The sequence below is a fragment of the Scardinius erythrophthalmus genome (genome assembly GCF_964197995.2).
Source record: "Scardinius erythrophthalmus genome assembly, chromosome: 12".
Classification (NCBI taxonomy): domain Eukaryota; kingdom Metazoa; phylum Chordata; class Actinopteri; order Cypriniformes; family Leuciscidae; genus Scardinius; species Scardinius erythrophthalmus.
In genome coordinates this window covers 29,944,504-30,007,108 of record NC_138232.1, presented here as the reverse complement: position 1 = coordinate 30,007,108, position 62,605 = coordinate 29,944,504, and the positions used below count along the sequence as shown (strand labels likewise).

Sequence of the window (62,605 nt, the reverse complement as noted above, 5' to 3'; positions counted from 1 at the left end):
TTCAACGGCCATGTCCGGAATAAAGAGTAGCCTATCCATGTCACACAGTAAGATTCAGTCACAGACCGCATCAACGTTAGTGAGCTATAATTGACATTTTAAAAGACTTTTTAAACCAAATAAGTGACTCTAAAAAATCTAACACCAAGCAATGTGTAATTTCTTTGCATCCCCTTTCGAAAACAACATTCAAATTACTAGACAAAAAATGATATCCTAAGAAAAGTGGATTTTGAGGGGTATAGCTCCATAGACCTCCATTCATTCTGCACTCGTCCTGTGAGCGCCCTCATATGGAACAAGAGTGGAACTGCAACCGGAAGTTTATTGAGTGGCACTTCTCCCCTTATTAGACAATAGGCTTGTTTGAGATCATAGATATATACACTAGATGTCGCCTTGGGGTTCTAAACATGCGTCAAAACCACCGCCATCTTTGAACAGGGGTCTTGTCATAGGAAGTAGCTAGGTAACGCTGCTATCTCCGCCTGTACTTCGAATTCATGGATGATACCGGACTTTTGTGCTGCGTATGGATGTTCACTATGGAATGCCAAAGCTGTCAATATTAAAAATAAATAAATACATAAATAAATATACAAATAAATGTAAAAAAGAATAAATAAATAAATATATAAATAAATAAATATACATAAAAAAGCAAAAAAACGAAAATAAATAATTATTTATACATTTATTTCCTTATTTATGTATTTATTATTTTTTTTCCATTTTTATTTATTTATTCTTTTATTTATTTATACATTTATTCATTTATACATTTATTTTGTTTATACATTTATTTATTTATACATTTATTTATTTATACATTTATGTATTTCTACATTTATTTATTTATTCATTTATTTCTTCCTACATTTCTTCCTGCGTAGGGTAATGAGGAGGGCGTGGTTTACCTCAGACATAGCAATCGAGCTCAGAGTAAGCGAAGGCGAAGGGTTGAGGCCACAGTGACACCCTGTGGCAAAATACAATAGAGCATCACAGTCCCGCCCACAGCCCGAGAGCGCTTTGGTTCCGGAAGTAAATTTCCCATTCATTTCTCCCATTGACTTTTTGGAAAATCCGTATCTAAAGAGTTTTAGAGCATGTCTGAGGATTACCAGCTACGGCTGAACTCATAGGCATACAACATATCACTTCGAGTGAAAAAACGACGAGAAAATCCAAAAAAAGTCAAAGGTACAAGACTGTGTACATATTTTCATTTCCGAGCGAAGGGACTACTCATCCCATAAACCACCGCGCCTCACTGAAAGAAAGCCTTTTGAGCGACTTTCAAATCTGACGACAGCCACGCAAACTTTTTCTTGTGCCGTTTATTAGCAGTTCTTTCAGTAGAAATCGTGTGAATAGACTGTAAAGCATGGCTGGCGGTCCGCGGCTCACGGGTGCAGATCTGGCGGTACGTGTCGTGCTGCATCAGTATCAGGTTGCTGACAAATGCCTGAACAATTTCCCACTTGTGGTCCATGCTCATTTTATTCATGAAGTTATAGTTCATCCTTAATTTTAATAACATTTAATGTATTTTCTTAATAACAACAAGTGAAAATTAAAAAGTGAAGGTCAGCAAACCAGAAAGTGCATCATATTCAGTTTATTAACTTGCCATGAATTATTACACAAATGTTCAGTAAATGTATGAAGAGCTCTCTATGGCTCTGGGTATGCCTAAGCTAAATATTGTTTTGACAGTGGCATCATAAAATGCTTGATATGACTCATACCATATATGAAGACTCCTCGGTTCAAATGTCACATCAGTGATACCGTGCAAAAAAACGCAACACAGTTTTTTTTTTTCTATTTATCTTGAGTCTTCACGGACTTTCGCGGGGTTTACACGAGCTCCACCAATCAGATGCATCACTGTGGGATTGTGGGATTGTTCAGGATTGTGGGTAATGAAGTACTTCTCCAAGACATCACGAATAAAAGGCATTTATCCCAACCAAACAAGGTTAGTGCCCCATGAACTTTTGGCGGTTATATGAGCATATACAATCGCTTAGTACAGCCGTAGCTGGTTTTAAGTCTACCATGTATGGTTACGTTTTTATGGCTTATATCCCAACTGTCAATGGAGAAATTGTATTGAATTTTTACTTCCGGAACCGGCTGTGGGCGGGACTGTGATGCTCTATTTGCTTTAAAAAGTCTTTCAAAATGTCAATGACGTCAGAATGCTGACGTCATTAGCAGAATGCTAGCGTGTTATGGGCAACAACAACTCAACCTGTAAGAAATCGAAAATAAATAAGTACTCGTTCATTCAACTTTCGATCTATAACCCATGTTGAACTTGCAAAACCTACAATCAATTCTGAGATTTCTCAACGGCAATCGGGTGAAAGAGACACATTTAGCCGTCTAGCCCCATTGACTCCCATTCATTTGGAACTACAACTAATAGGACTTAATAGGGCGTTGGAGTGAACAGGCTTTGGTTACATCAGAGAATAGGCTTGTTCGACTTCATGCAGCTCTGCGCAGACCGATCGGCGGCTGACTTGAAGCAGTGCATGCCGGTTAGAAATTTTGTCCGACTTGATACAGCGCCGACGCCACGTGACTGTGACGTATGCCATCAAAGTACCGCGAGAGCAATTCGAGAGTAGCCGGAGAACTCAGCCAGCGCAGCTTCTCAAGAGCGGCTGCACTGGGCTGCACGTGGGCTGATGACGACACAGCTGTTCCACGATTGGCCGGATTCACCGCATGACAACGATCACGTGTGTTTCGTGTTTATTTCGAACACCTTTAGTTCCTCTAAAGCTCTCAAATCAGTTTATTATAACAGTGAACACTCTTTTCATGTCGTTGCCATGCTATAGGCCTATTGTGTCATGTTTATCAAATTAAAACTGCTTAAAAAACGTAGACTCCACTTCATTGATAGTTGCTTATGTTGAACTTTATTCTTGTTCAAACAGACGCTGTATGAAGCAGTACATAAAGTATTGAATGAAAATGTCTCTGAAACATCTGTGCATTATTAGGCAAATATTGCATTTATTTCACTGCAGCTGTGGTAAAGTATGCAAACACCACGTGAGCGGTCACTACGGGAACCAGAAAGTGTCCGACTTCACGTCTCCGTTTGCAGCTCCTCCCCGCCTGCACGCGGCTACTCTCGCAGATCGGGTGCATCCAGCCGCAGCCGATGTCGAACCTATGTGTCGAACACACCTAACGTGAGACTAGGGGGGACGATGGATGTCGTGGAAATATATATTAGATTATATTTTTTATTTTTATTTTTTTATTTAGCTTATTTCACTCTTTGTTTACCATCACAGTTTTAAACACGTTAAAAAAAATCTGAATTCGTTTTTGATAGACTATAATTTTAAAATAAAACGATTATATTATTTTATTGCTGCTGCGTAAATAAGAATTTGATACAAAGACCCATCAAGCCAGATAATACAAATAAATAAAATCGTTTGGTAAGGTTTGTTTTGTAATTTGTACCAAATCGGACGTGACTTTTATTTTGACAATAAATATCTTGGCATATGAGTCTGAACGCCTCTGTCTGTCTGAACACCAAATTCGTCGGTACACGTTACGCCTAAAAGAGTATTTAACTGTTAGGGGTTGGGCCTACTTTATCCTGCTTTCTGACTTCGTATCTTCTTCTTTTTTTTATTGAACGCCGAAGTATCATTGCTTTCTCATTTTGAAAGACGGACAGTCAAGCCTCTAACTCAAGTTGTTGGATTTGACTCCATTCGTGTTGATTTTTTGGATTAAAGACAGTCCGGTCAAAGCTCTACTTATCGTTGTCCATACTGCTTACTTTGATCGAATGGAATCAGAGAGATTTCAGACAGCCGGATCTAACTGCACCGGATAGAGACATGTGGAAAGGGGTTTCTCATGAACTCTGAGGTCTTCATTTAATTCAAGATCCGGATCAGGCAATAAGTGTGGATTTGGGATTGAATCTCGACCATGGGCTCTCTAAAAGCTTTGCAGGACTGGTGCAGGAACCAGTGTGAAAGTTACAATAATGTGAATATTACAAACATGTCTTCGTCCTTCAGAGATGGACTGGCCTTCTGTGCCATTATCCATAGAAACAGACCTGATCTCATGTGAGCACTCTTTGACACTTCATGTTTTCATTTGTTTGTATTTTCCACTTCTCTGAATATGACATAACGTACCTCCTGAAATGTCATCATCTTAAATAAGTCAGGGCATCTTTAACAGATGGAAACGTTGTTTCCTTGCATGCTTTTTGAAGATGTAGCTTGTATTGTGCTATTGTTAGGTGTGACTTGAAATAAACAGGAAGTGACAAGCTGTCTGGTACACAATAGGAATAGTTCAACCAAACTTGAGATTTTGTCATCATTTATAAACCCTAATGCCGTTCCATTTTCTTTCTTCTGAAAGAATAAAATATATGAACAATGTGTTAGTTGTTTTTATGCATCCAGTGAAATTCATTGGGGTGCATTTGTTGTGTAAAATTAATTAAAATTAAAACAATGAAGTAAAATGAACTCCAGTGATTTAATCCAAGTCATAGAGTGGAATGATTATTTGGTATGATGAGAACATACAGGTTATTAGTAAAAAAAAAAAAACCTTAGTGTTAATTTAAAATGTATAATAAAAGCTTAACATAATTTAATTAGTATTGTTAAATGTTATTTCACCTCCATGACATGGCAGCAGATAAATACAAAATAATTCATACTTTAATTTAAATTCATTCATACTTTAACTTTAATTTTAATTAATTCATAATTCATACAAAAACAAAAATATTGAGGAATGGAGAATGTTATTAGGTTATTTAAAGTGTCATGATTTGTGTCCCAGCCACACAGGCTTTAAAAGAGAGATTACATTTACACGTTGCAAGTAAATTGTATGTGAAGTTCACCCTATTTGAATTAAAATTTGAGTTTTGTTTTATTTGTATTCTAGTGTAATTCTAAACGCTGACAAAATCAGCTTTTATCTGCAAAATTAGCTTTTAGACAAGAACACACGCAAAAAAAGACAATTATCATCTATTCCTGTATATTTTTAATACTCATTGGGATGTTTGTGATTCGTGACTTTGCCCTTGCTAAACAATTTTTTTGTCCCCTAGAGATTTTGACTCCCTCTCAAAAGAAAATGTCTTTGAGAACAATCATCTGGTGAGTATTACACAAACAGCTGACCAAAACCGAGATGGGGAGGCTATAATAATTATGACTTATGCTGTTGATATAAATAATTATGCAGAATAAACCGCTAGCTGTTGACAATTCTTAAATTGTGTTTTAGTTTTTTTATAACGGCTCTAGAAAGAGGAAGTGGTTGCAGCAAAGCACCTATATTTGTGTCAGTCATATGACCGAGTAATGCTAACTTTTTTTGTCATAAATCATCTTTTTAGCCCATTGTGACTGCATAAACAGTGATGTAAATGTGTACATGTTACAATGTTATGCTAAAACCCATTTTGTTTATACAGTTGTCTTTTTTTTACTGCGTAAATGCATTTTCCTTAAAGTGTTTTTAAATAAATTGTTCATAAAAACATTTTAAATGTAAGTCGATTTTGACTATAGTTAACTGTAGACTGTAGAACCAGATAATGACTGCTAGTGTAGATATTGGTTGTTAAGTGTTTTGTTATAACATGTCATGTGGTTGTTACAATTGTTTAAATAGCATTTTGATCACTCAAAGCTGTGATCTGCTTTTCTGAAAAGCTTTCTAAGCTAACAGACAACATCATTATGGACAAAACATGCTAATTACTCCTAAAACAAGACATATAGGACTGGTGTATGGCTTTGAAAAAGTTTTTTTTTTGTTTTGCCCAACTGTATTTTTATTACTGTACTATGTGTATTTAGTATGACAGTATGTGTCATAACGAAGGTTTTTTTGTGCTGTTTTTGGTGGTTCATACTCTGCTGTTATGCAACCTTTCTCTTTTTTTTTTTTTTCAAAGGCATTTGAGGTTGCTGAGAGTGAGTTGGGTATTCCAGCCCTGCTAGATCCAGAAGACATGGTGTCCATGAGAGTGCCTGATAGATTAAGCATCATCACTTATGTATCTCAGTATTATAACTACTTCACCAACAAATCTCACAGTGAGTATTGAACACCATACATAGATATGCTTTTACACCCACAAGCATGCGCCCGGAGAGACAAACGCATGTCCAAGTGCTCTGTGCGTCTCTAAACAGACAGTGAAAATGGCATTTTTTATTAGGGCAGTTACAGTGCTATGCATAAGTTTAGACACCCATGCTAAAGTTGACTAAAAAGAGGAATAAAAAATCATCTTGTTCCCTTGGCCTTTGGTATTAAAATAGCCCCACATCATCACATACCCTTCACCATACCTAGAGATTGGCATGGTTTTATTTCAGTTAGCCTAATAGCTGGTTTGATTTGCATTGAGAGATGATCTTATGGAAAGTACTCCATGCCAATCTCTAGGTATGGTGAAGGCTATGTGATGATGTGGGGCTATTTTAATTCCAAAGGCCAAGGGAACTTTATCAGGATGCATAGTATCCTGGATCCATGAAGTAACTGGCCTTTAAAAATAAAAATCTGCCTGCCTCTATGGGAATTTAACATAGGGGTGTCCAGACTTATGCACCCTGTATTTTAAGGAAGAACATTTATTTATTTACTATACATTATTCATTCAAAACAAAATTGGTGTCCTTAAAGGTTGGATTTTTCCTAATTTGTTTAATTAAGGCATTAAGTTCAATTTCCAAAAGATGATTTTTTATTCCTCTTTTTAGTCAACTTTAGCATGGGTGTCTAAACTTATGCATAGCACTGTATTGAATTTTGCCACAAGTAAACCTACTGCTTTTAATGAGAAACCACATTTCATCATCATGCAATTAAGTGGTAGGGTATAAGTTTGTCATCATGAAATGGTATTTTAGGATACAATTTAAATTTGAACAACCATAATAAAGCCACAATAATTTTACATTACATATTACAATAACGTTACTATTATGTACATTCAGGGCTTGACATTAACACCCACCAACCCGTCAAATGCGGGTGGATTTTAGCAGTGGCAGTCTTCAACAGCGAGTTGACACACAAACCTCAAACCCAAAGTGCGCACACATAAAGCCGCATCTCAGTACTAAATTGAGTTCTTTTTTACAATTAAATACACAAAAAATAATGTCAAAATCCCGGTCTCGGCGAGTATTCATGTAACAGTCAGTTATGTTTTAAGTAGGGCTGTCAAAAGATTAATCGCGATTAATCGCATCCAAAATAAAAGTTTGTGTTTACATAATATATGTGTGTGTACTGTGTATAATTATTTTTTTATATATAAATACACACACATGCATGTATATATTTAAGAAATATTTGCATACATATTTTCAGGGTGTGGCAAAAAGATCCAAAAGCAAAGGTATCTCAGTTCAAAGTCTTTAATGAACAACAAAAGCAGCAATAAGATGATCGCTCAAAACTGGAACTCAAAAGGCGCTCTCCAGGAAGACAGCTTCTCAGAGGATACTTTATCAGGAGAGAAAACGTAGAACAGAAAAAACTTCTTCTCACAGTAGGAACTTCCTTGTAGAAAGCAGCCCGAGCAGAGATAACTCAAGATGAGGCACACCTCAGCAGATAACAGGAGACAGGGCAGACAAAGGCGAATGCTGCTACACAAGACAAGACAGAGGTAAGACTCTTGCTGACAAAATGAGAGAGCGTTACTCACACAATAATCCGACACACAGAGTACAAACACCAGAAGTAGACCGAGTAATCAGACAAGACAAGACACAGTTGTGAGCGCAAAGCAGCGTGAGCGCTGATTGTAATGATCAACAGGCGATGACAGAGTGTAAACATGGAAGTGTGTGTGTGCGCTAATGAATGAGTGAGATGAGTGCGTCAATGAGTGTGTGTGGTAGTTTGAGAGTGAGAGAGAACAGAGAAGCAACCCAGATCCTGACACATATACTGTATATATTTATTTTTTATATATAAATTACACATTTTTCTTAAATATATACAAGCATGTGTGTATTTATATATACAAATTTAATTATACACAGTACACACACATATATTATTTAAACACAAACTTTTATTTTGGATCGCGATTAATCTTTTGACAGCCCTAGTTTTAAGTGAACATAAAAAGTTGGGAAAGAAAATGCATGTTTAACAGTATAATGGATCCGTGTGTCAGGGCTTAAAGTGATTGTAGCCAAATATACCTGCTGCCAAATTATCAGATAATATTAAAAATATCTATATGATACCCCATGATATCGATGTCAAAATTGTGGCCAGTAAAAATGCTGAGTGGCTAGTAACTAAAAAAGTTAATGTCAAGCCCTGTGTACATTATACTGTTATGTAGATAAAAGTCTGCTAATCTCACCCCTAAGTGTGATTTATTTTTTCCTCCCAAACCAGTTCAATTCGTAAAGTTCCAACGGAAATCCCGCCCTGCAGCTAATTGAATTGGTCAAGGTTACAGTGATGGGTAGGTTTAGGGATCAGTGTTTGGTGTAGGCAGTCAGTACAGTAATTGACATGATCAATGAAATCTTTAGAATCGGCTGCAGGGCGATGAACCGCTGACCTGGTTTGGACAACCCTAAACCTAACCACTTCTCAACACTATACAAGTAACAGGCAGATAAATGTACAGTAATAATCATACATATATATATATGTATGTATATATATATATATATATATATATATATATATATATATATATTATCAATTGTTATTAAAACAATTTATACGGTTGAGTAGTAGCTAGGTTTAGGGATGAGGTTAGTAGACTATTATCTGCATAACACTATAGAGGGTATGCATTGACGTCACATTCCCGCCGGAACACACCCACCTCAGCCGGATTGAGTGGCAAAAGAGACTCTGCGTGACTGGATTTAATAGGGGAAACTGCGAAAACACGAGTAAAACAAACGATTGTCAGTTTAAACTAAAGGTTGGACTCGATATAGTGTTCCTTATAGCTTACCAAAGATCCAGTGATCCATGGATATTGACATGCAGCCAGGATTCGTGTTTCCTGACATTTATATGTGCATGATTTCGACGTTGGGGAAATACCTACAGCAAGTTTGTCTGTGAACGATTTATATAAATACAATATAGGTAGGTCTAAATCTGGGTGATCACCAGCCCTAAAACTTGTATACTTTTTTGCCAGTGTTTATTTAAAAACGTCCAATTATGCAGAATAGACAATATATAACAATACAATATATAGGATATGATTTTACCCCTAAATTCAGCATATTGATACAAAAATGTTAACTGCAAATCCAGTCCAGTTGTTTCTGTGAATTGCAGCGATTCCTTTGCTTCTTTGTTCTGTAACTTCTGGCAGTCTGTAAAAATATACCTCAGATTACTTGTTAAAATTTAGTTGTACAGTCAATCTCAAAGCTCTTTCCCATTTTAGATGTGTTTTTCGCGAAATTCACGCTGAAAACAAATTCTGCTGCTCAGTCTGGGCATGGACCCATAGACTGTAAAACCTCCACGTCCCCCCGATTGCCCGCAAGCTTCTCCTCCCGTCCATACGGTAATCTCTCTACTGAGCGACAAGGAGTCACGTGGTTATGACGCAATCGTTAGCCTACTTTTACAAAAACTGCTTCTACGGGGCCATAACATTAGCTACAAGGTAATGGAGCATTTTATACATTGTCGTGTTTCTTTAGAAATAAATAATGGACAAATGGAGTCTTCAAACGCCTCAGATGTAAAGTTATTCGCTGTCAAAGTGATGACAAAATGAATGGGAGTCAATGGGATGCTAACAGCAGGTGAAGTTCTGCTACAAGATGGTGGCACGCGGCCGGCTTCAACTTCCGGTCGACTTCCTTCCCGCTTGTTTTGAAGCCGTTTATGGGGGTATGGGCGGCGCCATCTTGGAAAATCTTGGGAAATCCTAACCCCGCCCACCTTCTGACGCAGCGTGCGTCACTCAGCTCGCTCTGCTACTCCGGTTATCTCTGTGTATATTTTAGGCAACGAAATATGTTATAAAACACCATACTAACTCTTTTCGTTTTCATTTAAAGAAATCTTAAACATTATAGCCACACAAATGTGGTTCAGGCAACGCGTATTGATTATATTCACTGCATAACGTTTGCCTATTTATAACAAAACGAAATATAAAACACAACCCTGCCTCTTTTCGTTTTAAATATAATATAAAAATATTAAACACTTTAATATGGTCCAGGCAATATGTGCATTTGTACTAAACAACAGATTTTGCAGTAAACAACATTACAGACCATCGTTGTATTAAAATTTAAAGGTCCCGTTCTTCGTGATCCCATGTTTAAAAACTTTAGTTAGTGTGTAATGTTGTTGTTTGAGTATAAATAATATCTGTAAAATGATAAAGCTCAAAGTTCAATGCCAAGCGAGATCTTTTATTTAACAGAAGTTGACTACATCGAACGGCCCGTTTGGACTACATCCCTCTACTTCCTTCTTTAATGACGTCACTAGAACCGTTTTTTTGACTAACCTCCGCCCACAGGAATGCTCCCTCAACTCTACCGAAATTCGTTTATGTACTTGCGCACTTCTAATAACTTACTGTGTTTACTCAGCTCTTACGGTGATTTTCTGAAGTAAAACTGACGCTTCATCTTTTGTGTGATGTACAATAAACTTTATTAAACTCATCAGTATATGTTTGATCATCATTCAGACAGCAGACTTGTAGGCTATTAATAAATAATGGATACATACAAGCAGATCAGATGACAAATACGTTATAATAACCGTAATTAAACTACTAAACTATACCTGTTTCATCTCTATACAGCACTCTGACTCTGTAGGCATTATTGTCCGACTCGAAATGAACACCGTTACTGAGAGTTTCTGATATTATCATCATTCCGTGAGATGAAATTGTCCTGAGAGACTGAGCGCAAGCTCATGAAGCTCCGCCCCATGTGTCGTCCAGCAGCAGCTTATTTGCATTTAAAGGGCACACACTAAAACAGAGTGTTTTTCTGAGCCCCAAAAAATGACAATTTAAACATGCTGTAAAAAATGATCTGTTGGGTATTTTGAGCTGAAACTTCACATACACACTCTGGGGACATCAGAGACTTATTTTACATCTTGTGAAAAGGGGCATAATACGGGACCTTTAAAATGACAAAACTCAACCAAGTCTCTTTTTGTTAAATTTCAGTTTTATCAATATTAGCCATTATAAAAGTATAAGTAAAAGGTATAAGAAGCTATACAAATAAAGCAAACAATTCAGTCAAACATACAAAGTAAGCGCTCTAGTCTAACCATACAACGGTAAAGTTAAATAGCTTATAAAGTTATGAAACTTCCCCTCAGCCAAAACGATTGCCCAGGGAACAAATTATAGATTCACGAAACCAAAAATCGCCCGTTAGATATAGACAAGACGAATTATATCTCATGTTTACCACTACAGAGACGCAGCAAACGTCAGAACGACGAGCCGAGGAAAGGCTGTTCCAGACGGGGTACATGAGCGCCGAGCGCCCGGTCATCGCTGGATCTCACAACTGGATAAAATTTTCATAAATCTTTAAATAAACCACAGATTTGAGCTTTAAACAACTACATTCTCGCCTGAAAAACTCTTAAAACTACATTTTATGATACAGAAACAGTAGTATTATATTTCAACTGTGTTAAAAAAAGGCGCTTCTTATGTTGTCATTCTCCTTGGCGCAGCCTAAGCTGTCAATCAAGGTGTCAATCAAAGTTAACCACGCCCTTATTTGTTATACATTTCATATCTAAATACGATCTAAACTAACGAGTTAGAAAAAAATTCACCCCCCTCACAGTTGTCAGGCACTCGGAAGCTATTGAAAAATACAATAAAATTCCATGGGACCAACCTGCTGTGAAAGGACATTTTAACATGGGGTCTATGGACATTTGCTCCCTTTTGGGACCTCCCTCTAGCGGATTATCGATGTATTGCAGTTTTTCGCACTTCTGGGTAGGCTTCATTTTTCAGATTAGAATGTTGCCGCTTGGCATGACCACAGTCACTCCGGCCGACGGTGACGTCACGCACATAGCCTCTATAACATAACACTGTGTCGCTTGAAGAAGTGTTATGCAAAATAAAAGTTTGCCATATTTTAAATTATAAATTTAAGTTTATATTTTGTCACTTTGAATTTGACCAGATTAAAAACTTCTCCTTGCCAGCTGCATGCAACATAAAAGTGACGTTCGCACCGGAGGAACCTTTTCATGGTTCTTAGAACTAATGGCGGAAGTTCCTGTTTTTGGCATGTTTGCACCACTGGAACTGGAAACGATTTTAATTCTAGGAACGCCTTTTGGGGGAACTAAATTAGCTCCTACTTCAGAGTAGGGTCTAACCCAGAACAATAGGAACAACCAGTGACATAAGTGTATACTGATTGGCTGAATGCACGCGAATAGGGCTGGGTATCGTTCAAAAATTTTAACTACCGATACCTTGACTTTGATATTGGTTCCTGAGCGATACTTTTTCCGATACCAATTTTATGAAATCCGTTTTAACAAGATTACAATACCTCAAAAAAAACGTTGGTTTTATTTTTTCAGTTTGTTGACTTTTTTACAGACTCAAAGACTCATATAGTCATATACGTCACTTCAGAGTTCCTACTGGCCTTGTGAATGCAACCAGGAAAATGGCATTTAGTTCTTAGGGAAACACACTGGTGGCTATTTCCTAGAAAGCCCCTTAACCTACAGGACAACAAATTACTTTATTGTATTGATGCTTTTTAGTGAATCATATATTTTCAGCACATCCAGTGTGTAGTTTCATTCACATACAAATGACTCTTATGAGCCAATCAACATGATTTAGCGTAAATGGTAAACTGGGGCATATTTCAGTTATAATGTCCATTTTACTTAAATCCTTCCACTCTCCAAACCACTTATCCTCTGTAGTGTCATGGGATTCATACAAGTTTGCCCAACTCTTGATATTTAAGAGATACAAATTTCAACACAACCAAACCCTCTGTAGATAGATACCACATATCTTAGTCACGTCACAGACGTGATCTAACTACAGTGTTTTCTGCAACATTTCTGTATGCAACAAGTGGATGTGATGTCACAGACAGTGTGACTGAAATTCCAAGTGACCGTCTGAGGTATTGTCACACTTGCTTCATTTAAAGTGTAAATTGCAGGTTAAATTTTTCACGAAGATAATGCAATGTGTTTATTAAACATAAATATAAGAACCGCCCACCATTGTTTTTTATACCAAAATGCTGAATTTAATATGAAAAGTTGGCACTTTTAACAGTGGTTTTAACCGCTCCCGCTCCCTTCCACTAGATGGGGCGTGACGTCATAAGAGGAACTCACTAGTAGAGTTACCGGCATAGTCATAGCTATAGATGCCTTACATAACTACCGGTACAGAAAAGTTGGTTGTATGTTTTATTTGATAAAAAAATTATGGATAAAATAACTCAACTGTAAACATACTCGTGTGTGCTGACTTCAAGGGGACCGTGATCCTGCCTGAAATGAGAATAAGCTATTCGCAAAACAAACGGGTTCAGGCACGTCAGATCAGCCGGTCGCAGGTCGAGTTGTTCCACTAAACAAAACGCGTTCACCTCACGGCAGCACATACTCTCCACTGCTGATAGCCCACACGAACACAGTGATGGGGTGCCTGTGCAGTGTGTGCATCTCTACAGCTCTGATTTGGACTGACACCATGTAAGTAAATAATGTCTTCAGTCGTTGTCCCTCCTCGCTATTCTACATGACTGGCTTGTTCCCTTATATTATCCGGGTTAAGTTTGCACCAGGCTAGCCTAGACTAGCTCTAACGTAGCTAACTTTACTCACCGACACCTGGCCAACCCTCCACTCATTCTCCTCACACCAAGCATTAATAACTCTTTGAGTGCCATGGGTCCTGGCAATTTCCTCCCCTCTCTCACGTCTGACCGGTTAAAAATTCTAGGGCTGTGGTCCATAAAGAATTTGATGGTTTCCCACATCCTCAGTCGTTCTCCAAATAGCCATAATACAGTAGGAATCTAGCAGAGTATGGGTTGTGAGTTCCTCTTATGACGTCATCTCCAGTTACTGAAAAAACACGCTACCTTTGAAGAAACCCCAATGTTATTTTAACACATTTTAAGACAGAAATAATTAAATATATACACATAGAGCACTTTTATTTACACATTAATTAGCTGTGGTGGTTAACCTGCAACTTACACTTTAAGCAGTCTCACATTGCAATAAAGAACATAAATGGAAAGGGGACCTTATAAGTTTCAAAGTGCACGAAAAAGAGATCCAAGGCCACTTGGACAATGAAAAACAGAAAGTTTTGTATATGTACAGTACCAGTCAAAAGTTTGGAAACATTACTATTTTTAATGTTTTTGAAATGTCTCTTATGCTCATCAAGCCTGCAGTTAAAAAAAAAAAACGAAAAGAAAAAAAAAAACAGTAATATTATGAAATATTATTACAATTTAAAATAATGGTTCTCTTTTTTAATATACTTTAAAATGTAATTTATTTTTGTGATGCAAAGCTGAATTTTCATCAGCAAGTACTCCAGTCTTTGGTGTCTTATGATCCTAGAAATCATTCTAATATGCTGATTTATGATCAATGTTGGAAACAGTTGTGCTGCTTAATATTTTTTTTATAACCTGAGATACTTTTTTCAGGATTATTTGATGAATAAAAAGTTACAAAGAACTGTATTTATTTAGAATAGAAATCTTTTGTAACAATATACACTACCGTTCAAAAGTTTGGGAACAATAACTATTTTTTTTTTAAGAAATTAGTACTTTAATTTAACAAGGATGCGTTAAATTTGATAAAAGGTGATGGTAACAATTTATATTGTTAGAAATGTTTTTATTTTGAATAAATGCTGTTTTTATGAATAAATGCTGTTAACGTTTTACTCACCAATGAATCCTGAAAAAAGTATTCCAAAAAAATATATTAAACAGCACAACTGTTTCCATCATTGATAATAACTGAGTATCAAATCAGCATATTAGAATGATTTCTGAAGGATCATAAGACACCAAAGACTGGAGTACTTGCTGATGAAAATTCAGCTTTGCATCACAAAAATAAATTACATTTTAAAATGTAAAAAGAGAAAAAGAGAACCATTATTTTAAATTGTAACAATATTTCATAATATTACTGTTGTTGTTTTTTTTGTTGTTGTTGTTTTGTTTTTTACTGCAGGCTTGATGAGCATAAGAGACTTCTTTCAAAAACATTAAAAATAGTAATGTTTCCAAACTTTTGACTGGTACTGTATATATACATTTAATGTCTTTTTAACACACACACACACACACACACACACACACACACACACACACACACACACACACACACACATACACACATATTTATATAGTGATTTTTATGCTGGGAAAAAAATTGGGCTGATAAAATGTAGCATTCTTCACCTACTGTGTCTGTTGGACAAAACATTCCCCACCCTGATTGTATTAAATAAGAATTTTCTGATCGTTTAGCATGGCGTGGTTGGAATTTGTTACGCCACACTAAACATTTGGTGGTGCAAACAAACCAGCTTTGCTGTTTGCGCAAATAAGTCATCCATGCTGCACAGATTTTGTCCAGGTGGATGAACTTGAGTTGTATTTTCATTACATTAGTATTTTTATGTTGAAAAAAAATGCTGGACACATGCTTCTGAATAACCTGCTTTTATCCTCTATTTAGCTGTCCCCACATGCATAAAAAGCCCTGGTGGTCCTGGCCGCATTAAACCAGCCATAAAGAGGCCATTTGCTCCTCTGGAGGACTGTGACACTCAGACTGAGGTAAAGAAGACAGCTTTGTTTTTTTAAAAACAGACCATTTCTTGTTCTGTTTCTTTTTAAAATCTGATTCCCTGGGTAGCTTTAGACCCAACAACACTATGTGCACAGACAAATTATCCTAAAATGTGCTGTTGCAGCATGAGTGGAGTGGAATTTGTCATTACAACACAAGATGTAATCTGAGCAATGAGATCCAGTTTGGCCTGATTCCATGTATTCAGAGCAAAAAGTTGGCAAATCAGCCGCCAGAGCTAAATTATGTATTTGATTTTTGGTAGATATTGGTGAGCTGTACGAGGACCAAATGATGGGGACCAAATCTAATTTTGCTTTTCCAGAAAGGGGTCATCTGTCCACCTTATACAGTTGTGGCCAAAAGTGATGTCCAGACAGGATGGATATATACAGGATTGTTTTTAGTGACTCTACAAGTTAGATAGAGTTTATATATATATATATATATATATATATATATATATATATATATATATATATATATATATATATATATATATATATATATATATATATATATATATATATATATATTACATTTTATGGAAGAACAGAACACTAATTTTAGACAAAATAATCAGTTATTAACATTTTGTTTATTCTCTCTTGTTTTTGTATATGTTCATAACTTATTTGTATGACAGCATGGCCAAAAAATAAGTTCACACAATTTGGCATGTCTCATTGCGTTATCACAAATAAAACAATTGACTCCATCACTCCAAGCACAACTGCGCAGTATGCTTACAAATTCTTTAACAATTTTTCAATGATATTTGATTAAAAGGAGATGTCAATTTTTCCTAGGCTGGACATCACTTTTGGCCACTAATTTGCCTCTTTCTCATTCTTTATCTTCTCTGTCCGTCTTTGACCAAGTTCCTAGCCAGTAAAATAGGTTGGTCAGTAAATTCATCTCATCAGTTTGAGATAAGCATTTGTTATTGTCATCCTGTGTTTTCAAAGTAAAACTTAGTTTTACATTGTTTGCTTGAGGCAATTTGTACCAATTTTATAATACCAAAATGTATTTTGTTGGTTCTGTATACATATTAATACAGTACAATGTATTAACAAAGTGGACAGAAATATACAATATGGTCTCAAATGAACATCAATGGATTTTACCTACCTCTCCTACCTTTCCATCTTCCATCCTGGTCCTGGTCCTTGGTGCTATGCAGTCGGGTGCAGATAGCCAATCAAAACGCAGTACTCTGAGCAGCACCTGTTCCGTCTGTGGGAAGCATGTTCACCTGGTTCAGAGAATCCTCGTTGATGGAAAACTTTATCATCGGAACTGCTTCAGGTGACTGGCGGACAACTTAGCATAATATCTGCATCTGATGAAAAGTTGTTTCTTTTGTTTCTTTTTTGTCTATTGGTGTAATGCTATGGAAGTAAAATAATGTCAAATGTTTTTGAAACAAAAAGCCTGTTGAATTGCACTACTTGAAAAAAAAATAGGCATTGCATGAACCATGCTTGCATTTTAATGCATTGTATTTTTAGGGCTTGCATTTTTATGGGCTGAAATTCAACATGGTTGAATATTTAAGCTGTGAATATTTCAATTAAAAACATTTCAAACACATTTTCATTATTAAAAATTCAATAATCAATATTCACCTTTCATATTTCACTTCCAAAATATTCAAACTGTTTAAAAATACAACCTATAATATTCAACAGGCAATTTTCGGTCCATTTTATTTCGCTTTGCAAAATTCGCTTCCACAAATTCAGTGGTTCAAATTCGACAGTAAATTTAACGGAACTGCAGGAAAAGCAATAGATTAACGAGATACTCTCCATCTGCTGTTAGTCAACCTCACCAGCAGGAGGTGCAAAAGCGCTTGAGGTTGACGAAGACAGAGCAACAGTTAGAGCAAGCCATTCATTCATAAAACTAATTTAACAGCAATGCAAGTGTATTTGTGATTATTATGACGGCGGTTTTATGTTAAATTCAGTGTCTTCACGGTTACTTTCCCTGTGGAGCCTACAAAAGCATCTTTATCTACCGTGAACAAGATTATAATGTTATTCCCCGATGCGGATATACAGATCCAATATTACATTTTTGAGGTTGACATATATTTCTCTTGGTTGTTTAGTTGCCTTAACTTTATATTGTGGCGATGTGCTGCATGCAAGCTATTGGGGTTTCCCTCAATACTTAAGGATTCCCCAGCTGGACATATAAAACACTTAACGTAGCTTAATGGACTAATTACAGTGATATAAAAGACCAAACTCGCAGGCAAGCAGATTGACTCAGAATAACGCGCAAAGTTTAATGCTGAGCGTTTCGCTGTGATAGACTGGCATTGACATTGGACATTCGCACATTTAGGGACCGTCTCTAAAGTGTATACTACTTTGGTATACACGTTTCTAACTTCAATAGCATTTGAATAGAACGACTTACAGTCATAAAACCAACTGTAAATTGTTCATGTAGTGTCAGGCATAATTCGCACCCTTTGGATTTTTGATATTTATTCAAATAAATTAAAGTTTGCTATTGAAGTTAGAAACGTGTATGCCAATGTTTTATGCAACTTTTGAGACGGTCCCTAAATGTGCGAATGTCCAATGTCAAGCCAATTTTACATTTATTAGGCTACATTTAGCCATTTATTTAGCAGACGCTTTTATCCAAAGCGATTTACAGTTAAACTAACAATAGGAGGACAACAATATGCAAGTGCTATGATGACTCTTCCCAGTTTAAGCTAATGCAATACACGTAGGCATAGCCTATAGGCCTACTATAGCCTATAGGCTATATATATATATATATATATATATATATATATACTGTTAGAGAGGGAGAGAGAGAGAGAGAAAAGAGAAGAGAAAGTGTTAGTATTGATCAAGTGTTGATTTTATGCCAGTATATCATGAAACGCTCAGCATGAAACTTTGCACGTTACGTTCATATTCTTAGTCCATCTAGCCTATATAGTAGCCTAGCCTACATCCCCAATAAGGTGCGAGTTTGGTCTTTTATATCACTGTATTAGTCCATAAACTACGTTAAGCGTTTTGTCCCGACAGAAGGGGAATCCTCGAGTGTGAGGTATTGAGGGAAACCGATTATAATCCTGTTCATGTAGAGAAAGCTGATGACATGCTACACAGGGAAAGTAACAATGAAGTTATTGAATGAAACATAAACACAGCTTTTGTGTCTTTATCATCTTTTCCGCATATATACTGACACAGCTCATTTTCATTTTATGAATGAATGGCTTGCTCTAACTGTTGCTCTGTCTTCGTCAACAAAACGAGCTTTTGCACCCCCTGCTGGTGAGGTTGACTAACAGCAGATGGAGAGTATCTCGGTAATCTATTGCTTTTCCTGCAGTTCTGTTGAATTTACTGTCGAATTTGAACCACTGAATTTGTGGAAGCGAATTTTGCAAAGCGAAATAAAATGGACCGAAAATTGCCTGTTGAATATTATAGGTTGTATTTTTAAACAGTTTGAATATTTTGGAGGTGAAATATGAAAGGTGAATATTGATTATTGAATTTTTAATAATGAAAATGTGTTTGAAATGTTTTTAATTGAAATATTCACAGCTTAAATATTCAACCATGTTGAATTTCAGCCCATAAAAATGCAAGCCCTAAAAATACAATGCATTAAAATGCAAGCATGGTTCATGCAATGCCTATTTTTTTCAAGTAGTGCAATTCAACAGGCTTTTTGTTTCAAAAACATTTGACATTATTTTACTTCCATATAATGCCGTCCAGATTTCATCTCAGAATAATGTTCGGAATTTGCATTTTTGGAACAAACATGAATTATGGATTTAAACCTTAGTGGAAAAAAAAATCATCATTCCTTCTGCTGTCATCACTTTTTTGAGTGAGAATTTCTGCTTTCGTTTCAGATGTAGGGAATGCAGCAGAACTTTACTGCCTGGTTCTTACAAGTTCACAGAAGATCCTGGGTCATTAGTTTGCACTCACCACTTCACTAGATCTGTCTCCACCAATAAGAATGGTCATTCAGATATAAGTAATCGACTAGTCACATTAACCTCAACAAGCCCAAAAGATCCACACAGTAAGAGTTTAGAATCTAAAGCATCACACAGCAATGTTGAGATCACCCCAGTGAGAGAAGAAAAAGAAATAAGTGAAATAGAAGAAGCAGTAAGAGAGCAGCCAGATAGCAGGTCAAATGTCGAGATAGAACCTCGTTCTGCTAGTCCACCAAATCCATTTGATGAATCTGAAGAGGAGGATCAGGACACACAACAAGAAGACCAAAAGCCATCCGCTAATGTGGCCAATGGCGATGGGCCAACGACCAAAGTGAAGGGTACAGCAGCAGAGGGTCGACCAGTACCAGCGCCTAGACGGGTATTTGAGCCCACCCCTGCTCCTCGCCCTATCCCAAGGCTACGCCCACCCAGACCCTCTGAAAGTCCTACTGTCAATGGTGAGCAAAAATGTCTAACATAAAATAAAGTTATTTACATGGTTTGCATGTGTAAAATGTTTTTATCTGTCTGTTAATTGTGGCTCTAGAAGATGCTGACACTCCAATTCCTCAAGTTCCTGTGCCAAAAGAAAGATTGCACTCACCTGTTCGGTAAGATAATTCCTGACATCTCCTATGCTCTTATTATGCACTTGTGTCTTTGTTTGTTGTTCACATTTCGTTTCCATTTCATGTACACTACTGGATCGAAAAGTAAGTTTCATCAAAAATACAGGAAAGACAGTAATATTGTGAAACATTATTACAATTTAAAATAAATATTTTCTAAATTTTAAAATGTAATTAACTTATTACTTTGATTGCAAAGCTGAATTTTCAGAAATCATTACTTGAATCATTACTACGAAATGACTCTAATATGCTGAGTTGGTGCTCAGTTATTAATAATGGTTCCTGTTATTATCAATGTGGAAAAGAGTTTTGCTGATTCATATATTTGTGGAAACTGTGATACATTTTTTCAGAATTCTTTGATGAATAGAACATAAAAAAAATATATATATTTTGTGATGGACAGCCAGTGTTGCTTCTCTTGTTCTTTATGTTATAATTCAAGCATGTTATAATTGTTCATGTGGAATCTATTCTGTTTTATTTCCTGTTGTTCGGGAGGTGGGGAAACGCTAATTTGATCTAATTTAGGAAATATCAGTTGTGCAAATGACAATATTTGTTTTTCTCTTGCCTGTATGTTGTATTTTTTTATTGTTTTTAAACTCTTTGTCTTAAAGGAACACTCCGACTTTTTGGGACTTTAGCTTATTCACAGTATCCCCCAGAGTTAGATAAGTCCATACATACCTTTTTCATTTCTGTGCGCTCTGTAAGTGTTATTTGACGCACCCACCGCTAGCCTAGCTTAGCACAAAGACTGGATGTAAATGGATAAGGTAGCATACTAATCCCAATAAGTGACAAAATAATGCAAACATTTTCCTATTTACATGTTGTGATCTGTATAGTCACATCGTGTACAAATAACAAGGCTATATGAGACAGAGACCATTTTTAATCGTATAAATACTGAGAACTATATTCTCACTAGGCGTAGGAGCATAGCTACTTGGCCGGAGTGGCTACTTGGGCGGAGTGATTAGCGCAGCACACGAGACGCCCTGTTGATGGTTCCGTAAACAAAGTAGCCACTCCGCCCAAGTAGCTGTGCTCCTACGCCTAGTGAGAATATAGTTCCCAGTATTTATACGATTAAAAATGGTCTCTGTCTCATATAGCCTTGTTATTTGTACACGATGTGACTATACAGATCACAACATGTAAATAGGAAAATGTTTGCATTATTTTGTCACTTATTGGGATTAGTATGCTACCTTATCCATTTACATCCAGTCTTTGTGCTAAGCTAGGCTAGCGGTGGGTGCGTCAAATAACACTTACAGAACGCACAGAAATGAAAAAGGTATGTATGGACTTATCTAACTCTGGGGGATACTGTGAATAAGCTAAAGTCCCAAAAAGTCGGAGTGTTCCTTTAACTATCATTGAGGGAACTTGCTGAAATGTATAGGGAGACAAGAGTTAGTTTTACAGAAAATGGTATGTTCCAATTAACTAAAGGCGGGAAAATTATGCATTTACGGGTGTTCAGAAGTGAGGTAGGGGGAATAGAGAGTGGTTTGGAGCTTAATGCAAAGGTTGTTAATGCTGCTTGAGCATAAGAAACTTTGGTCTCCAACAGTTAGTGAGAGAAGTTGGTGCTAGTTTTTAGACTGTTTTTGTAAGCTTTGTCTTTATTTTTGCTCTTATCCACTGTTGCATGGACCTTTTGCACTTTCTTGCCTTCAAAGTATTAAACTTCTTTTGGAACAACCTTTAAATGGATGCCTGGTGTGATTCTCCTTGTGACCCCGTGGGTCTCAATCACATATTTTAAATAGAAATCATGTGAATGTCTTTACTGTCACGTTTGATCAATGTAATGCATCCTTGCTAAATAAAAGTATTCATTTCTTTCTTTCTAATTTAAATCTTACTTATCTCTACAATTTTGAATGGCAGTGCATCACAGTTTCCACAAAAATGTTAAGTAGCAATGTTTTCAACATTTATATTAATAATAAATATTTATTGAGCACTAAATCAGTGTATTAGAATAATTTCTGAAGGATCATATAACACTGACGACTGGAGTAATGATGTTAAAAAATTCAGCTGTGCCATCACAGGAATGATTTATATTTTAAAATATATTAAAACTACTAAAATATGTACTTGTTTTAAATTGTAATATTTCACAATATTACTGTTTTTACTGTTTGTTTGATCAAATAAATGCAGCATTGGTCAGCATTATAGTCTTCTTTCAGAAACATTAAAAGAACTTTCTTATATACTGAGTGATTTTCATTCAGTGGTTGTAATGCATTCCTTTCCCAGCTCTAGCAAGGCAAGTGACACTCCAAAACCAATAAACCCACCCTGGCTGGCACTGGTGCAATCAGAAACAAAGAGGAAACTAGCACCTCGCCCACCCACAGGTATAGCCCTACCTCCCTGCACTGGTTCATCTCCTTCTCGAAAGGAGGAGGGATCCAGACCATCCACTCCTCCAAATCCCTTTGATAATGAGAAGGAAGATGAGCCAGAAACAGGTCCTGAAGATCCCCCTGGTCCTGTAGTGGCTAGTCATCCCTGGTATGGCATCACTCAGGCTGCTGAAGCCGCAGTTGGGGACACAAAAAGACAAAGTCCTGCCCCTTCAGAAAGTCCCGTAAGTGTCAGAAGAAAGAAGCGACCAGCACCCAGAGCTCCAAATTCTTCTACGTCAGGTTAGTTGTTAACAGTGTCTGACACCATACATGTTGCTTTACAGGGAAGACTTAATTGTATCAATGTCTACTAAACTAAACACTTTGCCATGCTTGTCATAGTCAGGTGATGTTATGACAGTGGTTCCCCATTTTCCCCAAAATAGGCTTATGCTATTTCTGCTTTAAGTATGACAAAGCTGCTTGTTTTAAAAAAAAAAAAAAAATTTACATACACACACACACACACACACACACACTCACACATATATATATATATATATACATACATACACACTTTGCCATGCTTGTCATAGTCAGGTGATGTTACGACAGTGATTCCCCAAAACAGGCTTATGCTATTTCTGCTTTAAGTATGACAAAGCTTTACACATGTGTTGTATGTATGTATGTATGTATGTATGTATGTATGTATATATATATACAGTGAGGAAAATAAGTATTTGAACACCCTGCTATTTTGCCAGTTCTCCCACTTAGAAGTCATGGAGGGGTCTAAAATTGTCATCGTAGGTGCATGTCCACTGTGAGAGACATAATCTAAAAAAAAAATCCAGAAATCACAATATATGATTTAACTATTTATTTGTATGATACAGCTGCAAATAAGTATTTGAACACCTGTCTATCAGCTAGAATTCTGACCCTCAAAGACCTGTTAGTCTGCCTTTAAAATGTGCACCTCCACTCCATTTATTATCCTAAATTAGATGCACCTGTTTGAGGTCGTTAGCTGCATAAAGACACCTGTCCACCCCATACAATCAGTAAGAATCCAACTACTAACATGGCCAAGACCAAAGAGCTGTCCAAAGACACAAGAGACAAAATTGTACACCTCCACAAGGCTGGAAAGGGCTACGGGGAAATTGCCAAGCAGCTTGGTGAAAAAAGGTCCACTGTTGGAGCAATCATTAGAAAATGGAAGAAGCTAAACATGACTGTCAATCTCCCTCGGACTAGGGCTCCATGCAAGATTTCACCTCGTGGGGTCTCAATGATCCTAAGAAAGGTGAGAAATCAGCCCAGAACTACACGGAAGTAGCTGGTCAATGACCTGAAAAGAGCTGGGACCACCGTTTCCAAGGTTACTGTTGGTAATACACTAAGACGTCATGGTTTGAAATCATGCATGGCACGGAAGGTTCCCCTGCTTAAACCAGCACATGTCAAGGCCCGTCTTTAGTTTGCCAATAACCATTTGGATGATCCAGAGGAGTCATGGGAGAAAGTCATGTGGTCAGATGAGACCAAAATAGAACTTTTTGGTCATAATTCCACTAAACGTGTTTGGAGGAAGAAGAATGATGAGTACCATCCCAAGAACACCATCCCTACTGTGAAGCATGGGGGTGGTCATGGCTGGACTGGCCATTGGGCATACCGGGCATTTTCCCGGTGGGCCGACGTGCTTTTTGGGCCGATACATCTCATAGGCCTACTCATACATACTTTTTATTATTTTTTTTTTAACGGCCCATAAAATTTGTACATCGGCGGCCCATTCGTTTTGTTTTGTTTTGCTTAATTGGCGGCGCTGGGTTTGTGCCGGTGTAATGCATTGGTAAAAAAAAGTCAGTGTTAGTTTTTTTTTTTTTTTCTGACAGACCAGCCCATGAAACACGTAGATCAGCGGCCCATTGGCTCTTTTCTTGATTGACACTGGGCTGGCCCAATCACAACTTTAAACGAGTGAGCGAGCGTGCAGGAGTGTCAGTGTGTATCTGTCAAAATAGTCAGCGAGATGGAGAAGAAACGCAAGGAATGTGCAGAGAAATAGCGTGAAAAATATAAAAAATATGTTTTCTGACCTTCATCAGCTCCAGCGGCAGATGATGATAGTGAGGAGAATCAGGAGAGACAGACGAGAAAGTGTAGAGCCTGCGGTAAGCAGAACCAGAGAATGTCAGAACTACTTTCAAAACACTGGCTATGTCATGAGTGTAGGAACCCATAACCCAGTTACAGATTATTTTCACATCTGCATAGTTGACGATTACCGCAATTCACTAGAAATTTAATGAGAGGCGTTTGTAAACCATGTTTTCCGCCAAAATAAAAGCTTGATGCAGATTGCGTCAAAATAAAAGATCATGTGCTTATCTCTTTCAAGTATAGAAATTGGTACAACACTAAAGTTTCCTTTATTTTTTAGTGCATTTGTTTTACAAAATATGGCTATTACTGTCATTGGATTAATATTATAACTATTATTATGTAGTGTGTAATGTAAAATAGACACTGTAACTAAAAGAGGTTTGAATTTTTCTTTGTTTAATTTGCACACTGAATATGGGTTGGAGCTTTTAATTTTGAACTCTCAAAGTGCACCAGATTGATGAATTTAACATTAAAATGCACAAAATTTACTTACCCCCCTAGAAGGACCGAGATCCCACCACCATAGTTTTAACAAAAATCCTGTAAGAAACACTGGTATTGCTATGCCAATGCAGCTTATGGCTTGTTTCAGGATTCATCACTGTGTAGTATAGTTCAACTGTATTAATAAATGTCAAATTTTTACTTATTTCATCTGTTAACTCTCACTCGTTCCTATACTCACTCATTACATGGCATTAGTGGTTTTATTGAATAGGAGTTGGTATGCATATAATTAAGGGCGTGCAAAGATGGGTGGTGTTTATGATCATATAGTGGGCCGGTCATGGCCAAAATGCCCGGGCCGATTTTTTGTCCCAGTCCAGCCCTGGGGGTGGTAGCATCATGCACTGTATTAAGGAGAGGATGACCGGGGCCATGTATTGCGAGATTTTGGGGAACAAACTCCTTCCCTCAGTTAGAGCATTGAAGATGGGTCGAGGCTGGGTCTTCCAACATGACAATGACCCGAAGCACACAGCCAGGATAACCAAGGAGTGGCTCTGTAAGAAGCATATCAAGGTTCTGGCGTGGCCTAGCCAGTCTCCAGACCTAAACCCAATAGAGAATCTTTGGAGGGAGCTCAAACTCTGTGTTTGTCAGCGACAGCCCAGAAACCTGACTGATCTAGAGAAGATCTGTGTGGAGGAGTGGGCCAAAATCCCTCCTGCAAACCTGGTGAAAAACTACAGGAAACGTTTGACCTCTGTAATTGCAAACAAAGGCTACTGTACCAAATATTAACACTGATTTTCTCAGGTGTTCAAATACTTATTTGCAGCTGTATCATACAAATAAATTGTTAAAAAATCATACATTGTGATTTCTGGATTTTTTTTTAGATTATGTCTCTCACAGTGGACATGCACCTACTATGGCAATTTCAGACCCCTCCATGATTTCTAAGTGGGAGAACTTGCAAAATAGCAGGGTGTTCAAATACTTATTTTCCTCACTGTATATACACGTCTTTTTATATTTTTGAAAGAAGTCTCTAATGCTTATCAAGGCTGTGTTTATTTGATCAAAAATACAGAAAAAAACAGTAATATTGTGAAATATTATTACAACTTAAAATAATAGTTTTCTATTTGAATATACTTATTATAATAATTTAAAATAATTTATTCCTGATGCAAAGCTGAATTTTCAGCATCATTACTCCAGTCTTCAGTGTCACATGTGACAGCCAGTCTATCACATGATCCTCTAGAAATTATTCTAATATTCTGATTTATTATGAGTGTTGGAAACAGTTCTGCGGCCTAATATATTTGATGAATAAAAGGTTAAAAAGAACTGCATTTATTCAAAAAATATATATATATATATTCTAATAATATAAATCTTCTTTACTATCACTTTTTATCAATTTAACACATCCTTGCTGAATAAAAGTATTGAATTATTTCAAAAAAAGAAAGAAAAAAAATTACTGACCCCAAATTACTGACCAGTAGTGTTATATTGTTGTTATGAAAGATTTCTATTTTTAAAAAATTTGCTTCTTTTTTTTATTTTTATTTTTTATTTTTTATTCATTAAAGTGTCCTAAAAAAGTATCACAGGTTCTGAAAAAATATTAAGTAGCAGAACTGTTTCCAACTTTGATAATGAATCATCATATGAGAATGATTTCTAAAGGATCATGTGATAGACTGGAGTAATGATCCTGAAAATTCAGCTTTGCATCACAGAAATAAATGATAATTTAAAGTATAATAAATTGAAAACCAATTATTTTAAATTGTAATAATATATCACAATATTACATTTTTTTTCTGTATTTTTAATCAAATAAATGCAGGCTTGATGAGCAGAAGAAACTTCTTTCAAAAACATTAAAAATAGTAATGTTTCCAAACTTTTGACCTGAACTGTATATATATATATATATATATATATATATATATATATATATATATATATATATATATATATATATATATATATATATATATATATATATATATATATATATATATATATGTATATGTGTAAATTTTAGGGTATAAGTCACCCAAAAATTAAAATTCTCCCATCATTTACTCACCCTCAAGTTGTTTCCAACTTGTATGAATTTTTTTCTCCTGCTGAAAATAAAAGAAGATATATTTGAAGAATATGGCTAACCAAATAGTAGATGGGACCCATTGACTTCCATAGTCAATGGGTCCCATCTACTATTTGGTTAGCCATATTAAATTCATACAAGTTTAAAACAACTTGATGGTGAGTAAATGATGACAGAATTTTAATTTGTGGGTGAACTATCCCCTTAACAGAGACCGGTAGTAAATATAAATTAAAATTAACCAACCACTATTCATTTAGTGATTCCTGAAAAAAACTATAGTTATTTATTCTTCGATAATCACAATAGTTATTGAGGGGTAAAAATAGGAAATATTTTAATGCAGTTTTCATGCAAGTCACACTAGTATTATATTGCAGCCCTACAGAAATATAGCATTTAAATTTAGAGTTAGAATATTTTAATATACTTCTAATAATTATTAATTTAAAATACTTGTAAGTCTGTCCAGTTTACTGAGGACTTTAAGAACCACTGTGTTACAGAATATAACTACTCACATCTGTATTTTCTGTCATATATTTATTTTTCTCGGTTGTCTCTTTCCTGCTGTTCTTTAGCTTTTCCTTCATCTCAGACTTCCTCTCCTGCTTCTTCTCTAGCTCCGAGCACAGAGAGCCTTTCCTCCTCTTCCTCAGACTACAGTGCTGTCCCCCAGCAACCTGCTGCTAACCAACAGGACCATGTGTTCACCAAGAGTGTATCTGAACCATCAATCAACACTCCTACTTCTGCCCTGTCCCCAACAACTGAGCTTCAGCCTCACTGTTCTCCAAACCTTTCTCCTCCACCACCACCACCACCTACTAATACCAGTTCAGCACCCGCCACCCCACAAACCAGTCGCAGTATGAGACCACCTCCATCCCGCCCCTCTGCAGGATTAAAACTTTCACCCTCTTCACAGACACCCAGCACTCCAGGCAAGGTTAGATTTACTGTCAAGACGTACACTGCTGTTCAAAAGTTTTGAATCAATCGAGACATTTTTTATGTGTTTGAAACAAAACACAGCATAGCGTACTTGATCACAAATACAATTCTGTTTAAATTAACTGTCTATTTTTATATTATATACGGCTGCGATAACTAATCGATAAAATCAATTATTATTGATAATAATGAATTTGATTATCGATTAGTCCTGTCTGCACGTTGTGCTCGAAAAGCCAGTCACATTGCTTTCCAGTAGTAAATAAACCATTTCTATGGACAAAACACATACGGAAAATAGCGGAGGACATAGAGTGAGCTGCTGCCGGAAAGGTACATGATCCAAGATGTCTGAAACATGAGCATTTACATTTAAACGTTGACGTTTTATCTGTACAGGGTCACCACGTGGCTATGCGGACGCGATAAATAATTCTGTATTATAAATTTTTAAGGCCAGACAAGTAGTTTGTTGAGGGTTGATTTATAAAGAAGGACTACATGCCATCTTACATTTTATCTGTAAATGTTAGAAATCCCGCAAGTATTTCCATTTTTGCATATTGACAACAAGCGTCTTGTTAAACTTTACAGACTTCAATGAACGAGCATCGGTGGGCGCATGGGGGCGCAATAGGGCGCAAATAGACGGAGCACAGTAGAACTGTCAGGAGCACAATAATTTGGACTAAAGTAATATTTTGCTAAAATATTTTTGTTAGAAATTAAGCGTAATTTTCTAATTCTACATGTAACACGAGTATTCATATTTATGAGAGCAGTAACAGTAAAGGCACTGTTGTTGGAATAGCCCAGTAATGTAATATAATTAATTAACAAGTTAACATTTTGTGATTTTGTTTATTAACGTTGTAATTTCTGATTTTAAAAAAGTACGAAATTAGTTGCTTTCAGAGTGTAATGTTTGTATTTTAACCCCTTTTTTTTCTTATAATGCACAGCATAGACTACATAGTTATTCACTATATTTGTTTTCATAGGTTTTACATTACACATTATATTACACATTGTTTGGAGGACAGCATTGGGCAGGATGTGGAATAACATTGTTTAAAATAATGGATTAAAACATTATTTTAATTTAAAACATATTTTTAATGTATAACAATTTTTCAACAGATTAATCAATTATCAAAATAAGCATTAGTTGCAGCCCTCATATTATAAATTAAAATGATCAGTTATTCCACTTATACCAGTTACTACATTAAGAATGTTTTCTTTTTTTGTCCCAAAAAAGCAGCTCTTGTGTGTAAAGCCACTTTCTTATGCCAACATACAAAACCATTATTACTCAATCAAAAGCTTCGAAAGTGGTACAATAACGCACGTTTGGCATGTTTTTATGCAGTTTATGTTTATACAGTGGCTAAGAGAGGAAGTGTAATTTACCTTTGTTTGTTGTGATTCGCTAAAGTTTTGGCCAGTAATGACACTTTTTAACTGCTTTAAAATTAGCTGAAAAATGTAACTGCTTTTTAATGTCAAAAATATTTCATTGATAAGTAATGGGGCAGCGGAGAAAACAAGGGTGTGTGTCAGATTTCATTACAAGTTTTCACATCTTTGAAATTCTCTTGAATCCAGGAGCTTTCCTTATTAATTTCTTTGTTCAATATCTTTGTTTCATGGTCCCTCATCACTGTCATCTTCAGCGCACTTGTAAAGAGAATCCATTTAATCGGAAGACGACCACTTCTGCCAGCTCTTTTGTATCCAGACCCCCAAAAGGGCCCCGTCCTGCAAGACCTCCTGCTCCTGGACATGGATTTCCTCTCATTAAACGCAAAGTGAGGCACAAGAGACATCCTTATGTTTTGACTATTTTAAGAAAGGAACTATAACTGAGGCATATATAATGTATAAATAATTGTCCTGTCATTGTATTTGGTAGGTTCAGTCAGACGAGTATATCCCAGTTGAAGACATCCATGTTGAGATGAGTGACCTGGAGAAACGGTTGGATGAACTGGAGCGGAGAGGGGTGGATCTGGAGAAGAGCTTACGAGAATGTTCAAATGGTTAGAGAACCACATGCTACAGAATGCTATCCAGCGTTTTCAGTGTCCCAGAGGGGCTTGGTCCTCAGTGGAGTTTGTGTAGAGTTTGGCTCGCTTATAACTTGCATTTGAAAACCTAACATGCGGCGAATCTTCCTATATTTGCGATACATCTGCGAGTTGAGAGAGTTGACTGAAAGTAAATAATCAATGGCATTTTATCTGTGAACTCATTACCGTCTTTCATATGGTGAACTGTAACTGCACTCAGCCAGGTTATCTAAAGGTTTCTTACCTGTAGATCATCTAAAGAGAGAAGCAGACAGTTCATGTGGTTTATAGAGGCTAATCTTCCTGAGACTGAGCCCCAGACTAAAAACTCCAAACTTGTGCTAATCGTCATTATAATACAATCTGTTCTAAGCAAATTGTCCCATTTCTGGCTCCATTTTTAATTGTATTTTCTGTTGTTTTGTCATTTTAGACGATCAGGAGGAACATCTACTTGTTGACTGGTTTACTCTAATTCATGAAAAACACCTACTGGTACGGAGAGAGGCTGAGCTGGTCTACACGTAAGTGCACTATTGGCATTCATTTAGTCTGCTGCAACATCAATAACAACACGCTATATTAACATACTGTTGCACAGTGGTTCTTAAACTTTTTCAGTGTGTTGCCACCCTTATGTATGAAAATGTATGATGCAAAACAATCTCCAACTTACATTTTGAATTGAATACAATTGAATAATAAACATATCACTAAAATAAACTTGCTGGAAAATTAATTTAACAACAGACCTAGAGAGAAGGGTGAGGAAAAAAAGTTTTCTGGAATCTTTTTCTGTTTCAATACATGAGTTAAATTATTTTTGCACTAAGCTCTATTATTTCATTTTCTTTAGCTAAGAGACTTATTGTCTTCTATTTAAAAAACTTAAATGCTCTCAAATGTTCTTTCAGTGTATATTTAGCTATGTATCTGATGTCTGTTCAGTGACATTTCATTTAAGGCTTATTTCACACTCAGTGCAGGTGCGGTAAGTGAGCGTTTTCTTTTTGGTTGCCTTATTAATAGATTACAGCACACGTGTTGCATCCCAGAACCGGCAGTGCACATTTAGTTTAAGTGCTCAGCTTATTTTTTTACTGTGTGGTGCACGCTGAACTCAGCAGCTCTGTCCACAGATTCGAAAAGACATGAAAGCTAATCAAAAACTTTGAACTCTGAAATGCACACGATTAAAGCAGCAACACTGCTGGTTTGGAGATTTATGTGATGTTAAAAAAAACGTACTATTTTGACATAATTTGATCCTCATCCTCGTGTACATAAGATTCCATGACGATCAAGTTTGTAATTGTTCTCAATTTCCCTCTCTCAAAACAACAATTTATTCACAGTGTGAAACAGACATTAGAATGCAGGATAGCACTGAAATTTAATCTGATTTTATTCTATAAATGTTACCCATTTTTATGCACACCTTAATTTTAACCTTGATATTCCCATTTTATGTACGTTTAATTAATTTTTTAATTGATCATTTTAACACAGCCACATTGTAACCCACAGTTTAAGAATCAGATTCTCAAAGTTTCTGTCACTATAATAATAATATAATGCAACACCTTGGAGATGGAGGTTGGGTTAAAGTTAAATATGAAAGAAGAATAAATCTGTGTCTGATCACTGTCTGGATTTCAGAGCGAAGCAGCAGAACCTGGAGGAGAGGCAGGCCGATGTGGAATATGAGCTTAGATGTTTACTTAACAAGCCAGGTATGAACCAACACAAAAACAGTGAGAATTTACTGATTGACCTTTTCTTGTGAGCAATTCCTCCTCCTTTCTCCTAATATAACTGCATTCTTCATTCTATCCCTCTCCCATCTGCTTATGTCTCTGATAGAGAAAGAATGGACGGCAGAAGACAAAGACAGGGAAAAGCAATTGATGGCAGAACTTGTCACTATAATTGAGCAGAGGAACCAGATTGTTAACAACATAGATATGGACAGACAGAGGTAATCGGTCAATGTACATGCACTCTGATTCAGAACCTAAGCTTAAGTATCTGTGCTATTTTTTTCTTAGCTGTTTTTCTGTAAATTTGATATGAAATAGAAGGTTATTTTGTTATTTGTATCAAGCTTGCATGCTGTTTTTGAGGAGTTTGTAATTTCTTATTTAGGGAGGAGGAGGAAGACAAACTAGTAGCTGCTATGCTGAAGAAAAAAGGTCAGTGTTATTTCACTTTTCTCTGACTTAGTTTACACCACATCTTGCATTGATTCTTCTATTTCTTTTTTTTTTTCTTTTTTTTTTAGATTTTCATGGACACGGTGAGCAGAAGAAGAAGGCAGGGAAATTTAAGCCCATGAAGGTTTTGAAGAGACTGAGCACCAAGAATGAAGGAGTAAAGGACAACAGTCCCCGAAAAGAGAACAGTTGAAGAATGGACTGACTGAGGGAGAGAGAGAGAAAAAAAAGTATCTAAAATATTTTGCTTTTGATTCCATTGCTATAAAACAGAGCCAGTTATGTTAATAGCAGTAATACTACCATAATATATTATGGTAGTAGCAGCTGAACTGATTTACCACACTACTCCCATATTTAAGAGTGAAAACTGAACACAGTCTTGATCAAAGGTTTTATGACTATCTCTTGAAAGGTTTAGCCACTATATAATCTTACTATAATCTGTACAATTTGAAGTTACAGAAAGCTGATACTGATTGTGATTGACATGTGATTGAGATGATATTGAGAGTCCAAAATAACCCTGGGAAAGTTTCACACACATCCTTCTTTTAAACTCATTTTAACAGTCAGAGGTAACAGTTTTTAATCCCAATTTAATCTGATTCTCTGAGTTTTTATATATTTATATTTTGCATAGAAGTACTGCTACTTGTATTTCTCTCCACAATGAAAAGTGAAAAAAACTATTTGTAGTTTGACATTTGTAGAAACTTTTCAGGCCCCATCCAGCCCTTTCATAAGTAATTATAGAAGTCTTGCTGAGATGAAAGCAGAAATTATTAAGCTTGCAGTTTATATTAGTGCTGGGGAAAATTATATTATTTGTATGGGATTAAGAATGACGATTATAGATGCATATCAGATTTTTATCTGCCTGTGTCCGGTTGCACCAGCTGTGCTTAATAAGAAAAAAAGCCTAGTTGTAAATAGGCACAAAATTACAATTTGCGCAGTATTAAATATTTAAGCATTGCACCGTAAGATGTAACTTCATATGTTTGTAATCTTTAGTACACTAAAAATTTACAAAAGCCTCCGAATAGGAGTAACGATTGGAAGAAAATAGCAGATTGATTGAATTGCATCAATGAACTCATGCTTTATCTGTCAGGAAAATAAATCCTTGTTGACGTTTACATTTGTTTATTTATTTTTTAAGAAAGAGAACATTGTGAAAAAATGACTTTTAGCTCTAAACATGAACCTGATCAGAAAATTGCACCTCTGTGTGTATCGCTCTGTGCCAAAATAAAATGTAATTTGTTTGTTTTTAGTTTTTTTGCATTAGTATTTATGTATTGCTTCTTATTAATTTGTTATTTGCATTTACAATGTTATTTATAATATTATTTACGTAAAAAATACTTCTTATTTTGTGATTAAACATCGTATTTAAACGGAAACATTACTTTACCATTAGTTAATTGAGGCGATAATTGAGTTCGAATCAACTTAAATATGATAAACTGAAATTCACTATTGGAACACTGAAGGTAATTTTCATATAATGGGACGATGTATTACTTAACGACTAGCTTACGACTTACTGTCTCCTGCTTTCAGAACAAAATTACAAAAAGTGCAGAATTAGTTACAAACCAACTAGTAGTTACTAAGCCTCTAGTGTGGAATTTATGTTCCAATTTAAATAAGAACTTAAGAACAGCTTGTGCAACCCTTACCTGGACAATATTTTATATTGACATTAATTTTAAAAGTATGATCAATACTGATTCATAGACTGGTTGGCTAAAAAAGTATTTTGTGGGACAGCCTTTAGATTTAATTACAGCCTACATTTGTCATGGCATTGTTTTGACAACCTTATGCAACATCACAACATTTATTTCCATCAAGAGATGCATTAATGTTTGGCTGAGATTGTGTATTGGCAGTCAAAACACTCTCTACTCCAGCACACCCAAATACTTTTGATAAGGTTATGGTCAGGACTCTGGTGGCCAATTGATTTGTGAAAATGATTCATCATGCTCCCTGAACCACTTTTTCTCAGTTTGAGCCTAATAATTCGGTAACACTTTATTTTACAGTGTCTTTGTTACATATGTTACATGTACTTACCATAGTAATAACAGCAAATTATGCATAATTACATGCAACTAACCCTCAACCAAATTCTAATCCTGCCCTAACCCTATAGTTAGTACTTAATATTACAAAGTACTTAAATATATAATTACACTGTAACAATGACACCTTAAAATAAAGTGTAACCTAATTCTTGCAATTGTCATCCTGGAATATGGCCATGGGGCGATGGGTTCTTCTTTAATGTTTGGTTGTTTAAGAAATGAAAAGCTACACTGTATTAGTTAGAGATAAAATAATTGTTACCAAACATATAACATGCCAGAAATGTATTGATCACTGCAATAATGATCCAATTCTAGATGTGTTGGTCAACCACTTTATTTAATATGAATACTATTTAACAGATTATTATTAAAAAAAAAAATGTTTAAAAGATTGTTAAAAGATATTGTTACAACCCTAAATTTGTATGGTATTTATTGACAGAATATTAGTTCATAGCAGAATTCGGAAGCAGATTTTTTTAATTTCAGTGGAAAATTTAGGTTAACATACTGTACCTACCTAAAGTGTTACAAAATCATCAAACTTGTAAATGTATCTAATAACCCTCTGAAATGTCATTAATAAGCTTAATGACATTTCAGAGGGTTATTAGATACATTTACAAGTTTGATGATTTTGAGTTACCACACAAATCTGCACCTAGAATCATCGGTGACAGATAAACGTTAAAATGAGAGATATATAAATAGGTCTAAACTATTTTAATGAAAACAAAAAAGACTGTAACTCACATAAACGGTAACTGTAGTCATGTTAATGTTATACAATAATAGATGTTCCTCACTCTTCAAAGCAATATGCAATATTAAGCTTTAGTTAAATAATTTTCAAATGTTCACTGTAGTATGTCGCATGTTGTGTGTTGGGCCTTAATCTCTGTAAACCCAAGCAGGAGTGTATTTCTGAAGGAGTGCCTTTAATCTGTTTAATTTATGTATATGTCCTCTCATTGGCTGTTGAGTGTCTTTGAATATTTTGTTGACATTTCAGTTTGTGTGTCATCTGCAAGTATTTGAGTGTTAATTTGTATTTAGCAGATTTTAGGATTGCATTTGTATGGTCAGAGTATGTGTGTGTGTGCCTGATCAACCCCAAGGGCTTTTCAATGTCTCTAAAACAGTCAGTGCTTTTAGGATGGAGGACATCAAAAATAAAATGACTTCATGAAACAAAAACCTTTCGCAGTTTTGGGATTTTTTTTTTTTTTTTTTTTAAGTTTTAATGCTCATACTTGTCTAACACTATTATCACCTTCTCTTTCTCCATCCCTCTCTTTGCTTTGTAGTTCCTCTTTTCCATTTAAATTGAGTTCTTAGTTCTTAGTTCTTCACTGCGTTTCCTGTCAATCTCTTCAAGTTCACAGATTTTCTGGAAGAAAAATTTCATACAATTAACAACAGAGAGTTTAGAACAAAATAGCTTTAGTTTAAGAAACAGCTAATAACAAACACACAAAACTATAAAGATACATAAAAAAATGTGATTCAAAAACAGGACATTTCCCTGTGGTGCTATAAAACATTCATAAATAACTTCCTAATTTCTCAGGTTTTCAGACTGAAACTGTGGGTCAAGTCGCATTTAAAACTGATGATGGCTGGTGACATTGCATGAGAGTATTGGCTGTTATGTGTTATGAGACACCAGAGTTTGTATCCTCACCTGAGAGATCTCTGTGTTGATGAGGTGCTGGTATTGGTCACCTTTTCCCAATACCATCATCTCCTCTAAAAACTGCCTCCTGTCCTCAATCTCATCCAGAACTGTTGGTAAGAAATTACATTTAATTATAGTTTTTATGCTGATGCGTATACTATTGAGCTCCTTATCAAGGTCATTAAAGTGTCTCTGTAAACATGACTCTCCCTGCCTCCCTATAAATTATGATTAATAAACTGAAAAATAATAATAATAATAATAATTCAATATACAATCAGTATCATTGAAATCAGATCACTCAGATGAGAAATGAACATCAACTGCCTGTCTCACCCTCTTGGAATCTGTCTATCTGTTGATCTCTTCTTTCTGTGGAGTCTCTTTGGGAGTGAGTTGGCCCAGCATTCTTTTTACCAGTAGAAAGAACATTTTGTAGCCTTCTCTTCTCTTTCTCCAGATCCCCTAGAAAGAGAGAAGAATCAGCAGAGAAGGATGGAAAGATCTTTGTTGTTACACTTGTAAAGACTTCCGCAACAAACACAGGTTAGATGAATTCATGTAGGCTGAAAATGTACTGTATACAGATATTAAACTACACTTTTACAAAACTTGAGGAAGACCCATATGTAAATAATATACGGATGCAGCATTTATGTCACGTTTTCGCTCTTAACTTCATGAAACATTCTCCGATCGTGGAAAATGGCACATCATTATTTACAGCAGATCTAAAGATAGTTATAAAAAGTTATAACATAAAACCCCACAGGCACACATGTAGCTAAGTAAAATCAAACTTAGCTTTCACGAGGCATTTATGCTTGTAATTTTATGAAACATGCACAGATAATAGTATGGATGTTCCTGATTGAAATGAGTGCAAAATTAACATAATACATTGTGTTGATCAAGAGATACAATAGAGGAGCAACAATTTTAAAAATGCCTTCATGGTGTCAAGGGCTAAACAAAAAGGCTAGCTTGGTCCTTGAGCCCACTTTTTATATTTATCAGCAGTTTATCAGAAGTTTCTCAGCATAAGAATTTCCAAATGTAATGTTTTTTTTTTTTAAGTTTTCTATCAAACAATACTTACCTTTTGACTCTCCTTGCTACTGTTTTGGAGTTATGAATCTTTACTTTTTATTTAAAAAGTTTATGTCATTCAGAAAAAAAAACTAAAAATGCCTTCAGGGCTTAAAGGGTTAATTATTTTGGGCCCCTAAGTTTGTCTCACAGAAATGCTGTGGCTTTAGCAAGCCTGATGAAGGTGAATGAACGAATAGATTTTTTTCCCTTCTGCCCCACTTTACCAGAAGCATACTGGTAAAGTAGTACACTATATCAAGTTGTTTAAAGATGAGTTATGATTTCTGTATTAACTTATATTGAAATAATAAGTGACAGTGAAGTTCTGTTCAATGCAAATGTGTATTTACATGAGTAGTATTAGAGCACAATGCTGCATACATGCAATGAAATGCATTTGAGAATCTAATGGAATTTAAATAATCTAATCCTTCTGTCAATCCTAAAGACGAAGGGCATCTCGGGAACCGCACTCCAATGGTTCAAGTCTTACCTCTCAGGTTGGTCCTTTAGGGTGTCGTGGAGGGGTGAGGTGTCTAAGACCCAACATCTAGCTACTGGGGTGCCTCAGGGCTCATTGTTTGGACCACTTCTCTTCTCCATCTACATGACATCACTAGGATCTGCGATTCAGAAACATGGCTTTTTTCTATCACTGCTACGCTCTCATTCCAGCCTGATGATCCGACGGTAGCTGCTCGCATCTCAGCCTGCCTGACAGACATTTCTGGCTGGATGAAGGACCACCACCTTCAACTAAACCTTGCGAAGACAGAGCTGCTTGTGTTCCCGGCCAACCTAACACTACACCACAACTTCTCCATTCATCTAGGTTTGTCATCCATAACTCCATCAAGGTAAGCCAGGAACCTTGGAGTTGTGATTGATGATCAACTGAACTTTACAGACCACATTGCTAGAACTGCCCGGTCCTGCAGATTTGCCTTGTACAACATTAGAAGGATCCGTCCCTTCCTATCAGAGGATGCTACACAACTCCTTGACCAAGCACTTGTTTTATCCAGACTAGACTATTGTAATGCTCTCCTGGCAGGTCTTCCAGCTTGCACTATTAAATCTCTGCAACTGATTCAAAATGCTGCGGTTAGAGTGGTCTTTAATGAGCCAAAGAAAGCACACATCACTCCTCTCCTCACAAAACTGCAATGGTTGCCAGTTGCCGCTCGCATCAAATTCAAGTCACTGACTTTTGCCTACAGAACAACCACTGGCTCTGCTCTGCTCTATGACCTGCCTAACTCAACCAGAGCTGTGTCATTTTCAAAAAAACAGCTGAAGACGCATCTTTTTCGGCAACACATAATCCATTAATACTGACATTTTATCTTCTATTCTATATTATCTTTTTTTTTTTTTTTAAGAAAGTGCATGTACTAAGTTAGATAAAACTGGGAGGGGTCATAGCACTTGGATATTGTTGTCCTATTGTTAGTTTCACTGCTTCTATTGTTCTCATTTGTAAGTTTCTTTGGATAAAAGCGTCTGCTAAATGAATACATGTAAATGTAATGGGGAAAAATAGCAGCAGCGAGGAAGAATTGGGTGATAAAGAATATAAGTATAGGGACATGTTTTTTTTTTGTTTGTTTGTTTTTTTCACTCACGTGTTGCACTAGGCTGAAACTTTTCTCGTATGTAATTATCTCCAGCACTACATCTTTCTGCACTGCGCCTCAGCTGGTGACTCATCAGTGGGGTCACTCTGGAGACTTTTTTCTGCTCAACTGGGGTAAAGGTTAGTGGAAGAGCGCCCCCATCTGATCAAACAAACACAAAAAGACAAGTGTTAATGGGCATAAAATTGCCAGGACAGTTGTAGTAGGATATTATAAAATCTGTCACCTGAACTCACTTTTCAGCTGATTATTGATTTGTTTCTGTTGAAAGTCCGTTAGACCAGACTTTTGCATCATTACTACAATCAAACAAAACAAAATTAACACAGATGGAGCCAAAGAAAAGATAAAAACAAGATATGCATGATTGTTGGAACATGCTCACACTCACACACACACACACGAATATATAGTTTACAGGGACTCTCCATAGGCGTAATGGTTTTTATACTGTACAAACTGAATATTCTATACCCTTACACTAACCCTACCCATCATAGAAAACTTTCTGCCTTTTTACATGTAAAAAAAGAAAAGAAATAAAAAACCGGTGACACGAGTTCCCCGGCATAGAAAAACATGTAAATTAACGTTACACAGTAAGTTACACTCGTACACTCATACACACACATTGTATTAACTGTCGTGTCTCTGTTCTGTAGTTAGTGACTCTGGACTCCTTATATTTTGATCCGCTGGCCATCATTCCTGCAAAACAAAAACACTTGACTTGTTTGCCATAAACCAAGAAAACTGGTATTTTGGTCGTCAAAGGTTTACTCACGTTACAAACGCAAAAGCAGCAAAGCGGTTCCTATGGTAACACACGCAAAACATTTAAGACCGGGGATAATCCAGCAAAGCAGAGACCACCCACCAGTCTAACAAAGAAAGCTGAACAAACTCTTTGTGTTTTAGGGTTGCTTTCGAGATGACAAATCCACACGAATTAGAACGGATTCAATGTTTTGCAAAGCTCGATATAAACGTTCTCCGTCAGGTGATTTCGATCCTGGGTTGTTCACAATGTGTGACGTTTCAGGCGAACATCCAATCGCCTGAAGCAAGCAGACTTTAGGGACTTTGATACTATTCACTTTTCCGCTGAAGATGAAGAATAAGCTATTTGAAAATATACATTTGAAAATAAATGGGCTTAAATGAATGAATGAACGAATGAATGAATGAATAAATAAATAAAAGATCGACCACTGCTGAAAGAAAAAAAATCTAAAATTCTGAATACCAACGAATTACGTAAATTAGAGTTTAGTCGACAACGAAGAAAACAACTTGGTAATTTTAAAATCTTTAAAAAGCTTTATTTAGAACGTATTCAGAGCAGCGCCATGACAGGTGATAGCGAGGCCAGAGTCCTTTTCTTGTTAAAAAAAAAAAAAAAAAAAAAAACCTTTTTACTCATGTTTGTAGTTCCTCCGCCAATTAAAGCACAATGGGTTGTTGGCAATAAAATCCACCAGAAATAGTAGACCATCCGGGGACTTCTGGTATACTTTTTTCAACATAGGCTATGCTTTGGGACAGACTTATTTTAATTTCACACACTGTTTAGAATGGATAGTATGAATATTGAGACGCACACTCTAAAGGCTAATATTGCCCACAACCCATGAGTAAAAAGTTTTTCTCATTTATCTCATGATTTCATATGAAGCTTTTAGTTGAACTCACTGTACGACCTACTTTATTGTTAGGGAATTGAATACAAATGGATTAAACTACTTAAAGGGATAGTTCACCCAAAAATGCAAATTACCCCATGATTTGTTCACCCTCAAGCCATCCTAAGTGTATATGACATTCTTCTTTCAGACGAATACAGTCGGAGTTATATCAAAAAATGTCCTGGCTCTTCCAAGCTTTATAATGGCTAGGGTGACCAGACGTCCCGAAATCTAAACTGTTGTCCCGAATCCTGAATCTGGCCCTAATTGTCCCGAAAATTATACTAAAGCAAAATCTTGAGTAGCCTAGTTATTGTCTGATAAACATTAAAAACTGTCTGAGGAGGTTGAGTCGTCCTGCAACCAGCCCCCGCCGGCTGCTCATTGGCTGCAGAATATTTTTTGTTTCTTTTTGTGAAGTTCTAAAAAAATACCGTAGGCGGCTAGGCGCGAATTTAGATATGCATTGATAAGCTTTTATTATAGGCTACGCAGTCTAATATCATAGAAGCCCCCCCATCCCATCACCCAGACCGCAGACCCTCCTTGATAAAGGCCTTCTGAAGTGAAGCGATGTGTTTGTGTAAGAAAAATATCCATATTTAAAACTTTATCGACTAAAATAACTAGCTTCCTAGGATGGCTTGAGGGTGAGTAAATCATCAGGTAATTTGCATGTTTGGGCACCCTTTAATTTAGTGAGTATACCGTGATAGACAACATGGGGTCTCAAGCCCCTGCCCCTTTTGTCTCAAGCCCCATGGATTATGTTATGCCTGATTCCAGAGCCCCTGGCACTGAATAAGCGTTCAGTTCAGATTGATCAGCGGTTCTGGGAGTTCATTATGGGGCAGTTGGGCAAGTAAAATAAGGCACCATGAAATGTAAAAATGGGGAAAGTTCGAAGTGTAGCCTTCATAGTCATAACCTAGTATATGCTATAGCATGACATAAAATTATAGCGGAAAATTGCAGTTTAGACAATGTACTTTGTTGCAAATTTGAGTTGTTTAATGGAGTTAAAATGTGTTTTTATCTATTTCTATCTTATGTGTTCTCTACTTAATTATAGTTGAAGAATAAGAATAAGGATCTTTGGTCTTATGGTCTTATGTATGTCACTGGTGATTCATTGTGTCACTGGTGTTACTGTGTTTTTTTTTTTTTTTTTTACATTAAATAAAATGTGTCACATGTGTCACATGTGACATGTGACATGATAATAATTTTACATCCAATACATTTTGTTACACTCAAGAGTTTAACTTTAAAGGATTGCATCATTACTTATTTATAACTGTTTTTCAAATATTTTCATTGTTATAGCAAATGCATGGTTGCGCAAATGAACTAACATTTAATCATTTAACATTTAATCACACCTGATTAAAATAAATAAAACATTATCTCCGTATTTGTTGCATTATCATTATTTGTCTGTAACTGACTGCATGTGCTGAAAAAAATTAAATTAAAATTAGAAATAATATTTCATAATAACCTTTAATATTGCCAAAGTAAGGTAACACCAGTCACAAAAAGAATTGTACATGGGGTCTTTGAATAAATGCACAAAAAAGATAAAAAATCATTAAGCTGTCATTTATGTGTATTCATAAAGTCAAAGGGTAATCTAATAATGTGGTCTAAGTTTAAATTTTAGAAAAATAAATACATTTTGTGAAAGATCCGCGACTGCAGATCAACATGCTACTGCATTTCTCTCCAATATCAAATGAAATGAAATGTGGAGGCTTTTAATTGTGACAAGATGATTGACAGGCCAGTTTACTGTGACAGGATGCGTGTCAGGATGCGACAGAGAGCAACCGTTAAAGACGCAATTGTATGACGTAATAGTATTTCCCAAAGCTTGTGTACTCTTTTGCTACACACTCAAAAGTATCTACTTTTTCTTCACAAAACGAGTACACACTTTTAGGGTGTAGCTTAAGTAGGCAAATTGGGCATCTTCTTCTTCTTTTTTTTCTTTCTTATCTGTCAGAGCCCGTCTACGGAGAGCCTTCCCACTCCCTATTAAGTCCTATTGTACCGAATTTTGGTTGTAGTTCCACCAGAGTTCCACTGGGGGCGATCGCCCATGAGTGCAAAATGAATGGGAGTCTATGGGGCTAGACGGCTAAATTTGTCTCTTTCATCCGATTACCGTTGAGAAATCTCAGATTTGATTCTAGGTTTTGCAAGTTCAACATCGGTTATAGGTCGAAAGTTAAATGAACGAGTACTTATGTCCTTTCGATTTCTTACAGGTTGAGTTGTTGTTGCCCATAACACGCTAGCATTCTGCTAATGAACGCTGATTGGTCAGTGAAGGACTGATTACGACCAGAGATACCGCTTGATGGCATCGTGGCATCCGAAGCGGGACCAGAAACAAACAAAACAAAAACTCCTCTAGCACGTGTATTTATCTGTGTCAGCTGTGTTGTTGATGCCTCGAGTGAAAAGAAAGTGCAGAGCGCGAACGCACCAGAGTGAGTGAAGGATTGCCGTTAAGCAGTATCTCTGGTCGTACGATGTGTATGACGTCATTGACACTTTAAAATACTTTTTAAAGCAAATAAGTGACTCTAAAAAATCTAATACCCCGCAATGTGTAATTTCTCTGCATCTCCTTTCGAATATAACATTCAAATTACTAGACAAAAAATTATATCCTGAGAAAAGTGGATTTTGATGTGTATAGCGCAAGCGTGCCGCACAAGCCCTGAAAAGTGAAGCCAAAACGTCTCGATCGCCCCCCAGTGACTGGTCCTAGTATAGGTCATAAGCCCCGCCTCCCCATGTTATTCAACGGGACGCGAGACCAACTAAACAATTAAATTACACTTCAAATATCTTTTTTCTAAAGGTGGTTTCTTTCACTTGCTGTCGTTTTTATCACGCTGATGCAAGTTCAAGTGTCTGTTTCAAAAATAAGTTGTTTTTTAGTTAGTTACGTGATGCGGTGGTGTAACGTCATGATTGACAGCTGTGATTGACAGGTTCTCCGAGCGAAGTAGTCACTGAAGCACCAACGGACATTTTTTCGGGATCTTCGGAGGACTGAGGAGATTGTATTTACATTATTTTAACAAGCCTCTTGTCGTACTGCAATCAATTTTTTAAAAAGTGTGCAGAATCCACTCTTCCTGAGTGTATTCTGCGAGGGTGAGGGCGGAGCGTTGATTTCGCGGCTTTACTTCCTGCTCACTACTGCGCAGGTCTGGTCCCGAGATCGCTACTGCGCAGACTCAAGTTCCAATATGTCAGCGCCATATCGGGACTCTGGCGGCTTCAGTTCTCATCAATGGAAGAGAGCGAAGGGGCGTCGTCCATCTTTTTTTACAGTCTATGGTATAGAGAGCCTAAGTCCCTCCCCTTCCGGTCGACCACCATGGGACCTTATTTCGGAAAAATATTGTATGGTAGTCAATGGCGAGAGACAACAAATATTTTGATCTCGTTTGAATTGTGCCCTGATTTACACATATGATGTTTATCAATTTAAAAGATACATTTTAAAGTCAAGAAAGTCGCAGCTTGATGTAAAACTGCTGAGGTATAAGACTGTGAAAATACGTAATTAGAAAGACTACAAACCCAGAAGGCGCGCATGCGACGTCATGCCTTTTCTCTCAATGAATGAAGCTAACTTTACTGAAGCTAACGTCTGTCATTTTTTCTATAGTCTTACCTTATAATCGTAACGCAACGCCGTCATGCCTGAGTGTTTTGAGCCAGAATACACACATACGAGCAACGGATCTTGTGACGTACATAGTGCGAGACGAGAGATGTAGTTCATTGAGCGATTTTCACATAAAACTAAACGTTACTCTTCTGTTTTATGACAAACTGCGACTTTCTTGACTTTCATAATTACCTTTTAAATTGACAAACATCATATGTGTAATTCAGGGCACAGTTCAGACGGAATAAAAAGATAAGTTATCTCTCGCCATTGACTTCCATACATATTTTTTCCGAAGTAAGGTCCCATGAGCCGGAAGCGGAGGGGCGGGACTTAGGCTCTCTATAGAGAGACATCTCTCGTCTCGCACTATGTACGTCACAAGATCCGTTGCTCGTATGTGTGTATTCTGGCTCAAAACACTCAGGCATGACGGCGTAACGTTACGATTATAATGTAAGACTATAGAATAAAATGACAGACGTTAGCTTCAGTAAAGTTAGCTTCATTCATTGAGAGAAAAGGTATGACGACGCATGTGCGCCTTCTGGGTTTGTAGTCTTTGTAATTACGTATTTTCACAGTCTTATACCTCAGCAGTTTTACATCAAGCTGCGACTTTCTTGACTTTAAAATGTATCTTTTAAATTGACAAACATCATATGTGTAAATCAGGGCACAATTCAAACGAGATCAAAATATTTGTTGTCTCTCGCCATTGACTACCATACAATATTTTTCCGAAATAAGGTCCCATGGTGGTCGACCGGAAGGGGAGGGACTTAGGCTCTCTATAGCGCCATAGACCTCCATTTATTCTGTGAGCACCCTCATATGGAATCAGAGTGGAACTGCAACCAGTTCAGAAGCCGGAAGTGTACTGAGAGTGAAACTTCTCCCCTTATTAGACATTCACTCTCAGAAAAAAAGGTACAAAAGCTGTCACTGGGACAGTACCCTTCAAAAGGGTTCTAATATGTACCATTTAGGTACTAATATGTACACATTTGGTACCAATATGTACATGTTTGGTACCAATATGTACCTTTGAGGGACTTAAATGCACTCTTTAGGTACAAAGGTGTACCTTTTGAAAAGGTACCGCCACAGTGACAGCTTTTGTACCTTTTTTTCTGAGAGTGTTCTCTGTTATCTGTTGTATAAATTGCGGTTGGCAAACCAACTAAAAGGTGCAGTATCTGCCACCTACTGGATTGGAGTATGGAGCACAACTTGGTTGAAGACACTTGAATGAGAAGAAGAAGAAGAAAAAAAACTTTAATTAAATCTTTTTTTTACCAGTCTTGTATCATTCAAAATTCGAATAATTCCTCATGAATTCTATCAATATTTTAAAATTTATACGATGTTTAATAAGGAGCCAAACCAGTGTTGATAGAACCGGGCTAATATGGTCATACTTCCTGGTTCTAGTAAGAACTCTAGCTGCTGCGTTTTGGACCAGCTGTAGTTTATTTATTAAGCGTGCAGGGCAACCACACATAGGAGCATAACAATAATCTAGCCCTGATGTCATGAACGCATGAACTGATTATTGTTCCGCATTTGTCATTGAGAGCATATGACGTAATTTAGATATATTTTTAAGATGGAAGAATGCGGTTTTATAGATACTAGAAACGTGACTTTCAAATGAAAGATTGGTATCAAAGAGAACACCCAGGTTCTTAACCGACGACGAAGAGTTGACAGAGCAGCCATCAAGTGTTAGACAGTATTCTTATTACGTGAGGAAGTTTTTTGTACAATAATTAGAATCTCTGTTTTTTCAGAATTAAGTAGTAGGAAATTACTAGTCATCCAAGTTTTTATATCAGCTATGCATTCCGGTAATTTTGTGAATTGGTAAGTTTCGTTAGGGCTTGAAGAAATATAGAGCTGAGTATCATCAGCATAACAGTGAAAACGAATGTCATGCTTCCGATATCTCCCAAGGGTAGCATGTACAGAGTGAACAGCAGCGGTCCTAGTACTGAGTCTTGTGGTACTCCATACTGAACTTGTGATCGATAAGACATCTCTTCATTTATTGCTACAAACTGATAACGGTCAGATATGTATGATTTAAACCATGCTAATGCAATTCCACTAATGCCAACATAATTTTCAAGTCTATTTAAAAGAATGTTGTGGTCAATAGTATCAAATGCAGCACTAAGATCGAGTAACACTAATAGAGAGACACAACCACGATTGGATGATAAGAGCAAATCATTTGTGACTCTAACGAGAGCTGTCTCAGTACTATGGTACGGTCTAAATCCTGACTGGAAATCCTCGTAATCCAGATATCATTTCTTTCTAAAAAGGAACATAGTTGTGAGGATACCGCCATTTCTAGTGTCTTTGATAGAAAAGGTAGATTCGAAATCGGCCTGTAATTGACTAATTCTGCAGGATCAAGTTTTTTAACAAGCGGTTTAATCATAGCCAGCTTAAAAGTTTTTGGTACGTATCCTAATGACAAAGATGAATTAATGATATTAAGAAGAGGGGATCTATGACCTCTAGAAGCATCTCTTTCAATAGCTTAGTTGGTATAGGGTCTAACATTGTCGATTTAGAAATTTTTCATCTCCTATAGCAATAAATGAATATAATTTTTCCTCAGGGAGACTGGCCGCACACTGATCCACTCAAGACTGGAAGTCTACAAAAACATATTTTATTTTTTAAATTGCAATTTAATTTGCAATTTGTAGTAGACGGTTGCATAGTTATAATTTTCTCCCTGATATTATCAATCTTGTAAAGAAAGTCATAAAAGTCATTACTGCTGTGCTGTTTAGAAACGTCTGGGGTTGAAGCTTTATTTTTCATTAATTTAGCCACTGTTTCAAATAAATACCTAGGGTTTTCTTTATTTTCTTCTAATAGGGTTGAAAAATAAGCAGATCTAGCCGTTTTTAAGGTCTCTCTGTACGCAATCATGCTCTCTTTCCATGAAATACAAAAAAAACTAGTTTTGTTTTCTTCCAGTTGCGCTCCATTTTTCTGTCTGCTTTCTTTAGGGATTGAGTGTGCTCATTGTACCACGGTGTTGAACTATTTTCTTTAATCTTCTTTAACCGCAAAGGAGCAACTGTGTCTAAAGTGCTGGAAAAGAGAGAGTCAAAAGTTTCTGTCGCAATATTGAGTTCTTCTAAGCTATCTGGGATGCTGAGACAATGAAACTGATCAGGAATATTATTAATAAAGCAATCTTTGGTAGCAGAAGTGATAGGTCTATTTGTAACACGGAGTCGGCTTTGCAGCCTTGGCTATATGAAGTATACACGAGACTAGATAATGATCTATGTCATCGCTCTGCTGCAGAATTTCAACAGCACCAACAATGATTCCATGTGACAATATTAGATCTAGAGTATGATTACGACAATGAGTAGGTCCAGACGTGTTGTCTAACTTCAATAGAGTTCAGAACGTTTTTAAATGCCAATCCCAATGCATCTTTTTCGTTTATCTACATGTATATTAAAATCACCAACAATTAGGACTTTATCTGCAGTCAGTACTAACTCTGATAGAAAATCAGCAAATTCTTTGATAAAGTCTGTATGGTGCCCTGGTGGCCTGTATACAGTAGCCAGCACAAATCTGTGATTTATCATTTACATTACACAGTGTTACATTAAGCACCAACATTTCAAAATAATTATATTTGAAACAAGACTTCTCAGTAATTCTGAAGATATTACTATAAATTACAGCAACACCTCCCCCTTTGTCTTGCAGACGAGGTTCATGTTTATAACAATAATATTGGGGGGTGGACTCATCTAATGCAATGTAATCGTCTGGTTTTAGCCAGGTTTCTGTCAAACACAGCACATCTAGGTTATAATCTGTGATCATATCATTAACAATAAGTGCTTTTGAAGTAAGGGATCTAATATTCAGCAACCCAAGCTTTATCATTTGTTTATTTGTTTTATATTTGTTTTTGTTAAACATCAATAAAAAATTTACCCTTAAATGGGTTTGGGAGTTTTTTGTATTTCCTAATTCTGGGTACAGACACATTCTGTATATGATGATATCTAGGTGAAAGAGTCTTTATGTGATGGGATTTATCTGACCTCAGTGACATGAGACAGCTAGCAGACGGTCGGTTTAGCCAGTCTGTCTGCTTCCTGACCTGAGCCCCAATTTATGTTTGAGCTCTAAGACTGAGCCATATTACAAGAGAGAAGAACAGCACCATCCCAGGAGGATGAATACCATCTCTTTTCAACAGGTCAGGTCTGCCCCAAAAACTTTTCCAATTGTCTATGAATTCTATATTATTTTGCGGACTTCACTTAGACAGTCAGCCATTGAGTGAGGACAGTCTACTAAGTATCGCATCACTCCGAACATCATTAGTGCCGACGTGAATAATAATCTTAGAGAATTTACGATTAGCATTAGCCAGCACTTTTAAATTAGCTTTGATGTCAGGCGCTTTGGCTCCCAGCAAACATGTGACTATGGTGGCTGGTGTATCTATTTTTAAGTTCCACGTAATAGAATCGCCAATAATGAGGGCACTTTCTGTCACGGTTCATGAATTCACTGCCTTTTCCTTGTCTCGTGTGATTGTTGTGTTGTGTGTATTATTAGTGTGGGTGTGTCCTCCAATCACTGCTGATCATCAGCACCAGTCATCATTAACTTGCCTATATATTCTCTGTGACTGGTGTCATCTGTTGTCAGAGCGTTGTGGTGTTACCGGTGTCTGTTCCTGTCCCGTTTTGGCTGTCTCCTGTGATCTTCGTTCCTGTTGGATTGTTTCATCCACCGCCCATCACCAGCCCGGTTGCCCGTCGAAGTCCCAGCGTCACTCTCCCGTCCCACTGTGTCGTATCTGTGTGGATCTGACCTCTTTGTTTACCTTTAAATAAACATACTTTTACCTGCATTTGCCTTCTCTCTCGCATTCATGACACTTTCAACAGGATTCTCAGTGGGTGTTTCACTGAGTGGGGAGAATCTATTTGTTATGGTAATCGGAACGGAAGAGCGGTGTTTTCTCCCTTGACTAAAGTGTCTCATGGTCACCCAGTTGCCCTGCTGCATGGGCTCTACAGCCGGAACTGAACAATGTACAGAGTTCACTAAGCTAGTCACATCCAAAGCAGTATCTAAAGCCCTTGCATTCTTACTATCCTCGATTAAAGTTTGGATGCGTGTCTTTAGTTCTGAAATCTTCTCCGTCAGCCTGACTATCTCCCTGCATTTATCACATGTAAAGCCCTCAGTACTGACAGAGAAGGCTATACTATACTGTATATGTGACACAAAGTGCAAGTGACAATAACAGGAGAAGACATTACTCACCATGTTTGTTGACTGATCCAACTTACCACAGTTGTTTAATAGACTCATAAAAAGCGCGCGAGAAAAAAAGACGGCAAGCAGGTTAACAGGCTAGCGATAACGATTTAGATAAAAGCTATATCAGATTAATGTGATAGACAATATTAGACTATATCTAAGATATGTTGATAAGTAAGTTATATTTAGCAATATAAACAAAAAGGAATGATAGTAAATAGAGATTCAAAACAGAAAGCTATATGGAGCTTACAGACGCAAACCAGCAGCAAGGCAGACAGGAGCAATCGATCAGCAGCCACTCAACAACACTGTTACCGCTTAAGACAATGCCTAAAGATTTCCTATGATATCTGAAGTTTGTCTTTCATCCATCTGCGCTCAGTGCACATACACTCCTGCCGGACGCATTTAACTAGGGCTGATCTTTCTTTTTCTCCTTGGATCTCTGTAACCTTAAGGGGGCAATTAAGTCCAAGGTGACAGTGCAGGTAGGCCTACTGGTAAAAAGATCAAACAGTTCATCAGGATAGACACAGGAGGAGAGAACATTTATAACATTAGGGGTTTGGGTAGATAAATACACATCATTGAATGTACTGGCAGAAGAGGAATAAAAACATCTAGAAAAACATGGTGAATGATAGATTTGTGGAGAGTACAAGCCAGTACAGAGTCAAAAACCACTGGACAATGATCAGAAATAGCAGCATCACACATTTCAAGATTAGTCACTGAAAAACAAAGCAAATTGTACAAAGTTAAGTGAGTCCCTAAGACGGAAACACTCTTTGACCAAGGGTTTAGACTGGCAGCTGGCATGGAAATTAAAATTAAAGTCCCCCAGAATCAGAAGTCTATCATAGTGTGACATCAGGGAGGCCAAAAGGTCAGAAAATTCTTAGATGAAATCCTTATTGAAGTTAGATGGTCTGTAAACCAGTGCGCAAAGCAAGGAGGTAGTGAGATCAACCCTGAGGAGCTGCACCTCAAAGCTTAGAAAGTTCTCAACAGGCAGAAGTTTACACTTAAAACAGTTCTTGAATATTGTTACTATTTCACCTCCACGACCTACAGTTCTTGGAGAATTAAAAAGGCAGTCTGGAGAAAGTTCCTGAGCCAGGTCTCCATCACAAAAAAAGAGCTTGAGCAGTAAAAAAGTAATTTATAATTGTGGAGAAAAGAATTAGTGCAAAACACAAAAACAAAAAACAAAACAAAAAACAAGCGTACTGTGCTGATGACGAAATTCGCGTCATGTGCACTGTGCACATACCCTTGTGTACATGTAAAAACCGAAGTATACTTTTGGCTTTAGAAAAATCAAACTACATGCATACTCTGCTGATGATGAAACTTATGTCATGGGGGCTGTAGGCCTACATGTCCCCTGTGTATGTGTGAAAGCCTTCCAATTGATAAACACCAGAGAGCATCAATTTCAGTATTGAGCACCATACAGGGTTGCCATTACCCCACCATTAGATCCTCATCTGTTTCCCTTACCCTCTGTTCTTTTATCCACTATGAGGTCCAGGGCGTTCAGTTGTGCTGCTCCTCATCTCTAGAATTCACTTCCACAATTTGTACAAGAAAAGTGATTGTCTTACTACTTTTACATAGCTTTTATACTTTAATAGCTTTTTCTGATCAATTTAAAATCTTGTATCTTAATGTTTAACAACTGTTGCTTTATTGTATTGCTGCCTTGTATTCTATGACTGTCATTAAGTTGTAAGGTGTCTTTGGGTGCTTTGAAAGGCACCTCTAAATAAAATGCATTATTATTATTATTTAAAAAAAAAGAAGGAAGAAGTATGGTACGCTTCTTCTTAGCATCAGTTTCATGGTGTGTTCACCATTCACTAGGTTGACTGAATTACTACCAGCCACGTTTTTGCAACTGGTATACCCAGAGTAAGCAAAGTTGGGTTAATTAACCAAGAGTTCATGGTTTGTATGATGGTATGTAAACCTTGGTTTTTGGCCCCCCGAATATTGGTCCAAAGCGGGCCAACTGGGGCCTGAGGAGTGGTTATGAACAAAGGCGGAGTTTACCTGAGTCAGGACACCGCTGCTCATTCCCCATGTTATTACATCAGGCTACAAGCCAATTTCAACATTTAAGACATTAAAGGTCCCGTATTATGCCCCTTTTCACAAGATGTAAAATAAGTCTCTGATGTCCCCAGAGTGTGTATGTGAAGTTTCAGCTCAAAATACCCAACAGATCATTTTTTACAGCATGTTTAAATTGTCATTTTTTGGGGCTCAGAAAAACGCGCTGTTTTAGTGTGTGCCCTTTAAATGCAAATAAGCTGCTGCTGGACGACACAGGGGGCGGAGCTTCATGAGCTTGCGCTCAGTCTCTCAGGACAATTTCATCTCACAGAATGATGATAATATCAGAAACTCTCAGTAATGGTGTTCAGTTCGAGTCGGACAATAATGCCTACAGAGTCAGAGTGCTGTATAGAGATGAAATGTCACGGTGTGACAAAAGCCAGATAAGGAGAGAGAGTAAAATCCTCGTGAAGGCAGTATTATTTGGAGACCTCTTGTGGATGGTCGTCTCATCACACCGCGAAATCTGTTGCCATGGCAGCGAGGCCAATTGCCTGATTGACAGCAGGGGAGGAGAATTACAGAGAGTGTTGTGAGAGGAACGCGCATTAAGATGGGGCTTTAAAAAAGAGAGGAAACAGACGGTCAGGGTGGTTCTTTCTCTCCCGTGAGTGTGGTTCTTTCTCTCCCGTGAGTGTGGTTCTTTCTCCCCCGTGAGAGGGTGGTTCTCCTCCCGTGAGATACTGTGTTTGTCGGCGGGCTGTGTATATTGAGGCTGGGCTGTGAAGCAGGGTGAGGATTGAAGCCGGGAAATGGAAATGAGAGAGAGAAGTTGTCAATGAAAATCCAGGGGATATCGTCAACAGTGGGAAAGACGCAAAGTGATGAGTATTTGATCCGTTGTTTATATGCACTGACACTGAAGTGGTGTGGAGAGTCTGGAAAGCGTGTGGCACGAGGGAAGTATTACACCGAGTGAATTAATGATCTGTCTCCAACCTTTGTTCTCCCCGCACTGAATGTGACGATTACTACATCCGTTGACTGTCTCTGAGAGAAGTGGAGCTCGTGTGAGAGACGAAAGCCGCTGTCTGGTGGGAGAAAGACCGGTGGGTGAGTGCTGGCCCGAATGCACGGTGTGCGAGTGGAATGCAGTGCCTGAAGTGACGATTCACACGGTTTGTGTTATGGAGTGAAGTTTATCGTGTGGAGAAGTATTAATAGTCTGCTGTGCACTCTCCTCTATAGTCTTTCACCCGCTGTTCCTGAACAGGGTTTGTCACAGTAAGCGCCCAACTTACCATTCGAGACAGCCTCGCTCTGTTAATGCTGTTGATCCATTGATTCCTGTTACATTGTTGCAGCGGACAGCTGAACTGGAGCGTCTTGCTTGAGCATCCTTCCTGTCTGGTGGTCACCATACGTCCCTATCAACAGCCACTGCCCTGGTTGGAACGAGAGAAGGTATTACAGATGAATGTTTCATTACTGCTGAATGGTCAAACCAACGTTGCATTGTTACAGCGCATCGCTGAATTGGAGCATCTTGCTTAAAGCATCCTTCCTGTCGGGTGGTCTCCACACGTCCTTATTGAAAGCCGCTGCCTGGTGGGAACGAGAGAAGGTATTACAGCTGAATGTTTCATTACTGCTGAATGGTCAAACCCACGTTGCATTGTTACAGTGCATCGTTGAATTGGAGCATCTTGCTTAAAGCATCCTTCCTGTCTGGTGGTCTCCACACGACCTTATCGAAAGTCGCTGTCCTGTTCGGAAAAGGAAGAGGTATTTGAAATGAACGTTTGATACGCTGTTGAATGGTTAAACCCTGTTACCTGGTTACAGTGCACAGCCGAAGTGGAGTGTCCCGCTCAAGTGTCCCCTCCGCCTGGTGGTCCCCGCATGCCCTAGTGAAAGCCTCCGCCCTGTTCAGAAGAGAGAAGGTATTTCAATTGAACGTTCCATATGCTGTTGGGAAGTTAAATCCTGTTACCTGGTTACAGTGTGCAGTCAAGTGGAGTGTCTCCCTCAAAGTATCTTCTCCGCTTGGTGGTCCCCACCTGCCTCCACGGAAAGCCTCCGCCCTGTTCAGAAGAGAGAAGGTATTTCAATTGAACGTTCCATGTGCTGTTGGGAAGTTAAATCCTGTTACCTGGTTACAGTGTGCAGTCAAGTGGAGTGCCTCCCTCAAAGCATCTTCTCCGCCTGGTGGTCCCCACCTGTCCCCACTGGAAGCCTCCGTCTGTTCAGAAGGAGAGAAGGTATCACTGTTGAACGTCGCATCTTGTTGAACCATTGAACCCTGTCGTATCGTTGCAGGGCACAGCCAAAGTGAAGTGTTCTCGTGCCGGGTGGCCCTCTGTGCCCGTGCTGCAAAGCATTGCTACTGTTCAGAAGGAAGGAGAGTAACTACGGCACGTGTCTCGATTAAAGTGTTGTTCTGCTGTTCATGGTCCTTTCCTGGCCCGGCCCGCTCGCCACCTGCGTCCTTGTGATCCGTCTGAGTCGAGGATCCCCGTACTCTGGGTACTTACCTCTGGGCAGCCTCCGGCATTCGTTCCATCCTCACTGCGAATACCTACCTGGTTCCAGTCCGAATGGGGTCCGTGTAGCCTAGACGTTCTTGAGAGCCTTGTAAAGGGTACTTACCCAGTGGCTTACCTGAGTGGTTTGCGTCCATCCTCTGATTCCTCTCCGACGAGCCGCAGGGTGTCCACGACCGTCCATCCCGCCCCGGTCCAGGGGCCCATCGAATTGCTTCTGGCGAAAGAAGAGATTTTAATTAGGACTTTTCAAATTTACCTGCTTTTAACTGAATAAAGAATTTGTTATTCCTTTATCCTCTGTCTCCGTCTGGTCCCTTGACACGCTCCTCGAGGCGGTACCCGGTCTCCAGGGGTGGGCGCAGTCTGGCTCGGCCCACCCCGACCTGTGACATGAAACAGGTATTAAGAATGAGGACATGCGTCACGGTAGCTTGCTGTCACATGACGAATTGAGCCCACCCACCATTTTGGGAGGATACGCTATCGGTTGCTAGGGGCAACAGTGTAAGAGCGATACAGAGACGGATACAAATTGTTACGGATATACGGATAGAAATTACGAGAAAATTAAGAAGAAATGGATAAGAATGTGGCAAAAGAAAAGGGTCCTTACAGGGAGAAACTTACTACCAATGTCAAACAGAGGTATTTAGAGAAGCTGGCTGATATTAAAAACGTCGACTCATACCAGCTGCCTGCAGCTGAATGGAACAGAGACCTAGACTCTTTACCACCTTGCACTTATATGGAAATAGCTAATTACTTGGTTTTTGGCATCAGCTATAACGAAAAAATTGTAACAAATGGTTCCTACGGTTTCCACAACAATCGTGTGAGACACTGGAGCAGTTTTTTTACACAGCAGTGTTTTCCAGGCATTCTAAAATAGTGTGACAACTCTACTACCAATACAAACAATGCACGGTGCTGCCGCGGGTATCCTCCCAAAATGTCGGAAAGGGGAGGAGACGCGGTCTCTGGGGGCGGGGCGCTGTGTCGTGACGACATCTCCTCATTCTCAATAGTTTAGTAGTTTAATTACGGTTATTATAACGTATTTGTCATCTGCTTGTATGTATCCATTATTTATTAATAGCCTACAAGTCTGCTGTCTGAATGATGATCAAACATATACTGATGAGTTTAATAAAGTTTATTGTACATCACACAAAAGATGAAGCGTCAGTTTTACTTCAGAAAATCACCGTAAGAGCTGAGTAAACACAGTAAATTATTAGAAGTGCGCAAGTACATAAACGAATTTCGGTAGAGTTGAGGGAGCATTCCTGTAGGCGGAGATTAGTCAAAAAACGGTTTTAATGACGTCATTAAAGAAGGAAGTAGAGGGATGTAGTCCAGACTGGCCCGTTCGATGTAGTCAACTTCTGTTAAATAAAATATCTCGCTTGGCATTGAACTTTGAGCTTTATAATTTTACAGATATTATTTATACTCTAACAACAACATTACACACTAACTAAAGTTTGAAACATGGGATCACGAAGAACGGGACCTTTAAAAAAAAATGTTCAGCTTAAAACTCACTTTCAGACACCAGCGAGTGTTTAAAATAACATCCTTGTGATCCGTTGGGGATTCTGATCACCATATCAGGCAGAAATATATTTATATGCAATGCTAAAGGCTACTTATGCTAACGCGGTAATAAATACATATGTTTATTAAAAAAAAATACCAGAGACTGCTTGAAGAACATAGACATCGTGTATTTATTTGGCTTAATATTTTATCTGTTTTTTCTCTGCACCTTTGTTGATACCGGACAAAGCATCCATAAAAAAAACATGCACTACGGTTAATTTGTTTAACTCATAACTCCTGTTCCCTTTCAAGGCGGTAACTCAACATTAAGTCAGCTATGACGTATATGGGACTCCTCCCTTCTCCACTTTCGCTGAAATCTTATAGGCTAACGCCAGCTGGGGACAGCTGGCCAATTGACGCGAAGCATGCAAATACTGACAGGTCAGCGAGCAGTATAAAATGCATGGGCGCGAAAATTACGTCAGAATCTCTTTCTTCACGCTTGAAGACTTATCTAAGTCATTGTGGAAGTTGCATTAGAGGACTACTCACCCCTGTTTTCCTCTCCGCATCCGATGGCTGCTACATGCCAGATTTGTGCGGGTCCCATTGACCCGCCCGACCAAATTCACCAGTTCTGTGTCACCTGCCTGGGCCTCGCCCACGCCGAGGCGGCACTCACGGACGACACGTGCACCCACTGTGCCGAGCTGCCAGTGCGCACCCTCAGAGCTAGAAGAAATGGCTCGGGCAACAGCGGGGATGAGGCCCACTGCCGCCAGCGAGTCACTGGTGGGCCCTCCCCCACCCAAAGACGAGTTTGACGCTGTCAACTTCGCGGACGATAGCTTCCCCCGAGGAAGACGACTCCATGTCGCTCTCGGAGTCGGAAAAGGATTGGGCGTCTCAGTCAGACCGCCCCGACCAAGAGGGCCCTACAGACCTCCAAGAGGAGCCTGTGAAAAGTAAGCTGGACTTGTGGTTCCTCCTGTCGAGCCGCCGCCAGGCCACATCGAGAAGAACCCCGTTCTTTCCAGACATGCACGAGCACGTGGTGAAGTCATGGGCTGCACCCCAATCGGCCGTTCCAAAATGGGGTTCATGGTCGTCCTTAACAGGCACCTATGGCTTACTAGCTGACCTGAAGGACGCGGACCGCAAGACGCTCTTAAACGCTCCAGTCGCTCCCTCCGGCCTCTTTGGTGATGCCGTGGAGTCAGTCACGGAACGTTTCTCCGAGACTCAGAAGCGCGCCAGGGCGATGAGCCACGTGATGCCCCGTTGCTCACTCCAGGCAACATCCGCAAGGTCCCGCTCTTCTTCTGCACCTCACCGGGCTCAAGGACCGGCTAGACAGCCTGCCGTGGCGCCCCGCCCTGAACCGGACGCTCATTTCCGCCGTAACTAGCAGTGGTCAGGGCCTGGAAGGAAACGTCAGGGTCAGAAGAGGAGCCCGCGCCGCGAGAGAGCCAGCGCACCATCCTCGGCTACCGCCATCTTCCTGACGGACCGATAAAGAGGAAGAGAGAGCGCGCTGGAGGCCCCTCCCCCAAGCGCAATGTTCAAATGCATCATGTCCCCCATGTTCCTGCGGGCGACGATTGCTATGTGTGTTTAAATGCTGTTTGTGTGAGTAAAAATCCACAACAAAAACATGTATCCATTCACAGTCACTTACCCCTGTGGCTCAGTGGCGAAATCAAAGGCTTTCGCGCCAGAGACCCGTGTTCGAATCCCGGCTCTGGTGTCAGGAAGTTCTCAGTCTGCTCGAGAAAGGAGCGATAGAGCGTGTCCCTCCGAGCGAGCAGGAAAGCGGGTTTTACAGCCACTACTTCGTGGTGCCGTTTCCATAGAAGGATGGAGGACTCCGTCCGATTCTGGACCTGAGACCCATCAACTGAGCACTTCACAAGCGCGCGTTCAGTATGTCAACACAGCGCTTTCTCCCCTCAGATCGAGCGGAATGCGCATCTTGAATTATCTGGACGACTGGCTGATTTTAGCCCACTCAAAAGATGTGCTAATCAGTCACGTGGACACACTGCTTCGCCATTTGGAAAGGCTGGAACTGCATGTGGAAGGCAGAAGAGCGTATTTTTACCGAGTCGCACTACAACATATCTGGGAGTATGTTTGGACTCGATGGCGATGCGAGCCCATCTCTCTCAAGAGCACATAGAGGCAATTTCAAAAATCGACTCTGCGCCGTTTCAGACTGGGCAGGTATGTTTCACTGAGGGAATTTCAGAGGCTTCTGGGACCGATGGCGGCGGCTTCTTTTCGGTGTGCCATCTGGGTCTGCTGCATTATGCGGCCGCTGCAGTTTTGGCTGAAAACTCGAGTTCCGCCGAGGGCGTGGTCTTCGGGCCACAAGCGCATTACGGTCACTCACAGTTGCGTCAGCACTCTGAGACCGTGGAACAGCCCGGATATGTTCAGCCCAGGAGTTCCTTTGGGTATAGTGACGCAGCGCACCGTGGTCTCGACGGACACATCAACTTCAGGCTGGGGAGCAGTGTGCCTGGGCGTACCTGCCTCAGGCCTGTGGTCGGAGTCACAGAGAAGGTGGCACATAAACCGTTTGGAATAATGGAAGCGGTGTCCTTACCCTACAAGCCTTTCGGTCAAAATTGGAGCGGCAACATGTACTGACTCGAACCGACAACACATCTGTGGTCTCGTACATAAATCGCCAGGGAGGCGTGCGCTCCAGAGCTCTATTCAAACAGGCAGCGAGTCTCCTGTTGTGGGCGGACCGACACTTTCTCTCCATAAGAGTGTCGCACATCCCCGGTATCACTGAACCGTGAAGCGGACATGCTTTCGAGGAACGGGATTCCTCAAGGAGAGTGGAGGCTTCACCCAGGATCAGTTCAAATGATTTGGGATCGATTCGGGAGGGCGGAAGTGGATCTGTTTGCCACGAGCGAGAACACGCACTGTCAGGCGTTCTTCTCCTTTTCTCACTAAAATGAGCCTAAATGAGCGGGACACTCTGCACTCACGAATGCTGAGCACACTTACGGAGGCACACGCCTTCTACCAGGCGCCTCTACGCTCTGAAGTGGGGAGTTTTCACAAAATAGTGCCAGGACATTGGTTTTGACCCGGGGACCCGCCCTCCGTGCCGCCGTGGGATCTAGCTCTAGTTTTGGGGGCTGTATCTCTAACACTGTTCGAGCCCTTAGCTTCGATTGCGGTTAAGGAGCTTTCCCTGAAGACGGCCTTGCTTCTTGCTCTCGCCTCGGCGAAGCGTATTGGAGACTTACACGCGTTTTCGAGGAACGATGATTGCATCTGTTTCGGACCTGGCGACTGTAATGTCACTCTCCGGCCGAGACCAGGTTACGTTCCGAAGTCACTCAATACACCATTTAGAGCACAGGTTGTTTCCCTGCCCGCCTTATCTGCTGAGCAGTCAGCCTCGCGTGACACTGATGCTCAGAGCACTGTTTGCCCTGTTAAGGCTTTGCGGATGTAAGTTATGTGGATCGCTCGGCCGCCTTTCGTCAGTCGGACCAGCTTTCGTGTGCTTTGGTGGATGCAATAAGGGATGTGCTGTTTCAAAACAGAGACTTTCTCACTGGATTGTGGACGCTATTGCGTTGGCTTACGAATGCCAGGGGAAAGACTGTCCCCTCAACATCAGAGCTCATTCTACGAGGGCAATTGCTTCCTCATGGGGCTGGTCTAGAGGTATGTCTATCCAGGATTTATGTCTTGCTGCTGGCGGGTCTTCTCAGAACACATTCGCCAGGTTTTACAAGCTGGATGTACCCTCCATAGACCAACGCTACTTTTGCGTCATCGAAGGGTAACGCCCCTTTTTGGGGGAAAGCAAACGGATTTCCCTGAGAACAGACCTTGCTCGCTCTAGATCTGCAAAGTTTCTTGATAGCAAAAATGGCACAAACATAACGTTACACACTCTCTTTGCCGTCCGAGGACCGTGAGCGGTATTTAAAGAAGCTACTGGATACGGGGTTACAGAGGTGTCCCTTTGAAATGGTCGAAAACTGGATTAATGACCCCACGCAGTGGCCAAATATGGACTATTCAGACATCTACCACTATCTCGTGGAATCACCAAAGGCTTGTTGGTTTTTAGTTATGTCTCTTTCATTGCTTCTGCGGTTGCAGACTACAGCTGTATTTCTTGCTTTTGTTGCTGTTTGCAGCTTTCAATTAACAGCACTTAAAGGGATAGTTCACTTCAAAATGAAAATTCTGTCATCATATACTCACCCTAAAGTTGTCTCAAACCTGTATGAATTTCTTTCTTCTGCTGAACACAAAGGAAGATATTTTGAAGAATTTCAGTAACCAAACCGTTTACTGGTCCCATTGACTTCCATAGTATTTTTTCTTTCCTACTATGGAAGTCAATGGGATTCAAGACATAATTGAAATGTGATGATATCAAGACAGGAGCCTTAGTGGGTGTTGACAAATATGGTAACAAATACTATGAGGACAACATAAACTTTTTAGGTATTCATTTACATTTTGAAGTGAACTATCCCTTTAATGTAGCTCACAGCATAAAATTACAATTTATTAGCTAAACTATTTGTCTTCTCAAACAGGTGTCATTGGAGACAGAAGAGATTGTTTGTATTTCTGCCTATATGTGCAGCTGGTAAAGGGTTGTGCAACCATCTGACAGCACTTGTGTATCAGACAGCCCACTATGTGCAGCTGAATTTACTGTCTGTCCCACCACCACTGGCCTGCACGAGTGAGCCACAGAGATGGCATCGTCCAAGAACACAGGCATGTATTTTTTTTCTTTTCTGCAATTTGTAAGAACACTATAGTATCAACTCAAACAAACAAGTAGCCTAAGTACATGTTAACATCAAAGCATTATGGACTAATAATGCACAAGAGTGCAGATTAAGTAACAAAGGTATAAATTAACATCACCCAAGATTAATGCAATCTGTTTACTGTTATTATTCATTATTATTTCATATTGACTAAATGCATAATCTAATGTCAATGTATATGTAAGGAATAATTGACGACAGGCCGTTGAATTATTAGAAAAATAATGCACACCCGAGGTGGTAATGCGGTCACGACGCGAAGCGGCCTATTAATAATTATTTATTTGTTATATTATCTGCAATAAAAATCCGTGCTGCAGGACTATCCATTTATTTAGCATATATTCAGTTTAATTTTCTATTGATAATAGATAGGAATATACTTAAAACTGCATGTTTCCATTGATTGTGAAGCTAGACATTGAAAATTGCAGTCAAATGTTTTTTCTTGTTATGAATTGTATCCTATTTTCCGTTATTACAGTTAACTACGCGAAGTGATATGGAACTGTAATGCGGTCAAGACCTGCCTGGAACTACTTTAGCTGTGCGTTTCCCTGAAAATAATGCACACCTTAGAACGTTCGTCAACCAATCAGATTCAAGCATACAACGGCCCTGTAGTATAAAACCTTATAAAGTGTTTCCAGAATACTTTAACACTGCATTTGTTTGTTTTATACTAAGGGAGTCCATCCAGAGGCAGTGAGTGAACTTGTTGTCCTGAAGCCAAAGTCAGTTGGGAAGACTGAAATCAAGTATACCCTATACAGGGCTTACACAGGTAATACACAACACTGTATGTGTACACGTGTACTCAGCTACAACTTAAGGTGTTCAATTAGTTTTAGTTCAATACTAATAGTTTGTATTAATTTCTTTAGGTCCCCTTCCAGATCCTGATGTCTTGGCTTCTGGTACAAAACTGAGTCAGATCCATCCCCGGCCTTTGCTGGCACACATACTAGAGGGCATGTCAAAAATAGAGGTCCCCTATTATATATAGGTCCCCTCACAGTTTGGTCCTGTACCTCGTGGTAGTCCACTTTCATACCAATGTCCCCCTATAGCTGCAGATGTTCCTGTTGTTAATTTCCCCCCACTACCTGTGATTGGCTATCAGTTTGGCTGTAATTTTAAATATGTGCCCACACACCATCAATCACTTCATCTGGAGTCTATAAAGGTTATCCATTGTTCTGCTTGTCAGATTGAAGAGGCCACAAGACTACAGTCAAAATGTACTGCTTGGCGAAAAATGCGGCAATCAAGGGTTACTGCAAGCAGGTTCAGGGAGGTTTGTCATGTAGTTGGGGATTCATCTGGTCAGTCATTAGCGGTAGGAATCATCAAGGGCATGAGGCAGACAAGTGCTATGAAACGTGGCCTCGAACTTGAGCCAGATATTTTGAGAAAATATTCTGAGACAGCCAGTGTTAG

The 62,605-nt window shown here is 38.5% G+C and overlaps 2 protein-coding genes across 4 annotated transcripts; one reads left to right on the top strand and one right to left on the bottom strand.

The window, feature by feature from the left end:
• Positions 1-3,522: 3,522 nt before the first annotated feature.
• Positions 3,523-34,234, top strand: micall1a (MICAL-like 1a). Of its 3 annotated transcripts, none has more exons than XM_081381199.1 (16): positions 3,523-4,124; positions 5,138-5,186; positions 5,993-6,134; positions 15,835-15,935; positions 17,135-17,259; positions 19,859-20,412; positions 20,505-20,565; positions 22,870-23,261; positions 28,299-28,666; positions 30,348-30,482; positions 30,587-30,713; positions 31,177-31,267; positions 32,403-32,476; positions 32,607-32,721; positions 32,889-32,935; positions 33,025-34,234. In XM_081381199.1, the coding sequence occupies exons 1-16, from the start codon at positions 3,982-3,984 to the stop codon at positions 33,147-33,149; spliced, it is 2,649 nt and encodes an 882-aa protein (XP_081237325.1). In that variant the 5' UTR covers positions 3,523-3,981; the 3' UTR covers positions 33,150-34,234. The 3 variants fall into 3 exon arrangements, with proteins under 3 accessions (XP_081237325.1, XP_081237326.1, XP_081237324.1); XM_081381200.1 differs by having other exon boundaries at positions 20,502-20,565; positions 28,341-28,666; XM_081381198.1 differs by having other exon boundaries at positions 20,502-20,565.
• A 2,059-nt stretch (positions 34,235-36,293) lies between these two features.
• On the bottom strand, positions 36,294-40,171 carry cUnh22orf23 (chromosome Un C22orf23 homolog; the record flags this gene model as incomplete). Its single annotated transcript, XM_081381197.1, has 6 exons — positions 36,294-36,448; positions 36,743-36,843; positions 37,073-37,201; positions 39,454-39,606; positions 39,702-39,764; positions 40,096-40,171. The coding sequence occupies 6 exons, from the start codon at positions 40,169-40,171 to the stop codon at positions 36,380-36,382; spliced, it is 591 nt and encodes a 196-aa protein (XP_081237323.1). The 3' UTR covers positions 36,294-36,379.
• Between the last annotated feature and the right edge of the window lie 22,434 nt (positions 40,172-62,605).

What these genes read in the sequence shown, in the direction of transcription:
- micall1a (XM_081381198.1), top strand. Translation starts at nt 3,982, where the DNA reads ATGGGCTCTCTAAAAGCTTTGCAGGACTGGTGCAGGAACCAGTGTGAA. An exon ending in ACTGTGACACTCAGACTGAG is followed by an intron (nt 15,936 to 17,134) that starts GTAAAGAAGACA and finishes GGTGCTATGCAG; the next exon opens with TCGGGTGCAGATAGCCAATC. An exon ending in TGCTATGCTGAAGAAAAAAG is followed by an intron (nt 32,936 to 33,024) that starts GTCAGTGTTATT and finishes TTTTTTTTTTAG; the next exon opens with ATTTTCATGGACACGGTGAG.